Source organism: Dendronephthya gigantea, unplaced genomic scaffold, assembly GCF_004324835.1.
Source record: "Dendronephthya gigantea isolate DGI-Jeju-01 unplaced genomic scaffold, DenGig_1.0 000003F, whole genome shotgun sequence".
NCBI lineage: Eukaryota > Metazoa > Cnidaria > Anthozoa > Malacalcyonacea > Nephtheidae > Dendronephthya > Dendronephthya gigantea.
The window spans coordinates 4,229,402-4,301,490 of record NW_021163013.1 but is presented as its reverse complement, the minus strand read 5'-3'; the positions used below and the strand labels follow the sequence as shown (position 1 = coordinate 4,301,490).

Genomic DNA, 72,089 nt, shown 5'->3' with positions numbered 1-72,089 from the left:
CAAAAATTATTGAAAAGTCACGATCGAACAAACCACCATGTTCACATTTCTCATCTAAAATTTTTTTATACCAATTTTATCAATCGATAAGATGTAATTTGACAGAAATTTTACAGCTCAGCAAAAAAAAATAGAAATCTGTTGACAAAAACTATAAAAGATAAAATAAGCAACGGAGTTTTTTGTTTATTTTCTTTGTGTATATAAACTACAGTACATGTGATGTGATCATTGTGATGCCGACTGAAAAGCAAAACAACTCTTCAACTTGGCACACATGCATGACATGGATAGTAAAATACTTATAACCAAGACATTATATCATTGTCTATTTTGAATTGCAATTTGAATATTCCTTTTCCGGCAATAACATACAATAAAGGTAGCCACAATGCGAGCTGCAGCTTTTTTTAAGATACACCTTTACATGATGGCAAAGCCGAAAGCGAAAAATATTTAAACCGGAGTTCGCAAGTGTTTTTCCGTTTATGATGGTGAACGGAATCGTTTCCTTTTCAAGTATTCTTGGTTCACCCTTATTAAACATCTATTGCATGGTAGTAGATAGATTGAAAGAATAGTGTTTTGTACTAACACAAATGCAGAATTCAGATGCAAACTCAGATGCATTCGAATTCGACTTTTATAAAATTCGACCTTCAGGCCGGCATGCAAGCTATGCATCGTCTGTACTTTATTAAAACGAAAATAAACAAAAACATTTCAGTCAGTTACTTTTGACCATTTTAACAGTATTACTGTGGTATAAAGAAAAAAAATACAGTGATATTTGTGAATAAATTTGAATAAATGAAGCCATTTCAGTCATCAGGTTTGAAAATTATATAATCTGACTGTCACTTTTCAATAATTTTTGACATAAAAAACATAGATTTTGCACCAAATATATATCGCCAAATTTTGCACAAATAAGAGGGAGAAAAATGAAATACATTTTCAAAACTTGAGACGAAATAGTTTGGAAAAACTAAATTTTTACCTGAGTTTGTGTCGGCCTTTTCCATACTTCCACGACGAAAGCAGCCGAAAAGATTAATGAAAACACCACAAAAACGCCTCAATTGAAAGGCAAAACTTCCTAACCTGTAAACTATGATAACAACGATGAAACCAAGCTGAAAGGTATCGAAAAATATGTAAAACAAAGGCGAAAAACGGCATATAACTCGGCGAATAGCTTTGTACTGCAAAAAATACAAATATTGTTTTTTGCATAATAAGCCTCGTTTCCATGTTGCACGAAGGTGCGGTCACTAAGTTTCGCAATTGGTCTATAGGAAAATAACGCTACTGGATTTAAGACCTCGCTGTGCTTACGCACGCGAGGTAATGAGAACGTCAGCAATTTATATTAACTGTCATTTCGTAAACATTTTTGTAAAAGCGTTTCATAAACTTTGTACAAAGAAAGTAAAACGAGAAGAAACAAGATATATGAAGCATGACAGTTAGCAAAGATGAACCTGGATTCGGTCAAGACAAAGCCGTGTAAGAGGAATAATTCATAATCTGCAATCTTATAAATGTTTTCAAAGACAAAGGGTACGTGTTTACTTTGTTTATTTCGTATTTGTTTCGCGATAAGAATGAGCCGTATTTGTATACTTTTCAGCTTTGTATGCCGTTTATTTGTTAAATTTTCAGCTTTTTATGCAAACGAATAAACCTGTGAAAGGCTATTACACCTTTGTTTTAACTTCAAAAAGTGTTTTTGAAAGTGTAATTTGAATTTTGGTATCAAAAATACACACTATATTTATAAAGTATAAAACTTTTAGCCGCCGGCGTCGACTGCAATTACAGAATAAAATAACATTTGAAGTTTTTTCTTTGTCTGTGTAGGTTTTGTACTGTTTTAATCATTTGAAACGTCGATTTTAAACCGTTACTTAATTGCTGGCATGGTATAATGCAGCAAAATTGAACGGGCAATGTTTACACTAGCTTTATGATTATTTTTGTATTGAATGATGGAAGTCATTGAATGCTGCATCGCGATTCGCGAAGGAAATTTAATGTCGGGGACTGACTCACGTTGGCGATAATGTTGTTTTGCACATGATTCTGGAAGTCTCGCTCTCGCTGTGGCCTTCCCGAAAGTCACAATCAGTCCTTTTTGTTTTGTGCTTGCAATTCGATCCCAAATCTTGCAAGAATATTAGAAGATTCTTTGTCATCATCTAAGGTTTGTCTGCATGTCACAGTAGAATTTCACACTTGCTTCATTTCCATGCCCAGAGGTTTGCCTGATTCTGTAAATGGGTATTTCCGCGACGTCTAACTGAAGCAGTAATCAGTGGTGTTCGACCTCACACAATGGTTGCTGTAAACTTGGCATAAATTTGCATCGATCGATGGAAATTTATTTCATCATAGTTGCTATACTGTTTACGCCAATCGGGCTGTTTTCGAACCAGATCTGATCGGCTGTAGTGAAATTTCTTTTAGGTTTCTGGAACAGCGCCATTTGATTTGGATTAAGAACAGCGAGGAGCTTTTTGAAATATATCACAGGGCACCGCGACGACCGCGTAGTTCCAGTGCTAAACATTTTGGGATCTCCTTCGTCAGCTTCTTCATCTGCAAGCCGCCTTGATGATGCTTTCCCTGCGAGTCATCGCCACATATGCTGCAGTATTTCCATCTCATCTAATCTGAAAACTTTATTTGATAAGGGACCTTTGGTTTTTACGGCCTCGGTGGCAAAAATGAAGTCTTTTATTGAACAAGTTCACGCGAAGTATAAACTTAATAGCATTTCGTCCCCAAACAAGCTTTCGTTTCGTAGCACTTTTTAATATCTTTTGCCAAAATAGACGAATGATGACGGACTTTGCTTTGTCCCTCAGACTTTATCAGCTTTAGTTTGGCATTCAAAGGTTTTTGAAAGACTGCCTTGAAACTCTGGTCTCGGACGATAGATATGTTGCTGAAATCTGGCAATGAAAAAAGGTATCGGTCAAGTGCTGCACGACGCTGCTGTGCTGACGGACTGTAGTGATCTTTGGGCGATTTTTTCACCTCTTGATAAAACTTCTTTAATCTCTGGCAAAAAATATCAGGGGAAGAAGTTTCTTGAGGGTATTTCCTTGATAGCCAATCTGTTAATTAAATCGTAAAGCAAATATATGCATGTTTTGCCATTTCGAGTCATTTTACTTAGTCACTATTTACTACTTAATATCATTTTTAAACTTAACTAAGCAATACATGCTTACCTTTGAATACCGAAACACCCCAAGCGGGTGGAATTCATCTATAATTACTTTAATTTCCTCTTCACTAAGTTCGGGAAAATATTTTGTTTGTTTCCGCTATTTTGCTAGTGCAATAACAGCACTGCTGTGGCGTTGTTGCTATATATATTCTCTCACGTGGTACAAGTCGACCAATCAGAACGTAAGTTTACAAAAAATGAATATGAATTCTGAATATCACGCTCAACCTCGTCCAGTAATAATTATTTATTGTTTTCATACCACATCGATCGTCAATTATTTCACTTGTTGTAAATTGATTTATATTTTCTAAATTTTCAATCTCAGAGGTTATCGGCAACAAGAGTGATTCTTAGTGACAAACTGTATTTCTTATCATGGTTGCAGGCTAGAATTTCTGATCACAGGTGTAAGGGCGAGGGGTTAAATACACTAATAGAATAGAAATATATGCATGCAAAGTCCCCTCGCTTGAAGCAATCGACATATATTTCCTACAGTAAAGTTTTATAATATTCGTTTCCCCTGAATAATCAAAATGGTATAAGTGAAACCCTATAATTATCAAGTACCACTTTAAATTCAACACTCGGGTCGACTACAAATTCAACTGTAATCATAATTTCAGTTTTAAATACAATTTTTGGCAAAATTTCAATTCGTTTTTAGACAGATTCACCTATAAAAATAAAAGCTCCCCCAATCAGAAAAAAATTAACGAAATTGACGTATAAATTGAAAGAGGTGTCATACATTTGTTGATGAATCCACATATCAAACTTAAAAAGTACGCACACGCTTTAAAATGAAAATCCACCCATTTACCAGTTCAAAAACACTCTAAAAAGCCTTAAAATTGCAGGGTTTTTTACCATCCAATGTATCCGAATGCATATTTTACATCCTCTTACGAGTCAATTTTCAATTCGTATATTTTCAAGATCATTCAAGTGAAAAATATTATTTCAAAAAGGTTTTAAAATTCAAAATATCATACAATTATGCTGACACGAACCAAAATTTAATTTAGCAAATCGCACGTTTTCAAACGTTTGCTAGGTACCAGTTTCAACTCGTTTTAAACGCACGCATGCATGCGCATAACTTACAAAAACGCCCAAAGTACATGGCATAATGGTGGACAACTTCAATTTCGTATTTGCATTCCGGGCGGAGTTAGCTCCTTCGCCCGGTGTTCAGACTGGTTCGGGGACAATTGCGTGCGTTAAAGGATTATAAAGGATATTTTAGGATTAAAGCACTCTACGAGTACGTTATTCGGTTTTACATGCATGAGTTCATAAACAAGGGACGAGAATTCGAAGTTCAATTCGTATGTGAGGATTTATCCAGAATTTTCTAAATTTCGTCGTCGCTACGCTGGACAGAATTTTTATTTGTTTAATTTCCTTATTAATATCCATAAATTTTATGGCGGCACTGCCGTGGCGTTGGGTCCGACTGAAATTTATTCACGTGTTACAAATAGACCAGCTGAGCGACATCGCAAATAACGTGTAAAAAAAATTGAATTATTGATCTATAATAATTAAATTTTATCATAGCCTTGAAAGTTTCTTCTTATATTTCAAAATAGTTAAAAAAATCGTCGTGTACGTGTTTTTATGCATAGTGTAATTTCTTTCTTTTCCTATGTACAAATTTATATTTAATTTTTCACATTTATATTAATAAATATACATTTGTTTTTAATTTTTAATTTAACATATATTTCAAGAAACTGTTATAAATTAATTCAAAATTGAATTTCGATACACTTTTCAATGAAAAGCGCTTCTGGATATTTATTGAAGATGCGCTATAGAGGATTAAACTGTAATTACAAGGAAAAGTAAGTAGGAAGAGAAAGTAATATTTTATTCTTTTAATTATATAAATATTTTATATTTCTTCATCTTAAAATTTTTTTTTGTCACAAAAAATGTGAGCCATAGCAATGCAGGTGTTCTGAGATGTTTTATTTATGATTGTAAACACAAGTATACTTCGCACACACGTACACAAATACAAAACTTCATGAAGGCCAGTTTCCCTTGATTAATTTTCTCAATTTCGAAGAGTAACGATGAATATTGCAGCCCTAATCAATTTATTGCTCTTAAAAAGTTTTATTGGTCTAATCACGGGAAAAGAAGTACAGCCTAAATCACCTCTGGAGAGAAAGCAACTTAGATTCAAGGTTGTGAGGAGAAATGGTGAGAATTATATATGATTTGACTATATAGTTCGATTAATATTTAGCTACAGTCTAGGACAATAAAATTATCGTTTTAAAACAGATAATTATTATATAAGACATTTGTGAAAGATTGCAAAATACACGGAAAAGCGCTGCGAACGAGTTTCCTTATCGAACTTTCGCAACAAGTTAATAAATCGTGCGAATTGCGATTTCTTTCACTCAATGTGTATGGACTTCAATTTGATGATGGCACGCTTCTTATTACAGAGATAGGGCAAGCAACAAGTTTAATGTGTCAGAGAACAGTAATAACTGACAAAGTATAAGGTCTTTTTATCAAAAGTAAATATTAATCCCGGGCTTTATCGTTGCCATGCAGGGTTGGGAAGTTACTGAATAAATAAGTCAAACATTGTTCTTTGCAGCCCTTTGATCACTTGTTTTAAACAGAGAAAACAAAAGTTATGCTAATATATTTGGCTTATTTATTAACCAAAATATAATAACCCTGCTTATGGCATATTGACAATCGAGGTCAATACTACATGACCGCGGTTCGATATTTTTATCGGTCAGACAGCAAGAACGAAGTGAGTACTAAGTTGTATATCATGCATAGCTCAGTTTTTCTCAATTTCTTTCTGAATTCTTCGCTGTTTATGCGTGCGCACGAATCATTACCAGACATTAGCGACAAAATAACTGTCGCTTGTGCACTCATTTGCATTTCATCCATAAAATTAATAATGGCCTTTCAGTTCAATACTAAAAATACACTTAGCAGAAGTACAAAACGTAAAATCGTCGCAACCACCGACTTTGGGCACTGTTTGCCGACATCTAGAGCGGTAGATCAGCTGTTTATCAAAATCATTTAGATTCATCTTTCAAGCTCACTTATAGCTCATATTTGTTTTCGTATTCATGTAGAGGTGCGGTCAACTCGCTTAAAAGAGACAACCGGCTTATGTATAATTGATGTAAATATCGCCTTATTAGCTTCATTTGCGTTTTTTATCCCTCCCTTGCGATTGCTAAGCATTCTTGCATGATATTTCTTTAAGACTTACTATGACCATGCCTGCTCTTCTCTTACAAAAATTGAGTTTCAAATCGAGATCGAAAGACCATGTGACTTGTCTGTCTCGGTGCATGGTTTTGCAATTGTGGCAAAAAGGGAACTTCGATGCGTTACTTCGGGGATGCACAACCATCTAGTCGATCCTACTGGCCACTAGAATGGTTGAATGGGAAAGCACTGTCGGATGGTTAAATGAACAGCTTTCCAAGACCTTCGTTAATCTCATGTTTCGTGGCAAAGTGAACGCAGCTCTACGTTTGTTGGAGGAAGAAATATGTGGTAGACTTCTTCCTCTTAATGACGCTGTGCACAAGGACCTCTTGCAGAACTATCCACCTGCACAGCCTGAGGACTATTCCACCATGATTGATGGTGAAATTCCGTATGTCGATCCATCGTTATTCGCCAACATCGACGAGACAGCCACAGCAAAAGCAGCATTGAAGACTGAAGGGGCTGCTGGGCCTTCAGGTCTTGACGCACTTGATGCATGGCGACATATTTTGGTGTCTCGCAACTATGGAGATGCTAGCAAAGACCTATACGATTTACATTTTCAACCATTTTATATATTATTATAATAAATATAGTGTTTCCAAAATGCACTGCTGTCATTATTGATTTATGTGATTAAAGAAACCTTTTATCATCGTTGTGTTGTACAATTTCTGTGTGAGCGGACACAATAGTTGCTTTTTTGTCATTATAGTTTTTTCTTAATACTGTTTATAATTATTGTCGTTTTTTAAGGTCTTTGAGTCTTTGTCGAACGGTTAGGTTGTGTTTTTATTCGCCTCTAACTAATTAACTAAACATTGCTTAACCAAATTCAGGTAACTCATTGGCATCAAGGGATATTATATCAAATCATACTGTGCATTCCAAAATTGAGTGTTCTTTGAGATGCCTCAAAGAAAAAATGTGCCTTGGTTTCAACTACAGACCAGGATCCACTAAATACGCAGTGAATTGTCAAATTAGTAACAGAACTAAAAACAGGGATAGGTCTGGAAATGGAGAATGGTCGTTTTATCAAGATTTGGAAATAGTAAGTGTGTATATTGGTTATAAATATAGCTGGTACATGTTGCTACCAACAGTGTAACTTAAAGGTCTCTCTTCTGGGTTCTCTTGCGACATTAATACATAATTATCTAATTATCATAATAAATTTATATCATTATTATGCAAGTTTAACTCTATGTTGAGTGTCAATTCTTGATCACTGGATGATTTAGCCGCTGTTTACGTATGCCCAAATAGCTAAGTCAGGTTTCTGACATTTACATAATTACATTACACACTTTGCAATTTTTCTTTCACCCCGTGTTTACTAAATAAAAAAATCTTCCCACATGATTAATGCTATTTTCCAGTTCCCTTTTTGGATCATACACCAAAATTGTATCTTCAATCAATAAACACATCAGAAAGAAATCTACTATATTATTTGTAATTATGAGAATATTATAAGAAATTTACAATATTACTTTTCTTCATAGCTGGTGATGGGTCCTAAGGCGACAAATGGCAAAACGCATTTTTCTGACGGTAAAATTATGGCTATTATATTGCATTATAGAAGTAATTTATAAAATTATTACTCTTTTTTATATAATAAATATATCTAACGTCGGCAGCGTTGATTCATTTTTCCATTTTGAAAATACATTTTGCAACATTTCCAATTTTTTAATTGCTAAAGTTAATTGACACAAAAATATTTCCTTTAACTTTCGAAGGATAACACTAAACTTTATCCCTCTTATATATTACTAGGTAATTTATTCTGAGCAAAAAATTTTTTGTATGAATGTGCGGTCACCACACTTGCAAGCACCAAAAAACAACAAATAATATAGAAAATAGACAATTTTTAAAAACACGATAACTAACAAGGCTTTAACGCTAGAACGAAAGAATTGCCATATATTTTAGTTGAATATATATTTTGCCTAAGAGCTGAGCCTAAAATAAATACAACTGTTGCAATAATAAAGTTTGGCAGGCTATAAATACAATACTTCTACGATCTATATAAAATCAAAAACAATCGTTTAGGTACACCCCATTGCCAAATGTCTGTAAAATTATATTAAGTTAGCGCAATTATACTTCTCGAGTTATTTATGTTCCACCAAAGTAAGGGAAAAGTTAATTCTAATTTACCAAGGGCCAAAAAAGGTTTGCATATATTCATAATATTAATTATAGAGAACAATACAATAGAACAGTTAAACAGTAGAATAAGCCAATCGACCCTTTTTGTTTGCTCAAGGTAAAACCCTGATTAATAACCCTTTTTGCTTGATTCTCCCGTTATTTATATATTTCCTAGAGGCGAAATATACAGGGTCGATTAATTAAGGAGACATTGAGGATTGTATCCCTTGATTTTTAAAACAGGATAATCCTTTACTTTACCTTTAAAGGAAAATATTTATTTCATTTTAACATACATATAAATTATACTAGCTCCATGTACGGAAGTTAAGCCTTTGGGAATGCAGAGTGGAGATATAACTGATTCGGCAATCACAGCATCATCAATTTACAGTACTGCTTACCAACCTTACTTCGGAAGATTGAATAAACCAGGTCCTTCTTGTTCTTGGGCACCATCTCTAGCGGAAAATAGCGGCCCGTGGCTTCAAGTTGATCTGGGAAAGATAACAACTTTGACTGGGGTGGCTACGCAAGGTCAGTCATGTGGTTACGACGAGTGGACAAAGTCTTACTGCGTTTTGTACAGCAATGATGGCTGTAATTGGACTTACTATAAAGAAACTGGGCATACAAAGGTAAGCAAAAATACGTCATGGCCCCCAATGCGCGACAGTATGGCTCCTAACTATGCCACAATCATCGTGGCAGTTAACTTTAATAAATAACTGCATGGAACGATACGCGTGTCTGGAGGTAAAGTCTCGCAAATTTTGGGCTTCATTCGCAGGTGAGTCACGAGATCACTGGAAATGCAGAGCGAATTTGAAAGAAATTTGATTTTTTGTCTGTTCCATGGTTTTAAATGTTTTTTATGGAATTATAATGGTTAACATGATAAATTCAACCCGTGAACTGTTTTACGAATTAGAACCGGAGTTGCCGATCGGATTGCAAACAAATCCTCTTAAATGAAAAAAGTTTATAGCGATTATAGAAATTTTGACAACAATATTTCAATATTTCTGTATATTCTATATAAAAGCTAAAATTTCATCGCAAAATGGCTACACTTGGTAGACATATTATAAGTTTATGTTTATTTAATCCCAAGTTGTATTAATTGTAGAGTAAAACAATTATTCCTGCATTGTCATGCTAGGCTCTACGCTTTTTCCTAGCAAAGAACCATCTTACTCCGCATTTCCAAAATAGGTCCATAAAATGCATTCTACTAACAACAAGAATGTCTCAGCCGGCTGTAAGCACTAACAAAATCAGTTATCTAACTTCCTAAAAAAAAATTTTGGGGAGTTTTTATAAAATATACGAAATCACAAAAAACATTTTGTTTTGGCCGTGTTTGTTTTTGCGTGTAAAGAGTGGGGATGAATTAGCTTCAACTTCCTGTCAAAAGGTGCGTTCCAGTTATATTCATTTCACTGAATCGTGGAAATTAAAGCGATGCGCAATCCGAAATAAGATCGAATTTATAAGGAATCTACAAAATACCTTTATACGAATATTAACCTTTTCTCTTGTTCTTGCTCATGTGTAACGATTTGTCAATACTCCGCTCAAGTAACTAACTTTTGCCATAAGATCTCTGCACTTAGACTAAACGGTGGAAAATAATTTGCGACTTATATAAGACGCAACTTAAATACGACGACTTCGTCGTAAAATGATTCAAAATGCTTGTTAGCTTCTTAGTTAAGACACATCTTATGTAAGACGGGCTCGGCAGGTTCGTATACACGAAAAACTTGCGTCTTATTCGAGTCACGACTTATTTTCCTCGTATGGATCCAAATGAGCCCATTGTTTACAGGCATTCGAAGACGACTTCTTTACGTCGACATTTCTTTTTAATCCATCTAAATTTTCGTGTAGATTTACACCCGGCCATGCATTATAGAGTATTTTCCCTCCCACAAATGGATCTTGGGGAAGACCAATTTTTGAATATCAGTTATTTTTCTGAAAAAAAATGTTTCCGGAAAAACTAATTGCAAAACGCCTATTTATAAAAAGAATGCAAATTTATATAGCATAAAAAGGCAGGCAAACCTGTGTTTAAATTTTATCTAGATTTTTCAAGGAAATAAAGATAAGAATACCATTGTTACCCACGCATTCACAACTCATGTCATGGCTCGATACGTTCGTTTGTTACCGAAATCGTGGAACAGCTATCCTTCAACAAGGCTGGAGTTGTATGGTTGTCATATTTAGCTTTGTATCTATTTTGCACTTTCAGCATTTCTTAGTTACGTTTATAGTTTTTTTACAGCGAAAGGCAATTAAGCCATGCAGAAAAAAGGTACAGCGTATGGATATAATTAATCTAATTACTGTAGCTATCCCATCAAAATTTTCTCTGGAACTTTAGTTAGCAACCGAGAAAAGTTAAAGCTTGCATGTACGCAGTACGAACAAAATCATCTGATTAACACCCTTGCATGTGTTAATATATAAGTCACAATTAAGTTTCGAAATAACCTTTTGACAGCAGCCAGATGTTTTTGATGCGCATTCAAAAAATTACCGGGAGTAAGTATTCACTTTGAAATTTCAACTATTGGAGTGTAGAATTGTAATTCTTGCATTTTTATGAAAACATAAAATTACTATTATACATTGGCTGTGTATTCTGACTAGCTCCCGATTTGTCAGCAGACGCCCGTGTCTGACTTAAGTTACTATATATGATTAATTCCAATTTATTGTAGCTTCTGACGGCCCAGCGCCGAATAATTGCGTGTTCAGACCAATTTGCATACAAAAAAAAAACATCCGAAAAATGCATGGTGTAATAATAATAAATTATAGTGAATTCACTTTGAACGCATTTTTTAGGAGGAATTAAAGCTCTTTCTTTAGAAAGCAAAATGTTGTCCAAGAACAACCTTAAGTCAGAATCACTTTCATGTCGATGTGCATGTGCCATCAGGGGCGTAGCTAAAACGATTTTTTGGAGGGTTTGTTTATTCATATTATTCAGTCATGCATGCCCAACGGGTTTCTAATGTATGTGCTATTGCATGCACCTACGAAAGAAATCGGTCGTGCAGAACTGAATATATAAATAACCTATCGTTCAATTATCCATGCAATGATCGTTCTATATAGTTACGCCACTTTGCGGCAATATACATGCATGGATGCATAATATTACGGCGAGGGCTGCAAGAAAATAGCGCGTACGATACTATATATGCCGTTTTGCAATTGAATGTATAAATGGGAATTCTAATTTAAAAGCTACCAAACAGCAGGCAATCTTTCTCACACAAACTTTAACTTAAAATATTGTATACATAATTGTGGTATTTTGTGAGTTTGGCTTAATATAAGCTTAGATCAGAGTTTCCAGGTGAGCAATTTTAATATTGAAGAAAGAAAACGAAATTAAACGATTAAAAAGAGAAAAAGGGATTATTGTAATTTCAGATTTTATAGAATTTTCTACAGTCGGTTTTTGTTTTGCACGAAAAATATTTGCATGTTGTGCACGAAAAATATTTGCAATTCTATTATGCTTTTGCTCGATTTCGTGTTATGTATGATTACGGAGCAGTACTAGTATGCAGAACAAATTTAAATCAGAGTGCACTTGGTGTTTCTGAAAAGAATATTTAGTTTTCTTAGAAATTTTCGAACGTTTAAAATCGGACAAGGTTCATGTAAAATTGTGCTATTAGAACAATGATTAAAACGGATGAGGTAAAGATATTACTTTTTGTTGTAGAAACACGGATTGGATGAATCTAGATTAATTTTACTGAACTCTATCTCTTATTCTTGTTAAACCACGTATTTTATGCAAAATTAATGTTTTATTGAATGTATAATCAATTATCATATATCAAGTATGCATTAAAACGTAGCTTAAATAAAGTTTGCACCATTATTATATAACTAAGCAAAGTTTGGATTCCATGTCACCTCGTCCATCGATTTCAGCTTGTGGACGCCTGCGGTGCCAAAATGCTGCTCAGTCGTCCCAGGCTAATATTTAGTGTCCGTAGTCTGATATGGCATGTGCCCTGACAAATTTTCGACATTCGGCATTGGTCATTGGAAACAGTTAACCATATCTATATCCAGTATTTTTCAAGCTGTTCATTAATAACCATCACATAGCTGATTCGAAATGGGCAACTCCTTCCGCTACGCACCTTGTCTGCTATTTTAATTACTAGAAATACATGCATGCAGCAACCCCTCGTTAAACATAGCGATGGTAACATGATTGTTAGAACATTTATGTGAGTTTGGGGTTGGGGTGAGAAAACGGATTTTATAAATGAAATGAAATATTATCAAGTGTAAAATCTTCCATAATTATTATACCATAAGTAGCCCAGAAATCTTTCCGTGACTCAGTCTTCGTCTACATTGTTTACGCGCGCGGACAGCTTTATAGTTTATACTGACTTAGGTAACATAATTTATATTGATAAGGTTGGCAACTTAATCTCCAAAATAACACGTACCTTGGGAGAAATAGTAAAAAGATTTTGGAACTACACAGCAAACAACACAAAAAACTACATTGAGGTAAATTAAGACACCTTTACTAAACTACTAGCCATTTTTTTGGGTAACCACTATATTGTTGAAAAAGTGTCTGTGGGTATACGTACGTCTGTACGTCTGTCAATCTTTGGGTAAACGAAAGGTGACGAACATACTGTTCGTGCATTCGTCAATACTTTCAAAGAATTTCGTCTGTTCTTTTGTGAATGTTTAGGCAGCTTAGTCAAAATTTCACTCGAAGTGTTGCTTTGAGTTTTGGAAAATTTCTATATAAAAGTCAAGGTAAAGTTAACGTTGCATTATTTGTGTCAATATTTGTCATATAAATCATTCATTTGTCCACTGTGGTCGAGCAATTTTGATGACAATCGGATTATACGAGTGGTTAAATTTCTAATACTGCATGGCTTGTTTGCAAGTTTCATTGAAAATATCTTATCTCTATGGCAATCAGTCCGAAAATAAGTCAAAATATAATTGAATGCCATCATTCATCATTGATATAAACGTATATTGCTGAGTAGTAGTTACCAAGAAGGTATGTCCTAGGAAATGGATTTTCTTGCAAAAACTTTGATGATATAGGTCATATCTTTTCTCTTTATCCTTCGATCTTTTTACCTATATATCCCCTTTGTCATTTATTATACAAACACAAAAAAACCAATACATTTTCAATCAATACCAAAGAAATACCATTCACAGCGCCTAGACTTTTTAACAATAGCACGAGAGTCAATAAGGTTCTCAACTAACCAATCACATTAAACCCTTTTATAATTATGCTAATTTATTACTTTTTCCCACTGAGTATAAAGTTTTTCTCTAAAAGTTACTACACTCCCACCATTGGCCAGTGTGTCCTATTCATCCTCGAAAAACTGGCCAATCCGTTCCTTTTCAATAACCGCCGAAGCTCTCGTGGGCATTACTCGTTAAAACGTATCAGTCTTACCTTCGTCTCCTCGCGCTGCCGTTACCTTGTCTTCTTCCGTTTGTGCTCATCGTATCTCCAATGGATAGAGTTTCTGTAAAGGCCTTTCGATCAAACTTCGCTTACCATTTTTCACGTGAAGAACACCGAGTTCTTCAAACGTTACTGTCTCTGCCCTTCACAAGCTTCTCAATCTTGCTCATCGACCACAATCCTCCTTGCATGTAACTGTGACTCGTCCCGAATCGAAACAATATCTCCAACTAGGACATGTGATGTTCTATTACCGTCCTTTAATTTTCGAACGATGAAACTCACGAATGTCGACAAGATACTCCCGTTTCCACCGTTGCCAAAAATGTTGAATTTTCGTTGCTACGTACGATGCACGCCTTTGCACAGCAACCTTACCACTTACGCTGTCAAAGTCCTCATCTTCTCAAACCTTACTGTCAGGTAAATTCAATATTCTTCAACCGATAATAAGATGTGCGGGTGTAATAGGTTCTTCGATGTCATCACTGTAGGAGTATGTCAAAGGAAGCGAATTCAAAATAGCCTTGATTTCTGGGAGAATAGTAGATAGTTCGTGAAATGATAACTGCGATTTTCCAAGCACTTTCTTTCAGCTTGCTTTCAGCAAGTTTTAACTCCCTTGGGATTTGGCGAGGTTGAATCTCCATTCGCGATCGATACCTTTATTGACCAGAAAATTCTTCACCTCGGGTACATCAAATAGTCTTTGGAGTCTTTTCTTGGCTGTCTTAAACGTCCTGGCATTATCCGAGACCATAAGCTGAGGAAGCCCGCGACGGCTGAAAAATCTTCTTAGACATAACATGATTGCTTCTGCTTCGAGGTTTGGAACAGGTTCTAAATGTACGGCTCTGCTAGTCGCACATGTAAACAACGCCACATAAGTTTTAGTCATAAATGTTCATATCGGTTCGAGATGTATTAATACATGTAACTGACAACCCTTTTTTACCTTCAATGTACAGAGTATATATAGTTATTGAGTACAGTATACACAAAGCAAAGCAAGTGTTGGCAAGCTGATTACAAATTATCTATTGCATTTAGATACTAGATATAGGTAGATAGATAGGTTTATTTGATAAAACATTTTGCAGTCCATTAAGACTGAATTGCATGTTCTTTTACATGCAAGAATTCAATAGATATATGATTTACAGGGTAAAATATTTAAAAGTTACAATTATAATAAAATTTAAGGTTGGTAAAATATATACACTAAATATTTAGAAACGTATTATATATTATATAGTTAAAAAGTAAGAAAATTCATTTATGATTCATAAACAGTCCGAGTTGACTGTCTAACTGCTTTATTTCCATATCCCGCTGTGCCTCATTCGTCCATAAGATTTCTGTAGCCGCTTTGATTTCTGCAGTCTTAAGTGAACCGGTGTGGCATGGTTACCTGCATGTGAATGCGATTTGCGAATCTCACTACCTATGCAGTTATTCGCAAGAGTCCGAGGAGTCTGGATACACGTTTAGGATCAATTAAGTACGTTAAATTGACCTGAGTATTCACCAAGGTTGTAGTTGATAAACTTCTTTGTTTCAACTTCAGCTCTTGAATGCATTCATCAGATGGTTGGGAAAGAAGTTTAGATGCTGGCCATTTAGTTTCATCTCTAACCAACCATGAAGGATCATGAAACCAAGTATTGCTACTCTGTAATGGCGACGCCTTTGCTCCACGTGAGGGAATGTCTGCCGGTTTATCACTCGTAGGAGTGTAGGACCAACATTCTACTGCCACTAAACTACGAATTTCGTTGCATCGGTTTTACACGAAAGTCTTCCATTCTTTCTCTCTTCCTTCAATCCAAAGCAATGCTGTAATAGAGTCCGTCCAGCATTTCATTCGGTCAATACTAATTACCGATTGAAGCGCTGATATGAGCTTGACTGAATTTCTAGTAAAGTCTTGCTTTCCATCTTCGGGTAGTTGAGTCTATTTACCGGTCTAGACAGCTGTAATGTTAATCATTCCTTACATGAAAAAGTAAGAAGACTTAAATTTTTCAACTGGAATTTTGTAACTTCTTATTGTTACTTCTCGCATTTTTACACACAAAAGTTTATGAGATGTGAATTGAATTAAATATCACCTTTGCCTTTGAGCCATGGCTATGCAGGTGCTTTTTCCGCGTTTTACCCTTTTTTTGCGTTTCATATGCACTCATTTCGGCGTCTTACCCCCCTTTTCGTGTTTTACCCTCTTTTCCACGTTTTACCCTTTTTTCCGCGTTTTCCCTCATCTCCGCGTTTTACCCTTTTTTCCGCGTTTTACTCCCTTTCTCAAGTTTTACCCTTTTCCGCCCTTACCTTTTTCCGCTTCCGCAATTCCGCTTCCGCTTTTTACTCTTACCCGGAGAGAAACACTGCATGAAAAACCGCGTATTCACAGGTGAATACGTGCGAATATGAGTTCGAATATGGTCCATATTCACACGTATTCACAGATATTCACTGTGAATATCCTCGGAATATTGGGGGTATTCCGATGTGAATACCTGTGAATAAAACACACCGCGTATTCTGACCTAGAATACCTTCGAATACTCTGTGAATATTTTTCAAGGCCTAGTATTCACACTTCGGCATAGAAAATGTGATTGTACGCATGAATACGGGATAATCAACGAGTTATATTGTGTAAATATTGCAGGAAATGCGTTTATATACCACGGAATAGGCAAAGGTTGTTTCAGTTCAATGCCGGTGTCAACTGTTATCCAGCATTTCTTCTCATCACGTCACAATTGAATTGCACTTGATTTGTTTAGGGGACAGACAATAAATGTTACCAAACGCACGATGATTTTTATTTGATTAATTTTTTTGCTGCCGCAGGGATGTCGAGTATCGTATATCCTCAGTCGATGAGCGCTGAGTAGCCTCGTAAGTCGTAAAAAAGCTGTATAAAAAGAGAAATATCCATCAATTTCTTTAATTACCTGTGTAAAAGAAGTTATATATAAAAAAATACTTTTATTTTTGCTTGTATACGTAACACATGGGTAGAAAGTTGATGATTCTGTATCGTCAAAAGCATCCGTAATATATACAGTTCAGTGTTGGGAAATCGTAGGAAATTTCCTTTGGGAAATTTCCTCTTCGACATGTTAGTGACAATTTTTGCGCCAAGGAACTGCGGCGAAATTGCGAATAAATGGCGAAATTCGGAGGTCGTATAAAATAACAATAAATGTCTTTAAATGATTCCTCGCAAAGTTGTCCAGTTCCCTTTGTTTAGAAAACGATAACATGGCACAAATGTCAATTGGTTTCAACCAGGGCGCTTATATATAAATGCGTGGTTTCAACAGAAGTTCAAGCTGTTCAACTTTGAATTGTTAAAGATGTTCGCGATGCCCCAAAATAATTCTTGTGGCGGCGCTAAAATCAGGTAAGTTATTTAATAATAACAAGAGTTATGTCATACTATAGTCCTGAAACAACACAACACAACAACAATAGTGCGAGGCCAACGCTTTTACGGCTGGGCTCATCACTTTTTTTGTTTTTATTAATATAAATAGATTACGATTGTGTTTATTGTAGCTAATTTGTACACAGCTAACTGTACCTGCTTGTAAATAAATAAATTGTATGATGGTTTTCATCAATCCTACCTTCATCACACACTAATTATAGTAGGTACAAATGTTTGCCATTTCAAAGCCATACTCAATACAAACAAAATTTAAAAGTTTGCCAATACTGAAAAGGGACATTACTTTCTTACCTACCACAAATATTCAGAAAGCTGCTGTAATCATAACTTTAACATAACATAACCCTTAGATAGACGTTTCAAGATGCATTGAAATGAGGTGCATTGGTGCATTTCATGAGGGTTTTTTATATTTAGGCAAAATTTATATATTATAGATATATTTGTTATATAATTGTCACAGAATAGCTAATGATTGATTGCCAAAAGATTGAAATCTTAACAATCAGCTGCCCAAAGACAGAAATCTTAACAGCTTAGAAATCAAAGCCAGACTGTGTTTTTTAGTTATATATAATACATATTTTTTAACAAAATAATGGCCTATATTTTTCCTTTTAGCATATATGAATTATATTTACACTAATATTTACCACAGAATAGCTATTGAACTGGTTGCCAAAAGATAGGAATCTTAACAACCAGCTGCCCAAAGACAGAAATCTTAACAGCTTAGAAGTTCATGCTAGACTGTGTTTTTAAGTGAAGCCTTTTAACATTGCCCTCATCATAATTTATAACTGAGACTGTTTACTGATTTGTTTGCAATTACTTTTCCGTACATACATTATAATCACAATACTTAAAGAATATACCATTAAAGTGTAGATGGAGTTTACTACAGCTTCTCAATGTTTGCATACTAGGAGTAGCTATGTGTATATACAGCTTTAAGTTCATGGAAGAATTTGTTTCCATTTTTACCCTAATTGATTAGCTTCCAAATTATATGAATGGTGTGTACATTGTACTTGTACATATACATTCTCCTAGGAAATTATAATTTCATTACACTGCATAAATTCTATGCACAACAATAAAAACAAATGGCCATGCATGCAACATCAGCTTTTACCATTATCATTAACCTTTCGGATAATAATCTATTATAGCTTAAGAAAGTTTGCTATGTATTTTGTTCAATAATTGCTTTAAGGTGGTTTTAATTGTTTTTAGCCATCAGGGGTTGCAAGATTGAGAAAATTCCCAAAAGAGTTGGCCTTAACTTTGCTAAAGATGAAGAGGATTTTTCACCCAGTGAAAGAAGTTCCTGATTCATTATCTGCTCACCTATAGTTTTTAATATCTTACCAAGTGAAAAAAACATCACTTGCTTTGCTCAACAATTTACTATTAAGTATAATTTCTGACATACTCCAGGAGCAATGTTTCATATATACTAAACACATTGCTTATAATTAACAATCAGCTGATGAAAGATTGAAAATCATAACAGCTTAGTAGAAGTTCATGATAGGCTGTGTTTTTGCTACATATTTTTGAACAATTTGTGATGTTCCAATAATATTTTATAAATGTGAAATGTTGTAACCCATCACATGTACATGATCTGTTAAGGACTGTATAAAATTTAAATAATTGACTGAAATCTTAGTATTGCATTTGATCAACCTTGATAAAACACATTAACTGTGGATAAACCTACCATTGCAATGTGTATGACTGCTATGCAAATTAACATGGCACCTAAAGATTATGCATGTTTGTTCATATTGATATTTTCCTTAATGGACAGACTTGAGGGACAATAAATGCCTAAACATTCGCACAGGCTGCGAACGCATAACCCATTATAACCTCTTATCACCAGGTAATTTGTTAATAAATGTTGAGATTACTCCCAACATGGTCATAGGTATAGTCTATAGGCCGGCTATTAAATTCAACTGCACGATATTTAGTCACTCACCGAAGAGGTCCCTTACGCACAAACAGTATATGCGTTTTCGGTTTTGAACAATAAAAATCCTTGAAATACGGTTAATATTCGTTATCATTTTACACGTATTAGCGAACATAAGGTGCTGTGGAAATCGCGCCATGCAATCTCATTTCTATTTCGCGCATTTTCTTCATCAGACTTCGTGGGAATCGTAGCATACAAATACTCGCCGGCATGCTCTTTAACTGCGACCAGAGTTTCCAGACTTTACCAAGCCCTTGGCATCCTTCACTCTCTTCCCTTATTTATAAGCGCCAAAAAGATTTCTTACAGCCACAAACGCACGATCTCCTCGTTCAATGTTTATTAAACTCGAAAGCGCGCTTTTTGGTTTTTGCGCCAAATTATTTATAAAATTCCACTTCAATTTTTCAGCATTCAAAATAAAGTTTAAAAATGTCAGCTGATGAATTTATTTTGTGGAAACACGGATTAAGTGAGAAGTGAGATATTCCAAGTGTGAATATTGGTCAGAATACGCGGCATATTCACGGCGTATTCACACTTAGAATACTGAAGAATACGATGCCGTATTCACACTAATATTCCATGTCGGAATACGCTTGCAATATGTGTTTTATTCACACCCGTATTCACATGTGAATACCTTGGAATACGGCGCATTTCATGCAGTGAAGTGATAAAGCAGAAGTAAAAATATTGAATAAAAGTCTGGCAGGACTGTTACTAAATTAAAGGAGCCATCGCTAATCGCTTTTCGTTTGAATATTTTCCATGTAACATGTAACATCGGTATCGAGTTCTCTTAAAATCGAAGGAAATTTTCTTAAAGGCCATTTTTATTATATTATGATTATTTATTATTATTATTAATATTATTATTACCTCATTGTAGGCTATCATGTATCACGCGTTCTTATTGGCTACGGTACTAGTGCGATATTAATGATGGACTATAATAATATGATAGAGGGCTGACTAAACATTATAAAAATGTCACTGAAGTAATCAGAAAATGAAAATAAACTTTTTGCAGTTACTTTTCAGCTATGAGAGTAGAAATATAGGTTTAACTAACGGATTTAAAAAAATTACTATATGTGCATGCAAGGTAAACTATAACGGTTATTACGTTCATGACATTGATAAGTTGTTCTTCTTTGGCTTAAAAATAACATTTTTTGCCTTTTCCTAGCTTGTGCTTACATCCCTTAGATATCTTTCTCCCAAACTTGTCGGTGAGTTCTACCGTGAGAAAATCTGTTCCTTGATAACTCCAACTGCCAAATGCATACATTTCTCTCTTCGGCCCAGACAGCGCAGTCGTTATGTCTTGATGAACTTCTTGACCATTCTGCCATCTTGCGGAATGTTTCCCTACTAATTCAAAGACGGCTTTCCACGTGCACTTTACGTCGAGCGGTGTTCTGAAGAAATTGATTAGAATTGCTTTTTTCTTTGGTACCTTAACCGAGACTTCCGTCTTATCAGGTATATTGTACATTTTCGTTTTACTAGCTTCGATATTAAAAGAGGTTGCGGCAAAAATTTCACTTCGAAAAATTGGTTTTGTCCCTGCTCCAGAAAAATCACCACTGATGTTTACAGATGTTCCAACATTTACAGCCAGAGACAATCCAGTACCGATTTTAAGTGATGATCTAGTTGAAAACGTTGTAAACAATTTGGTGCACCTGTATGGAATAAAGAAAGCTGAGCATAACAACGGATGGCCAACTTTAACTGGACGAGTAGTTTTGGTGTCAGGTGGATTCTTGTCTTCAACGATGAATTTTAGAGCATTTAGTGCCAACATGTTTGTATGTTCCGAGATATCCGCGCACTTATATGTGCTACTGTCTGCCGATTTATCCATTGCATTCATTGAGCAACGTTTAAAGTGTCCGGATGCATCTTTCACATTTATCGCGAGATCAGGTCTTTCAACCCACGAGTCTCCATTGTAGGCCCCCATCTTACAGCATTTAAACTCTTCCAAGCCGTACAACTTTTGGCACGACGACCTATATAAACCCGTCATGTAGTATCCAGATGCACACGAACTCCACCCTTTGCGATCAAACGAACTCCAGACATTGTGATTGTAACAGTTGCCCCAACTCTTTACTTGGGATTTTGGTCGACAGCATTTGGCTTCTTCTATATTGTATAAATTATGTCCCGACGTTCTATAGAGTCCTGTCATGTAATAGCCATTTCCGCAGACAGACCAACCCTTGCGATCAAAACTTCCCCACCAGTTGTGGTTGTAACAATCTTGATCTTTCTTTGATGGATACAGATAACCCGGCGCATCGACACACTTTGCTTCTTCGAGGAGGTAAATAGGGTCGGACCCAGATCGCGTGTTCCGATACATTCCTGTCATGTATGTGCCACTTCGACACAATGACCAACCTACACGATCAAAGCTTCTCCACCAGTTTTCGATGTGACTTTGTACACCAGGTATTGTAACATATGCCTTCATGTATCTTCGATATCCGTTGTTTGTCTCCCACTCATGACTGAGTCTACGAAGCACTTGTTTAGCGACGTCAATGTTGCCAACTTCGCTGACGGAATATGCACTAGGTCACCACAGCAGCTTTGTGGTCCATGACAGGGTGACCACGAGCGGCATTTGGTTGTGCATCGACTTTGCTTCACTTTTTGTCCGTTTGGATAGACATTTCCACATTGACATTCATCGCCTTTTGTCGCAGCCAAAATATATCCCTTATTTCTGCAGGTATCTTGACACATAAGATTTGAGTTGTGACCTCCCATTTGCTTTGTCAGGCCTGCAAATGGGAATGAAGAAAAACATCCTTCTACTGCATTGTAGTTTACTGATCGTTTTTTCTCAATTGTACCACTTGACGTCGATACCGCGAACGGTGACATGAATGTAATCAAAACCAACACTTTTGGGAGGAACATTTTCAATCTCTATCAATAAAAAAGTAAATCATGTTGAAAGTACATTCCATTAGAAGTTAAGTTGGAAGCTAAATTTACAGGCTAAATTGAGTTCGTTGCATTTAAATTTCCCGCGAAATCGAGTATTTTAAGTGTAAAGTTCATATTAACGGTCGACATACATCATGGCAACCGCTAAAAAAAAATAATAGCGATCAAAATCACTCTGCGGATTTAATGAACTTCAACTTGATAAAGTTTAGACAATATTTCGCAACTTGTTTGGGCTGAACTTCGCTTTTGTTTTACTTATTTTTCGAAACTTTTAAGCTTGGTTTCATCGTTGTTATCATAGATTTCAGGATAGTTTCATTAATCTTTTCGGCTGCTTTCGTCGGAGAAATATGGAACAGGCCGAAAAAAACGCAGGTAAAAAATTAGTTTTTTCCAAACTACTTCGTCTGAAGTTTTGAAAATGTATTTCATTTTTCTTCTTCTTCTCTGTGCAAAATTTGGCGACATCTATTTCGTGCAAAATCAATGTTTTTATGATAAAAAGTATTAGAAACTAAATGAAAAGTGACAGTCGGATTATATAATTTTCAAACCTGATGGCTGAAATTATTTCATTAATTCAAATTTATTCACAAAGATCACTGTATTTTTTATCTTTATACCTTTCACAATGATACTGTTAAAATGGTAAAAAGTAACTGACTGAAATGTTATTGTTTATTTCGTTTTGATAAAGAACATGCATACGATGCATGGCACCTGAAGGCCGATTTTATTTAAAAGTCGAATTCGAATGCATCTGACGTTCTCTATATTTTGTGTCACTACAAAACACTATTCTTTCTATCTACTACCGTGCAATAGATGCATGTTTAATAACCACCGGAATAGTTGAAAAGAAAAGGACACCATCATAAAAGGAAAACACTTCCGAATTTTCAGGTTTAATACTTTTTTCGCCTTCGGCTTTGCAATCATGTTTTGTACATCTTCAAGCGCGGCTGCTCGCATTGTGGTTACTTTTAGCATAATATTGTGGGAAAATAAATATTAAATGGCAATTCAAAATAGATAATGATATTATGTTTTAGTTATGAATATTTTACCGTCCATGTCATGCATGAGTGCCAAGTTCAAAAGTTGTTTTGCTTTTCAGTCGGTATGCATGACATCACATGTACTGTAGTCTATATACACAGGGAAAATAAACTAAAAAACTCCGTTGTATATTATATCTCTTATAGTTTTCAGTGGCGTAGGAAGGGCCAAGATTTTTCAACGGACCAAAGGTGACCTTTTTGTGAAAAAAAAGCCTTTTAGGGAAGCGAAAAGAAACAAAAAAGTATCTACTATTTCCCAAAATTCCTTAAATTGAGAGGGATTTGCGGCCATTTCAGAGGCCTATATCTCAAAATTTTCTGGGAAGAGCATGCCCCCGGACCCCCCTAGCAGTAAGAAGCCCAAGAAATACGAAAAATGCTCTGCGGTTGGCGGTCTCTGAATTTTTCGTCCCCTATATATATATTTTTATTAACCATTTTAACCGTCCTTTTTATTAACCAAAAGTGCCCCTAGAAGCTGGTGCCCCCCAAACCTCTGGATGCTTCCTACGCCCTTGATAGTTTTTGCCAACAGATTTCTGCTATTTTTTTTTTGATGAGTTGTAACATTGCTCTAGAATTACAGCTTATTGATCGATAGAATTGGTATAGAATAATTTTAAATGAGAAATGTGAACATGGTGGTGGTTCGACCGTGACTTTTCAATAATTTTAGTCACAAAAACATAAATTTTGCACCAAATACAGTAGGGGGCTAAAGTTTGAGTCCAGTCGTCTTAGAATTCCAGTAATAAATCCTGGCAGTGTATTCGAGTTAAAACATGCGTGCTAATGTTTCAGTATTTTAAACCATATTAATTGCACACTGTTTTGGTCCCAATGATCTAAATTATAACACAATAAAGTTCTCTTTCTTTTTCACTGCCCAAGATGGGTGGGGAAAAGGGCAAAGTGATGGTGCACAAGGACAAATAGTTGCATTAAGTATTGAAGGATTTTTTTCTCGTATAATCGCAGAAAAAGTGGAAATTTCAAAAGGTGGTATGCAACTAACCTTGGAGAGGTTTCGAAGAAATTAAATTCTACTCAAGCAAACTTTTAGCTGCTTCGGTCATGCTGGGTTTGGCAATATTGAAAGATATAATAGAATCCTAATTAAAGAGAAGTATCATCCAGTTCTTCAAGGAAATGGAATTTCATCTGGTACAAAGAAGATCGCGCGTCTAACTACATGATAATCACCCTAAGCACATGCACATCTTCTATGTGCCAGAAATCTTTTAGAAGCAAACTCGTTCTGGTGATCTCGTTTTCATGACTTTCCACCTCAAATTCCAGATCTAAAACTTATGAGACACTTTTAGGACTGTTTTAATCGGAAAAGGTTAAGGCACATACCCACCAGCCAGGATGACTTGAGGCAAGTGGTCAACGAATGCTGGCAAGGTAGTGAACGTGCGAAATTAAAAACCTAAGAAATCTATGCCAGCAAGAGTATAAAGGCCGTTTCAAGAGCAAAAATAAGAAATACGGCTAAGCATTGAAATGGAATGCATGTTTGCACATTAACATACGTTTAATGAATATCATAACATCTCATAGTTGTTGTGCAGCATGTACTTTTCAGTTTACTTATTTACTTTTTTGCAGTTCACTTATCGGTAAGGTTTTCTATAGAAAATTAATATATGCCGCTAAAACAATGAAATACAGTCACTGGACTCAAACTTTTGCCTCCTCCTTTATATGTCGCCAAATTTTGCACAAATAACAGGAAAAAAAATAATTTTTTTTTTTAAAAATTGAGACGAAATAGTTTGGAAAAAACTAAATTTTAACCTGAGTTTGTGTCGGCCCTTATCATATTTCCCCCCAAGAAAGCAGCCGAAAAGATTGATGAAAACATCACAAAAACGTCTCAAATGAAAGGCAAAACTCCTTCACCTAAAAAACAATTATAACAACGATGAAGGTATCGAAAAGTGTTTAAACGAAAGGCGGAAACAGGGATATAAAACGGCGAAAAGCTTTGTACTGCAGAAATACTTTTTTGCATAATAAGCCTCATTATGCTTAGTCAGGTGCATCATATCTTCTGTGATTAAAGCTGTTAAAAAGTAAGTTTTATCAAACCTAATATTATATACTATTAATATTGAGAGTAGTTTGGAAAATCTAATACTCAGTTCTAGCTTTTATATTAAACTGAAAAACACTAAGAACTTTGCCCCCTCCCATGCATGCCCTACAATTTCATAGCTTAATGGAAGTAGCAGGTTTGAGGTCTACTCCCAGTGTATTTATAAACAGATTTGGTACATTTTTCTCACTATAACCTTACTATAACCTTTCTTCAGTAGAAAGAAATCAAGCTTGTTTATCCAGCACATACCATGGTTAGAAAAGCAGCACTTATTTATCACTAGCTATTTGTTTTCCGAACAGGTTGACAAGTCTTCACTTTGTTGTACATATATGACATTTTAATTGTCATTTAGCTTAGGGTTGTTCAATTGTCACATTGATTTGCATTGGTGTAAACGGCTTCAAATTTATTTTGAGGAATTCAGCTTCCTCATTCATATGTCTGACTTTCATTTTACCACCGAAATATATTTTTGAGGATTCACGAAGAAATACTAAAATGATTTATTTTGCTTTCAGTGCAATATCATCTGCGGAATTTCATTGGTCCCTAGCTATGTACTGATGACTGAAAATTTTCTATGGCATGCTCATCAAGTGCAATTAATGCTTGTTGCACTTAAACACAATGGAGTAGATACTGAAAACCAGGGGTACATAATATACATATTCACAACCCCTCGTTTTCAGTATCTATACTCCATTAATTGTGTTAAGGTGCAACAAGTATGAATTGCACTTGATGAGCATGCATGCCATAATTAAGCTAAGCATTTTATAGGCTGGCCTTTGATTTCTTTCTTATAACTAGGAAGAGTTATGAACTCAAGCTGCTCAAACCTACTTACATTTCCAACTTCCTTTTCTGGTCTAAGTGTGGTATGATTAAAATCAGATGGGGCTGTTGCTGTTTATGTGCAGTGCATCCAACTGGCTCTAGTAGAAAAATGTATCAATTAAATCCGGTTACACTGGTAGCACCCTAGTCAGGCAACTCTAAATAGTAATATTACTTTAATAATATTACTATTACTATTACTTTAGTAATATTAGGTTTGATAAAACTTACTTCAGTTTTAATAGCTTTAATCAGAGAAGATGTAAAAGCGCCTTACTATACACAAAAGAGCTCAAAAGAGAGTTCACTTTATAACTTTTTGACGGACATGGACATCACATTATTGATATTGATTATTGAATGACTTCAACTATTTGTCCTGTATTCCAAAGTGCATGTCCTAGGTTAGACAGTGAGGACAAGGGCGACGACGATCAAAGCGAAGAAAAAGCATCAAGTTTGAAAAATTAACAAATTGCGTGCGTATATTAGCAATGTAGCAGGGCTACAGAATTCAAGGGCCAGGCTCATTTTATCAAAAATTGACCGTTTTTATGGAAAAAAGTTTATATCGAATGACACAATTTGCTTTTGAACGGAATTTATTTTACTGCTCCTTCCGTTTACATGTTTCTCATTCTGGGTTTTAAAGATTCCGGAAGTTCTCATTCCGGCTTTTAAAGATTCAGCAGATTCTCCTTCCTGGTTTTAAAGATTCCGCAGATTCCCATTCCGGCTTTTAATTATTCCGGAGATTCTCATTCCGGCTTTTAAAGATTCCGGAGATTCTCATTCCGGGTTTTAATCATTCCGGAGATTCTCATTCCGACTTTTAAAGACTCCGGAAATTCTCGTTCCGGGTTTTAAAGATTCCGCAGATTCTCATTCCCCGTTCCCCGTTCTTGGCTCCCCGTCCCTCGATTACCCGCTCTTGGTTTTTAGGAAAAAGCGTAGAGACAATGACAGGAATATTTGTTTTACACAATAATTATAATACAACTTTTTTGCTATCTTAGATCTAGTCACTTGGAATTATATAAACATAAACTTATAATACTAAACAATGTCTATCAAGTGTATTTTGCGATGAAATTTTAGCTTTTAGGATATCCGTTGCGTACAAATATTGGTATCAAAATTGCACATCGCTATAAACTTTACGAAAACAGTCATAAGGTAGCATTCCAGTTATTTATTAAAGTTCACTGGTAATTCGTAACAACCGAGCAGAATATGTACCCTCCTAGGCGCTCGCTTGGTGATAACAAAACAGTCGAACCCCAACCGTGCAACTTTCACGATCCATGACATAGAATTTTGACAATAAGTATGACGAGTGAGAATAAGTTTGACGAGTATAGCTCCTACCTATATACGATAAAATTAACTATATAGCAAATATATACATACAGTATACATGCTAGTTTTATTTATTGCATGCATCTAGCTACTGATTTTCAATCATTGCTATCATGAAATATAGAAACGGTGTGTCTACTCGATGATAACGTTTTTCAAATTAAACAAGACGTTTGCAAAGCGTTTACTCAAGCTAAAGAAGCTGCTTTTAGCCAAGAAAGTTTATAAATAAAAGTAGAAGACTGCAAAAACATCGCATGTTAACTTAAAACGAGGGCCATCTTTAAGAGCGGAAGAAAAGTCCATATTGATTGCCCATGTCCATTTTAGCAACATGCTTAATAGCTTACTAGATTTTAAAATTAAAATAACACATTGAGTACAAAAAATATGCGCAGTCCGCCTTTTAGTTTTGATCGAGTTGGTCTAGAAAGGGTACATTCAAAAATACCTGGGCGCACATAATAAAACGCACTATTATATTACTAATTTACTATCATTCGGAATCATAAAATGTATAATCAAATAGCTTCATAAAAAGTTAACATCGCCTGTTTCCCAGCTGCTTCAAGCTGGAAATTTATTAGTCGATGCCCCATCAGTTATAATTTATCGACTCTTGCAGCTTATAGTAATGGTTAAAAAATCGACCTTCAAAACGTCAAAACAGTACAAAACTAAACTCTGGAACTAAAGCGTCAAACGCCGGCTTTAAAAGTTCGGAATAGAAATTTTTTAAAAATAAAATCCAAATTTGAACTTTGAAAAATTCTAAAAGCTCTGCTCATATGATGTGGAAATTTGAGTCTGAAATGCATTTAATCTAAATCTGAAATATCAGTATTTCCAATTGTGACCTGCATGCAAATAGTTATCTAATTTTTATGTCCTCTTATATACTGTACATACCTCAAAATCCTTATTTCTTTCTTTCTCCGTCAGTTAGTATTCGTTGGGAACTCAAATTCATATGCCTGATAAAGCTTGCGTGCCAGCTTCTTTTAATGTCTGGGTTGTTATTGTGCAGAACTGAGTTCCGTTTCAGCTCCGTGATCCATATTTGGCGGCGATTATAGGTTAATAATCGCATGTTTTATCTTATCATTTTAATTTCCTAACAAAGACATGTATATTGAACACAATCAATACATTGGTATAAACTGTCTAACTTGCTATAAACTAGAAAAATTTCGTATGAGCACAGAAAAAAGGTCGTAAGATCTACGCGATTCATTTGACAAAACTTGTTCCTATATAGTATAGAATTAGAATACAATCATTATTTACCATCAGCCTACCGATTTAGTTCCGGCAGGGAGATTTTGGAGTATTTGAATTTCAATTACACATTTATTTCACTTATCAATCAGATTGAGGATATATGAAATAGATAGTATAGACAGTTGATATCATAACTTCACAAAACAACCGCTATAATTATACTGTCATTGCTATCATTAAATACACAAACGGTATCGCAATGTTTGTCCACTCGATGAAAGCGTTTTAATAATTAAATAAACCGGGTACGTAGCGAAACCGAGCGATACGCTAAGTTACGTTGTAACATAAAGAATACAGAATTTGTTAATTAGGAAAATTTTAAGATTGCAATTTTAACAATTAAAAAGCACAGCCAGGAAGTTTATACCAATTTCTACATTCCGAAGCCAAGGTAAGCAACTTTAAATTTTTTAATGAATTTAACCACGCACCGTTTTTTATGTTAAGATTAGCTGTTAAATATATTCAAAAGTTGCTCAAATCAATGCCAAAGTTAATAATGTATGTTATAATTTATGCTAGATGTCATTAAATTGAATAATTTACAAAGCTTTTAGTAAACAAATGCACGGTATAGCGTATTTCTTTTGCTACATGCCACGAGATCTTAAGGGTAAAAGGGCAGAAAGTTGCACCCGTTTCACCTATTCTAAAACGCTATAGAGCGTATATTCTAAAATTTAGAACAGCGCTCGATAGCGTCACTGAGTTGCAACCTGAGCAACCCACAACGGGCATTTGCCCGCGAAGACAACATCAACATGGCGCCCAAGCGAACTCGAAGTGGTAGTGTGAATAAACCAAAACGTTTTAAACCCGTTAAACTGCGCGTGCTTTCAGTTTCCACAAGTGGAAGCAAACGTGCCGGTAGCATCTTTCTGAAAACATCATCAGACAATGTTTCAAGTGCTCATGGTGATGAGATATCTACCAGCAATTTGCCCTCGCTCTCGATGGATACCGATCATGATGATCATGGCGATGATCGTGATGATAATGGCGATATTCTTGGTGACCGTAGTACTTCTGACTTATCACAACATCAGTCAAGACGATTACGGCAATACAGACAATGGGAAGAAGTCAGGGAGAAGCTTGTTAAATCTCGCTACGAACGAAATGCTTTCACAGCCAACGATGTACAGTGCTGTGATTGCACAGCATTCGCCGAAACTCGTTGCCTCGACTGTGGTCACGATATTTATTATTGCAGAAACTGTGCAATTAACAGTCACAACACAAGGAATCACTTCCATGTTTTAGAAATATTTAAGGTACATGAATTTATTAATACGTTTGCAAATTGCAAGCTGAGTCAGAGTCTCCCAAAGTCTCCTTCTAGTTCCATTCAATTGCTTGCTTGCTTGCATGAATCAATATGCATTTCATTATTTTACTGTCTAACCATTGAAATTTTGATGTTGTCCACCAACATGGTAGCAGTAATGTCACTTCAATTTTTTAATGGCTGATCTGGATTTTGTGTGTTTTGTTAAATTGTGTCATTCCACACCACACACTGTTTTTGCTTTGGTGGAGTGGTTACCATTACCTAAAAATTTACAAAGCAAGTTAGTGGTGGGATGCCATGCTCAGATAAATTAACTTGTAGATAGAAAGTGTAATTACCTTGTTGGTAATTTTGTAGGTAGATAGCTTGCATAATAGCTTCTGCTAGGTATTCTGAACAGATGTGTATGATCACTGAGGTTTTAATAATAATTTGTATCTTTCAATCTGTAGGATGGCTGTTTTCTACCATTCTTTGTTGACCAGAAACCATTGAGCTTATGGCATCAAAGGAATTGTCCTACATCTTGTGCCAGAATTGTTGCATGCATTGATCAACACGGTAAGCCACCAAGTACCAAAATGGTAATATAACATGTCTATTGATATTTTAGTAAATAGTAAAATATCAACCCTAGGCCACTAAAGATATACATTAAGATGCCCAAAAGCATACTGTACAGTAGATCTACAGTTGGACCAGGTATAATAATGCCTTACATATTTGATTCACCAACAGAGAAACTCTGAGTGTCATAGATTTATGTACATAGAGTGTATGATATTGACAATGACATGGTACACTTTCAGCCAGCCTATTGACATATGGAAACTTGTGAAATAATTTGAATATGAAAGACCATGTGGGGAATGAAGGACAATACTTAAATTCAAACCATTTGGCATTTTTGCCAAGTTTGCATACATCAACAGCTAGTGAGCTGACCTACTTTATCAGTTACAGAATGATTCTCAAGTGAGCAATTCTGTATGTTAATTTTACCCAGGGCGACAGCATCAGAAGCAAATCCTTTTTTGTGAATGTGAAAGTGATGTCGTGACCCTATGGAAGATGCATTTATGGCCTAACTCTGCAAAACGCCCTATTGTAGCTTATCACATAAAGCTGATGGAGTTGGCAGAAGCACTTGTTTTGGAATGTCAAGTTTCTCTGCAAAAGTTCTGTGACATGTTGACTGTCCTCAATAAATCAACTCTTTTCCCAAAATGGGTAAATTTTGTTAATTTACTATAGAATGTTCTTACTACTTACTATGGACTGTAAGATTACAATTGTCAATTTGTGTTTGATGTTCCTGTGACAACAGTGATGACAACTTATACAGTTGTCATTACTGTGATGATATACCACAATGACTAAACTTACCACTGCAGATAGGATACATGAAAGGGAAATTCATCTCATATTTTCTGTATTCAATACTGTAGGTGAAAAATGTTTACTCTGGTCTCAACAGCGATTCCTTTGATGAATTTAGGTACTGGTAACTGCATTTTGTGTACTGTTAGATTGGGTAATACCCTAATAGAATAATATAACTACAGAATGCATGTATATATTCCTTAAACATTTTCATACTAAGTCATACTGTCACTGTATTTGTGTAGATATCACCAGTATATGATGAGAGATGGTTCACCATATTGGCAAAAAACCCCAGAAATTTCTAGAAGTATCTGCCCTCTTTGTCCTAAGGTAAGTTTCGGTTTACATTATTACTGTGTTTCACCTAATATGTGCATGTGCAACTTCATCCTCAAATGCCCATTGTATACTATCATGGGCCTATTTTTTTCTCTTGAACTGTACTTGCATGTACTATCTAAGCCATATTAATTTCCTTAATATGCATGTAGATGTTGTGATATCTTTTTTAGGATGGTAAATCAGGAAGCATTGTGGAGTGTATGGATGGCTGTTTTGGGCTTGTGCGGAAGAAATCTGCAGGCACTGATATTTACCCATCCAGACACAAAACAACCATGTTTGCTGATCAAAATGATGTTGACAATTTTGTTCAAAGTTACACAGCAAATGCCAAAGAATCAAATGTTGTGAGTACAAGGGTATACAGTCTATGCTATGATAATATAATTAATATATATACATATATATATATATATATATATAATATATATATAATATATATATATATATATAATATATATAAATAGTTTGACAACAGGAGGAATTGTAACCACTTGTAGGTATAAAACATTTTTATTTACAGACAAACGTTTTCGCTTGTGAAAGCTCTTCAGGTCTGATGTATATACATAATATATATAATAATAATAATACGCAAGTAATAGTTATAAAGAACGATTCATTTGACAAGTTGAAGCTCATGTAAATAATAGAAGGATACTCTGTATATTTTGTAACATTTATTGCACGAACATTTTCGCTATATAAAGCTCTTCAGGTGCTATTACATCACTCTTACAAATTTCTATACTATACTGTAGGTCACTCCAAGCTTTTACACAATACATGGGGCATATAATATGCACAGATGTGTGTATTAATTATTGGACAGGTTAATTGTAAACTGTATAAACCTTATCAGGAATGCAATGAATTTAAAGCTGGAGAAGTAACTGACATGCTCAGGTCAAAAGGGAGAAACAAACTCTATGATGAAAAGGGTGTTTTTGGACGTGTTTGCAGACACGATTTCCCAAAAGGCTTCCTCAACATTAAACATGGAGAAAGGTATATGATTAAGTTGGTATTTGAGTAAGTTTGCACTGATAATGAATGGCTGTCAGAACAACACTTTACAAAAACCAATAGTGTACTGCAGTATATTCATTTATTTTCTCCAACTTGGTCTTCCCATATGTCATTTTCATATACTGATCGTGGTACAACACTTTAACCATGAATCACGCAGGACAAAATGTCTTAAAAATAAAAAACTATTGATAAAAAAACTATTTTTATTCTTTATAGGATAGCTTATTCCGTGTACGAACTACAGCGTCTATTAGACAATTATGATGGGACAAGTGTTGATGTAAAGATTACATATGATATTGCATGTACATTGGAAGCCCATTTGAAGGTACTGTACTGTTAACAGTAAAAAATTGATTTCTCCAGCCACATCACTAGTTTAACACCAGGTATATGGTAATAGCTAATGCACGCTGTACTGTGTTGTAGAAAAATGAGAGGGAAGACATTCTTGACAAAGTTGATTTAGCCATACCAATTTTCCACTGCTATGGACACAAGTCATCTTGCCAGGTAATGTATAGACATTCCATTATTATGAACCATGTAATTACTTTGAGAAAAATAAAGCTTCTATGTCTGATATCCCCTGTAAAATACTGAATGGTTTTATTATGATAATGCTATGAATTCAGACTTCTAATTAGTTTGGTATACAATATTTATTCTTTCTGACAAACTCCATACCCATGCTAGATACAGTTCAGCCCAAGGCGACTACAAGGCTATGGTTTAACTGATGGTGAAGGAATCGAAAGGTTGTGGTCATATTTAAGAGGTTTCTCTTCAATGACCAAGGAAATGAGCCCCGGGCGACGTACAGATATGTTGACCGATGCTTTGCTGCATTATTCCTCACGCCAGCTTCGTACATGTGGTACTGCAGTATCTGCTGTTTATATATTACATTATGCTTATTATGTACAGTATACGTTATGCTTAAACTATTAACCTCTCTAATAGGATTTCAACTTGCGAACAAGCTAAAGAAATGTCCAGTACTTCTTCAAAACGCATTGTTGCAATTGGAAGAACTGTTCTCTGCGTTATCCGGTGTAGTAGCTAAAAATTTGATTTGTTTGGTACAAGGTGTATATACTGTACATATGACACATCCGCAAAAATAATTGTAACAATTAAGTTTCAATCGTAGTTCCATATGATGGAGAAGTAATTAAGAAGTGGATGAAAGATGAGGAAAATCTGATTTTAACGAGAGGTTTGTTGCTGATGACTTGTGTCTTACACGTACAGTACATTGTTGTTTCTAGTTTACTAACAATTCTTCTGTATGCTGTATTTCAATACCTATAGCCAAAACCAAATTCACTTTGACGTGGCAGCAGAAGTACGTTCAGAATCTAATTCATTTGAATCAGCTGAGGTGCGTTCCCTTTTCGATAAAGGAACTTGTACGTACGTACATGTTGTCATGATTGTACTTTATTATTACACAGGTTTTTCAACGTTTTCGTATGTTCTTTAATTACAGATTGAATGTTGCATCTATTGAGGAAGGCGCACATGACCAACTGGTTGAAGTGGTTAAAAAAACAAAAGAGTGAGAGAAATTAAGATTCATTCTAACCTACATAATTTCTTTTTTGATCCTTTTATTTTGCAATGACCTAACCATCTAGGGTCATGAAGACACTGAAAAGTATTGAGAAGTGTAACAAGCTGCCGAAGAGGTGGAAACCAGGTGAAGCACATTTTAATGCGGCAGCTCTTGGTTTGGAAAATCAAAGACGGGATACAATTGTGGAGCAGACGTATAATATGGCAGTGGAGAGGATGTTTCTTATTTCTCTTAAAAGAAAATATTCAGGTAAAGGCTAAAGCGGTCTACCAAGATAACCGTGTCTGGTGTGCTGTTACAGTTGCTACATGTGGTACCAGAAGCGGAAAGTACGACATGTACATGCATCGTATAGGACTTCTCTAAATTTAGTCCACTTCTGCTGAGGACTAAATTTATAGATAGTACAAGGTAGAAGTATTATACTGTAGCTTCCAAAACGAACCAATATTTGGCGAGAAATTCCAACTTGAATTTCGCTAGTGTTCCAGGAATAAATTGCAATGAAAATAAGAATTCAGCATTACTAACGATGTGAATTTCTTTCGTCTTTGCTTTATGAATTACTGTCAGTATAATAATGTATTTGAGAAGCGAAATACAAATTGCATGGTAACTTTAGCAGTTTGTCAATTAATACTCTATAACTATATTAATGCTTTTGGTTTTACTACCAGATGGTCAAGCAATAGCAACGAAATTATCGAAGCAAATAAACAGAAAAACAAATGCGATCAAGAGTACGGTCACCAAGTATAATGCCTCCTTAGCTGCTTTGCAGGAATTGGTTGATGGTGCCCAAAGAGTTTGAACTTTGACGAAGCTAAGGATCCTGAGTCTAGTCTTTACAGAACATATTGCGACGAGAGTACTGTTGAGAGTGTCCCTTTTTCTGTGAAAAGGTCTGCAATTGACCTACAAAATTTCTTAGATCGATGCAAAGAGGAGCAGCAACTCTTGTTGAAGGAAATGGAAATGCTATTTGACCATTATTTGAAAAGAAGAGATTGTCTGGAAGAGAGTTATCAACTTCACTCGCAGAACGACTGCAGACTTTCAAATGGGATTTGTACTGTGGTGAAAAGTGAAATTTGCGAGACAAACAATATTTTGCTTTCCTTAGGAACCACATTTCGTAATCATTTAGATGCACCTATTCTTGACACAATTTCTGGGATTACTGCTACAACATCTTCTCATCTGTCGACGTCCTTGTTCCAGGAGACTATTGAAGATGATGAAATCGCAGTTATAGAAGAGCAGGTTATAGAAGATCTTGTTGATTTGTTAGATGGTGAAGATGACGACGATACTGCAGCTCATTATCAAAGTGATTGTGATGGTGGTAATGTTTGATGAACATTCCACAACATGAACTAGAACAAACTGTAATAATAGTGGTATTCTATATGTAGCGATTTATGCCTAGAAAATGTACAAATGTGTTAGTTTACCTCAATCCAGCGACAATGAGTGGGTGGCACCCCATGATACCCCCCATTGAGCAGTTAATACGGAACTCCTTCCGGGGGACTGGAAGCCCTGGTTAAAAATATTCTGCTAAACGTTTCTGGCATGGTGTCGCAACGGTGTCGCTTATGCAATAGTGACATTATGTTCAGAAACCATTTGATTCGAGCTTTGAAATGTTCTAAAATTTAAAGAGGTCCTGCAACATTTATTGCCAGTATAGTAATCAGAATATATGTTGACAAGTGCGTTATGAGTAATCCATAAGCAACCCGCAACTTAATAATAAAAGTAAACTAGAAATAATCAAAGATTTGGCACGTGCGTTCGATTTTTTTATTACCAAAATTTAATGTCGAAAACGAACGCGAAAATGTGCGCAACAATAAAAAATTTCCAAATAAAACGGAATAACACGATGTCGTTCCCATAATAACTTGAGAAATTACAGTACACTACAGTAGTAAGAAATTCCAAAACTAGTGTAAATACAAAATTTCAGAGCATTTGAATAAAATTAAGATGAACTTTGAATTCAGGGTGGGTAGATTTTATGAATAAATAAGCCAAATATATTAACATAACATTTGTTTTCTTTGTTTAAAACAAAGGAATCAAAGGGCCGCCAATAACAATGTTTGGCTTATTTTTTTCAGTAACTTACCAACCCTGTTTGAATTTTGGGGTTCGTGTCGCTCGTATCAGGTATAGACCTAATCACCTAAGAGGGCGAGCGTGAAAAGCACCCCAGATGAAAAGTGCGACTATCTTAACGAAACTTTGCACAACGTTTTGTATCACGGAAACTAGTGTAAATACAAAATTTCAGAGCATTTGAATAAAATTAAGATGAACTTTGAATTTTGGGGTTCGTGTCGCTCGTATCAGGTATAGACCTAATCACCTAAGAGGGCGAGCGTGAAAAGCACCCCAGATGAAAAGTGCGACTATCTTAACGAAACTTTGCACAACGTTTTGTATCACGGAAACTAGTGTAAATACAAAATTTCAGAGCATTTGAATAAAATTAAGATGAACTTTGAATTTTGGGGTTCGTGTCGCTCGTATCAGGTATAGACCTAATCACCTAAGAGGGCGAGCGTGAAAAGCACCCCAGATGAAAAGTGCGACTATCTTAACGAAACTTTGCACAACGTTTTGTATCACGGAAACTAGTGTAAATACAAAATTTCAGAGCATTTGAATAAAATTAAGATGAACTTTGAATTTTGGGGTTGGCGTCGCTCGTATCAGGTATAGACCTAATCACCTAAGAGGGCGAGCGTGAAAAGCACCCCAGATGAAAAGTGCGACTATCTTAACGAAACTTCGCACAACGTTTTGTATCACGGAAACTAGCGTGAATACAAAATTTCAGAGCATTTGAATAAAATTAAGATGAACTTTGAATTTTGGGGTTGGCGTCGCTCGTATCAGGTATAGACCTAATCACCTAAGAGGGCGAGCGTGAAAAGCACCCAGATGAAAAGTGCGACTATCTTAACGAAACTTCGCACAACGTTTTGTATCACGGAAACTAGCGTGAATACAAAATTTCAGAGCATTTGAATAAAATTAAGATGAACTTTGAATTTTGGGGTTCGCGTCGCTCGTATCAGGTATAGACCTAATCACCTAAGAGGGCGAGCGTGAAAAGCACCCCAGATGAAAAGTGCGACTATCTTAACGATCTTTGCACAACGTTTTGTATCACGGAAACTAGTGTAAATACAAAATTTCAGAGCATTTGAATAAATTTAAGATGAACTTTGAATTTTGGGGTTCGTGTCGCTCGTATCAGGTATAGACCTAATCACCTAAGAGGGCGAGCGTGAAAAGCACCCCAGATGAAAAGTGCGATTATCTAAATATCTAAATTAAGATGAACTTTGAATTTTGAAAGTGACCATCATTATTTAAAATTGTCTCTCTCTTTTGTTATTTCTTTCACTGTATCTTTTGTTCTTCCTTGTTTTCTTCCTTTAGTTCTTCTTTTCGTTCTTCCTTTCTTTCTTTCTTTCTTCTTGTCTCTTTCCTTGCTTGCTTGCTTCCTTGCTGGGGCACACACACACACACCACTATCGCAACGGCCCTGCTTATTCGTTCCTATGTTATTCATGGGGTGTTTATATGGAAGAAGGCCAGCCCTCACTGGAGAGCTGGCCCTTGAAGAAGAGATCCCTCCTCCTTAGCCAGCCCCCCTAACAGGGCCAAGCCATCTCATATAAACACGAGCTGAAAGCCAACCGCCAGCTGAAAGGCCAATCCTCTTAAGCGGGCCAGCCTTCCCCATATATTAACAGCCCCTCAGTCTTGTCAGATTTCCCATCACTCGAGTAAGCACATTACCGAATTCCCTATATCATTTTGACACATTTACCCACAACATTCTACAAATTTTCATCTATTTCCATTTAATTCTTTAATAATCACTAGTCACAGAAACCGTATTCTATGCAGCGCTTCGACACGTAGCAAGGACTCTTCTAACCATATCTTTGAAATCAGTCGGTTAGCAACGTTTAAAATTGCAAAAATGTGACATTGCTGATACCATTTTTTCTACACATGCTTGGACCCCCACCCAGCATACAGTGCAATGGGCGTGGTCTGAATAACAAAAAACCCCATGAAAAAACCCCATGAAAGATGGACCATTAAATGTTCGTTTTGCAACTATCTATCGATGAATAGACAGCGAGTAACGTAGCCAATGACAACGCAACATTTGCAACAGTATAGATATTATGACTCACGTACCTATGTAGGTGTGTAATTACAACTTGCAATAGTTCTAGGCAGAACAATTTAGGCCTGTTTCAAAACGGCGAGTTTTCATGTGCCGAATTCAATTCATATTGAGCTCGACCAAGTTGGCTTGGTGATTCAAACGTCGAAAATAACAAAGTAGTCGAGCTTAACATATAGACTCAAGTCGATTGTTTGGGTTGGATGGGTTAGGCACATGGTAAACTCGCCGTTTGAAACAGGTCTTACGAAGGTTTAAAAAATTACTTATCAAAGCCATGTTTTCTCAAACACTCCTTTACAGAGTAGTCAAAATCAGCGGACACCGCAATGAGCCTCAATTCATCCTCTGTATCAAGGTGTTTTCTAACTCTAAGAGACCCAAGTTCGCTAAGATTGTCGTTGATCAAATTCAATGCCACAATTGATGCTTCTTGGGGCTCAACCAGTAACTTGTAGTGTAGTTCCTGTTCGGTCTTGTCAAGCCAGTAACCGCTAATTGGATCTTCTGGTTGTAGATTCTCAATCTCATCGGCGGTTCCGGGATGGTAAAACAACCAGTATGCATCACTGGTGGTTGTATACACGGGTAATATATACCCTTGATGACCCCTGCCTGCCTCAAAATTACTTTCTAGTGCGGTGATTGCATCTTCATGGAAGTAATCCCGCAATTGTGTAGTGAGAATATTGAACTCACTAGCGGTGAGGTCGAATTCGCATACTTCCAAATCCTCCTCTAAGATTTGGTGTTGGTTCGATAGGCTGGCTGTAGCGGTTTCTTCGGTGACTAATTTTACCAAAATTTGCTTGTGTACTGCAAGTTCGGCGACAGTGACTTGTGATGGCACTTTGACAGCAGGATTTTGTAAACAAAAGGCGATGTCATCAGCCTTGTTCATGATTTTCTGGATTTGTTTTTGCCCATAAGTGCTCGGGTTTCTAAACTCAATTTCATCAGGTAATCCTGAAACGACGAAACCACCTTTGGAATACGGCACTTTCTGTATGGGCTTTCCACATGCTTCACCTACGAAAAAAAGTAAAGCATATATATAAGTATATATATGGCACGAAGAAGATTAAAAGTGAAGGGTATCAATACATACTATATACTCATTTTGCACAAACGTTTTCGCTTTTTTATTTAAGCTCCTCAGGTGCTATGAGTTATTTACAATCATTTGTAAATAACTCATAGCACCTGAGCAGCTTAAATACACTACACATACGATAAACACTACACATACGCAGACCCTCCTTACGTTTGATGTAAATTATTTTGACCAAGTAAATAACCGTTCCAATAAAATACTTGGCATTATATATTTAAGAAATAGAAAACATTTTCCGTGTTTCTATACAGTTATAGAAACACGCGTGGGAGTTTGGGAGAACTCGAAATAACGTGGAAAAACTCGCCCTACGGGCTCGTTTTCCCACTGATTATTTCTCGTTCTCCCAAATAACGTGGAAAAACTCTCGAAATAACGTGGAAAAACTCGCCCTACGGGCTCGTTTTCCCACTGATTATTTCTCGTTCTCCCAAACTCCCACAAGTGTTTCTATAACTGTATAGAAACACAGGAAAAAATGTTTTCTATTTCTTTTATAATATAACTCAATAAAAAGATTTTGTACAAATATTATAATTCGATTCAATTACAAATTCTCATTACATTACTTCGCTTGACCAGTTCGGCGGGAAAATTCCCGTGTTTCTATACAGTTATAGAAACACGCTTCTCGACCAATCAGCACGCGCGTACTATAAATGTTATATTATAAATGTATATATAATTATGTAGAGTTATCATATGAGGAGTGAGGTGATATCACTTTTATCGCATGAGGAACAATATCACAAAATGTCACGAGTGAGCGAAGCGAGGGAGGGACATTTATGACATTGTCCTGAATGCGATAAAAGTGATATCACCGAGATTAGAATGTTGTCACATTACAATGTTATCACATTGTTATTCACATTACAATGTTATCACATTGTTATTCACATTACAATGTTATCACATTGTTATTCACATTACAATGTTATCACATTGTAATACGACGAGCTACCACATCCGAAAATATGTTGTATGAAACACAGTAAACAATAATTACATGTACTGTACATCGTACGTATGAAACTTACTGTACTTCCGACGAAACAATTCACGAACATCGTGCATGGTGTATTTGACACATTGTGGAGAATCTATGTAAGAAAAAACATATTCCATATATATTTCTGTATTTCTGTATTTCTGTATTTCTGTATTTCTATATTTTCTATATTTCCATATTTCCATATTTCCATATATATATATATATATATATACCTGGAGATAAGATCAAATTATCAAACTGTACATACCAGGCAACTTGGTTGTGTTGTTACAGGTGGAAGTCATGATTTATACGATTGTGTATTATCTTATTGGCTGTACACATTTACTTCTAAAAGTTTGTGCCACTACTTACTCATGTATTCCATAAACTTCAATGCAACATTTTGGTTTTCTTCTAAGAAATGTAGGCCTTCATTTGTCCCATACTGCTGAAGCAAGGGGGATTCCCCTGGCTCCAGAAGCAACACAGATGCTGTGCACCCCAGGCTTTCTAAATATGCAAGCTAAAAGAAGTAGACATATCATGGTTTAGTTACTAGTCCTGTCAGGACAAAAAGCGGCTAAAGGAAGGTAGACACAATTCATTAAAATAGTCACTGTACTTGCATCTAATATGCATACTGCAATGGGTCTTCTTATAATTCCTTCATATTGAAACAATGCAGAGTATATTGTGTATTATTTGCTGATAACAATCAACAGTCAAATGCAATGTGACAAGGAAGGGAGGAAGGAAGGAAGGAAGGAAGGAAGGAAGGAAGGAAGGAAGGATGGAAGGAAGGAAAAGGAAGGAAGGAAGGAAGGAAGGAAGGAAGGAAGGAAGGAAAGAAGGAAGGAAGGAAGGAAGGAAGGAAGGAAGGAAGGAAGGAAGGAAGGAAGGAAGGAAGGAAGGAAGGAAGGAAGGAAGGAAGGAAGGAAGGAAGGAAGGAAGGAAGGAAGGAAGGAAGGAAGGAAGGAAGGAAGGAAGGAAGGAAGGAAGGAAGCAAGCAAACAAGCAAGGAAAGAGACAAGAAGAAAGAAAGGAAGAACAAAAAGAAGAACTAAAGGAAGAAAACAAGGAAGAACAAAAGAAAGAACAAAAGATACAATGAAAGAAATAACAAAAAAAAGAAGAGAGAGACAATTTTATTTAATAATGGTGGTGAAACTGTATAAATGCCATTATATTACACGACTTACAGTAATAAAGAGATATAAAAATTTAGGATTTCAGAAATGAAGAAAGATCTTTACTGGTTTGAGGTCAAGAAGCCTGTCATACACTTGTCTGAATGACGCTATTGACACCTGTTTTTGCATACCTGAGAAATTAATTGCTTCTTTGCCTTTTTGATCTTGGTATGGCGCTCTTTGTTGGAAAGGTCTATGGGATTTGCAGACTGAGCATCCTTTGCTTTTTTTTTCCAGCATTCTTGTTCTTCGACAGTCAGTGAGTTCCAGGTTGTTACAGCCATTTTTAATTTGTCAGAGTTATTGCTCAGCTCTTGGCATGTATCTGCCAAGAGAAATGTACATAATACTTTAGAAAGGTAGCAATTGTACAAGTACACAACCCCTCCTGAGAAATTATTGCATATGGTATAATGATAACTGGACCCCTGAACACAAATACCTGGCAACCCCGATGGTAATGTGAAATATTTAACCCAGAAACCAAGGTTAATATTGTAACACATGATTTTAATTGTATTCTTACCTGAATTCAGTATATATGAGCAAAACAAGTTGTACCCGGTGGTCTGTGGCTTGCTTCTGCAGTGCCTTTTTGTTTGTTGGTTTGTATCATCCAGTGCCTGCCCCGACTTCTTTCTTTTTCTCTCATTCCCAATCCATTTCTAAGTTAAAATTGGGTTGGTTTAAATGTCTCATAATTAATTAATTATCTCACTATTTTCACAGTCAAATCTGCTATACAGGTAGGTTTTAAAAATTAGATGGAACATGAAATTCTGCCAGGGGTAAATCTCCCCTTGATGACAATAAAACTGTGTTGTGTTAGCAAGAGTAAAATCTATTAAGAGGCAGTTTCCTACTGGGAGCTGTAATGGATTACTTAATAAAGTTGTCTGGCCTTATCACTAATTAATTGTGCTGTGGCTGGATTGCAAGTAGTTAGCTGTGTTCACACTTCACATGCATTGACTAGTCTATTGAGTACCAGCAAAACCTGTCAGATCAGTACCGGTAGTCTTACTTTTCAGTATCGGCAACCTGTTTCAAGCTTTCCAGGGAACAATTTGTACTTGTCAAGGGGAGAAACCCAGAAAAACTGCTGATAAAGGGTTAATTTGGTTATAAGATAGAGACAGCAGCAACCATGATAGTAAACATCATTGATGATGATACATATTACTCATGGAAATCCATTTGGCAGCAAATAGCTGGACATTGACTCGGTTAAATTTGTGAATGCTTTGGCAGACTATTAAAATCAGTAAATGCAGTGTGAGCTGTGAACATTGCAGCTTTATTAGTTACATAACTGATCACAAAATATGTAATACTAATAAGTTAACCTTGCTACAACTACTGAACTACACTACAGTACTTCCGAGTTAAATCTCATATACTGTACGTACCGTAGCAGACATTGAAAATTTGAATAAAGCGATCAGTAATTATACTGACTACTGAGTCAGAGTGCACGAGAATTAAGTAAAATGAATGATAATGCCATGGAAATGGTGGTCGAACATCGTACGCACTGGCAAAGCGCGTCGGTACAAGTCTATATAAATATAGTTTTGTAGTAATAAATGCAAATTTATTGAAATTTAGCCTTTGGCTCCACCGTCCTAGTATTTTGTTGGCGCACATAATGATAAATAATCAATGACAATATCAGACATACAATATATATAATACAAAGAAAACTTACCCTCACACGCGCAACGCTAACATTTGTTTTTACTGCAGCTTCTTCTATTAGTTCCTTCACATCTTTGCGTGTCGTTGTCATCCCTCGCTCGAAGAAACCACGCAAAATCGTTTTTTGGTCATCGTCTAATAGATCGTACTTCTCCGAACGTTCCGCCATCTTGCACACATGTGGTCGAAGCCCGTTGTGGGTTGCTCAGGTTGCAACTCAGTGACGCTATCGAGCGCTGTTCTAAATTTTAGAATATACGCTCTATAGCGTTTTAGAATAGGTGAAACGGGTGGAAAGTTGTTACTAAACCAACAGAAATACAGTACTGTCTAGAAATAACCTAACACTGCGGTTGCGGTTCGGTTACGATTATGTTGCAGTTCAGTAATTGTCCACCGATAGAAACTCCAGACGACTGCAAGAGAAAAATACCTTTGCAGTTGCCGTTCGTTTCCGAAGGAAATGTTATGAGCAGCTGAGAAGGACAACAAAACTACCAAATCGAAAAAATCTTAAGAATCTGTCAGACCGAGTTAGGCCGAGGTTCAATCTCCGTCTCGCCGTGGTTTGACCTCGGTCGGTGCTCGGTTTAACCGTGATGAGACCGATGTTTGACCTAGATTAACCGCGGTTTTTATTTCCAGAAAGTACCGTACATAATGAACAAGAAAGGTTCGAAACAACAGAAAATGAACTAAAGCATTTGAAACTTCTATCATGATTGTATTTTTATTGTTATTTTGGAATTCCAAGTCTGTCAAACAAGTCGTAAATCAAGAACAAAATCATACAACGTTCTTCACAGCAGTTGGCGGATCTAAGGGCACGTGCAGAATAAAGTACGCCACCTAATTTTAAATTCAAAACACCTTAATAACAACGCTATTGCATGGCTACAGATTTGAAAACAATATTTTTACATTAAAATCTGTCAATGCGATTCCGATTTTAAGCTGTGGTCATGTATTCTGCACACCCTTAGATCGACTGCCAGCACTTTACAGCTTTATCAGTGAAATAAAGGTTATGGATATGCTAGGTTCTGATCGCCTTTTATACAAGAACTCAATCAAATTCAAATCACAACATCACGCAAATAATAACCTTCATGTATACACGCTTTAAAAATTTTGTAAAAGCTCTTATTGTATATAGCGATGAAATTTGAACGCCATCTTGCAGCAAATGCATTTCAATGCATTTAATCCAAATTTCAAATTAATTCCTAATTGTGGACCACATCCAAATGGTCGTGCACTTTTTATATCATCAAATATTATACAGTATAAGCCTTGAAATTTCCTATTCCTTTCGTATAATTATATTCTTCAGCTAAGACTGGCCGATTTGTTTTCGTTGGGAGCTCAAATTCACATGCCAGACATAGCTTGCGTGCCGGCTGGTTTTAATATCTGGGTTGTTATTGTGCAGAACTGAGTTCCGTTTCAGCTCTGTGATCCATATTTGGTGGCAATTATATGCTAATCGAATATTTTTTCGTTTGATTTTCCTAGCAAAGTTACGTATATCGAATACAATCAATAAATTCAAAATGATATAGCTGTCTAGAAAACTTTAGAATGAGTGCAGAAAAACAGTCGTAAGATTTCACGCAATTTACAAAACTTGTTCCTGGTACACTTAATAATCTTACAGTCGGCTTACCGATTTACAGTTCCGCTATAGCGGAAGTTTTGGATTATCTCAAGTCTACAATTCTTTCAGTTATCAATCAGAATGAGGATATAATTTATACGAACCGAAAATAGATGATATAAAAGATTTGGTATCATAACTTCACAAAGTGACCGCATAATGATATTATAGACTTATACATGCAGTGTCGCCGTATAATGTGGCTCTTCTGTTCGTGCAAAACCTAGAGGCTAGATAACGAAAATGGCCAATTAGTATAGAATAAATTCACAGCAAGTTATTGCATTCATTTTCGTAGCATCATAATTATCTATAGCATTAGAAAAGCTTACAATTGCGAAGATAATTTTTATATGTAATTCGCATTATATCCACTAAAAAGCACGACAATGATACAAATTATTGATTTGGACATGTTATACAACGAGTTGATTTCAAGTTTCCGCCTACCATACAAATGAATATCTGCAGCATACAGCATAACCATGCAGCATACTCACTATGCAGCAAAGCTATTATAGTATACAAGCATGCATCAATTTTTTTATCGCTCATGCAGTCTTTCAAAGAATTTCAACTGCTTGATCGGATCAAATAGTTTCCCAAATTTAAAAAAGGAATAGGAATGCTAAGATTTGAAGTTCAAACAATCTTTAAAAACGGGTCTAACAACAATTCTTTATGAATTATCATATTCAATTATAGTGTCGTCAAGTGGGTCTTTAAATTTTACAACATCCGTCCTCGAAGGCTATAAAATAAATTATGTGCTCGATTCTGATTACCTATTACAAGAATTGGATCAAATTCATATTACCGCATTCCTCAAGTGATACCTATATACAGGGTGTCTCAAAAAAAACGCAACCACTTAATATTCTAAAATTCATATTGTTTATAAGCTCAATAGATTTTATGCCCCTGGGATTTTAAAATGGCTTCTAATCGTACAGTTCAACTGCTAATAGTCAAATCAGCTAAACTAATAATGGTGCAGCTAACAACCGAACAACGAGTTTTTATTGTCAACCTTATAAAATAAGTTGTAAGTAAAATTTTACTCGTTAAATACTTTCAATTCAGCTCGTTGGTTTACGCACCTGACTTTGTTTACCGACGATTGTGCCGCTAGAATATGATTACAAGCTTTCTCGCATTCCAGGGGCCAAACGTCTTTTGTGTTGTAGAACAAAGAGGATATTCATGAATATTAAGTGGTTGCGTTTTTTTTGATACACCCTGTATATGTTTACATGCATTGCAAAAGTTTTGCTCATATATAAGGTGCAAATTTGAGTGTAATCTGAAAATACGTTTGAATCTTAGATTATTTAATTTGCAAATATTGACGTCATTTTATATTCATACCTCGAAATTCTCATTCTTATTCTGTCTTCAGCTAAGTCGGATATTATGTACTCGTTGCATGGGGGGTAGGGAATGAAAAACATCTGACGTAGCTTGCGTGCTAGCTTTTTTAAATCTGTAGTTTGTTGTTTTCTAAACTGATTTTCATTGCAGTTTCGTGATCTATATCTGTCTAAATATGTGTGGCGACAATTATAATTCACAGATAAAACTTGTATATTACGGATTTTTGACTGGTATATTGACAGCAGGCATTTGGTAATATTGCACGTTTTGGCGCCAGCACACGCATCAGACATGCTTAACATTATAGTTATAACTATCAAATCTTATCATCATATTGTTGTCGCAATATTAACAAAAAGATATTCTATATTTTGGTGTAAACGTGCCCTTTAGACTAATTAATGCATTTCCACGTTCATGCATTGGCGTCGCGATATTTACGTGCATGCATATATACTCAGAAATCTTGTAAATACATCGTGGTTATACGACAGAGCATGGACATGCTATTGTGGCTCCGAATATGGCCGAGAATACATTTGATAACTTGATAGCTGTCTTTTAGGCCTGACTTTTCCTAAAATTAAAATCTATAAAATTCCTTAATGATTTTTAACCTGATAAAATTGGAAAATTTTAAAGTTTTCTTTATCGTAATCTTTTAGGACATACCACTTATTAACCGAATTTGAGGTCCGTACTAGAAAAATATCAGACCGAGGTTTTGACAGTACGGATCGAGCGATAGCGAGGCCATTCGCCAAGCAAGCACTGTTCAGTGGCTAACAAAACTTTTTTTTTTACTCGTTAAATAAGAATGATACAGTAATATGAACAAAAATTAAAGATGAATAAATATATAATATTTAAATGTACCAAATAATGCTGTTCTTTGTCCATTCTCCGTCGATATTTTTCGTGTCAAAAATAAAAGTGGAAGCTTTTTTTGTTCAAAAATATGAGGGTTGGACCGTTACTACAGCAACAGTCTAATACTGGGGGATTCCAGAACGGCAAAGAACCAATCAGCGAACGCCATTTTAGTCACGAGACCGCGTGCCATATAATAAATAGTTTTATTGCATATATCACCGCAGTCCTCGCTGACTTTTATCTAAAATTTTCACGTTTGCCCGTATTTTCGTTCACCTTTATTGCCGCCTTTGTTGGTTTCTCCAAGACTGTTTAGTTTATAAATGGGAAAAAATCATATATTAGCTGCCTAAAACAAAAGGATCTCTTTGTTTTCATTTAATCGAATTCAGTGCCGTTACTGGCCGTCGCTAGAAGCTAAATTGGGTGAGGAGAAAGAGGGGGGTTTTATTAATCTATTCTCATATTCACATATGCCTATGCCTGTCGGATTTATTTTGTTTGCTATTCTTTCTACGGTTGTGCGAACATGAATATATGAATATACTCTCCCCCCCCTTAAAATTCTAGCAACGGCCCTAATCACATTAAAACATCTGTATAATTATGCGACCTCTGTATCAGGTCTGGTCAGCGAATTAGGTGCGCATGCAGGAAGATTTCACAATTGTAGAATAAAAAAACAATACCGGTAATATAAGCCATCCCATTGGCAACGACCTGCATGAGCAAACATGAAAATCTATGCCTAAGGATAAAACGTGAATCATTTCAAATTTTTCAAGTTATAAGTTAAAACTTATAGGAAAAATCTCTTCCGATAACTTTGTTATGAGCACAAGTAAGGAAATACTTGACTTTTACATTTTAATTTTTTTTTCATCACGCATGCAGATGATTTAAGATTTAAATAATTATCACAAAATCACTTTTCTTTGCCATTTTTGACCGTGCAAGCGTTTTTTGTATGTTGGATGAAATTTAAAGACTGCAGGAGCCATCAAAAACACATAAAATCTACCATTTCTTTTCTGGATCCTTTTAAAAATAAGTATATTAGTTCTTTAGTTAGTAAATGGTGCCAGCAACTTCACGTTTTGAGTGAAATTGTCAAATTCCAACCCCAAGCAGAATACACGGCGTTTGCCTCACGTTTTCGGCACAGATGTAATTATCACATTCGTGCCATTCCAGGTATCAAGGATGATGGGTTCTGTGATGGAATCCACATGCGTTATATCCATGATCTTTGAAACGAATTTGTGCCTAAAAGGAGCCTTTGTCCATCGAAGACATAAAGAGATCAGTGATCTACTTGCTGTTGCTATTGATGACGTTGCTTACGATGTTTCAATTGAAACTGTCCTTCCTCCTTCCACAGGCGTGGTTCCACCATCCAGTGCTAATTCAGCCGATGACGCCAGAGTAGACATTGCTGCGAGAGGTTTCTGGCAGAGATGTGAAAGGTATTATTTGATGTAAGGTTGTTTAACCCATACGCCTCAAAACATCGAAGCATGACGTTGACCAGCTCATTTAAAGCCAACGAACGGGAAAATTTTTTTGGACGCATAATGATTTTAGGTCGGCACTAGATCATAGACAACATATGCACAAATACGAAATCACTGTAAAGTTTTTTTAGTTAACCTCAAGATTATGATGATATGAATTATTTACCAAGTTTTAATGAGGAAGTATCATGTGAAAGTTACCTTTTGAACAGATTTTTAAAAAAATTAGCGAAATATAGCAATATAGCTATATTGATTTTTTTAGAATTGTTGGTAGCTACGTACGAAAAAATGTTCTATATAGAATCCTATAGAACAGGCTTTATCATATTCAATATCCTAAAGAATATTCAAAATGACCTCTATTCCTATAGAATTAATGTTCTATATTCTGTAGCATTTGCTATATTCTATAGAATTTACACGCAGATCCTATAGAATATTCTGCTGTACTTGTATATTCGCAATATCATGTTACATATACATATTATATATCTATAGAATGTTATATACAAAATGTAGCCTTTAAGTAATAAGGCAAATTAAGATAAATATAACATTTTAGGACACAATTGATTGCTCGAGAAGTGTGTTTTCATCTTTCTAGAAACACAAAAGCTGAATAAGGAATAATTTCTACCCCGGGGCTGAGAACTTCAGCCCTGGGTGTGAACAAGCGGTTAAAAGCCCACGAATAGCAAATTCGCATTTTGTTTTCACTCACATGCGTAAATGGCACAACTGCGCATGTTTGAATAACTTCAGCCCTGGGTTGAAACAATTACATGACAAATTTTTCAGTCTCAGGGCTAGTTTTACCCCAAGATTGAGATTTCAGGTCGGCCAGCTCGGATGAAATTTCAACCCCGTGGCTGAATTCATCCCCGGGGCTGAAAATTTGTCATGTAATCGCGCATTCTATCTCATAGGATATTAATAGTTATAAAGGGCTGAAATTTCATCCCGGTCAGCAGGGCTGAATTCAACCCGGGTGTTGAGTATTTGTTTAGTATTCATTTCGATTTCGTATTATTTCCATTTCCCCAAAATACCCAGGTGTAATTTCAAAGCTCCCGGAGGAGTAAGTGCACATGCACACAAGGCGCTTCTATTAGGGCCAGCTTGAAGAATAAATTTCACTGTTATTGACGGAACTTCATATAAACTTTTAAACGTTCTTGCGGGATATCGTATCGTATCCTACTGCCTTTAATGCTTTCATTAGGTTACGCGTTATAGAATTAGTTGTTTGTATGAGCTAAAATGTGGCATTTTTAATAGTTTAGTTGATCAGAATATAATTTAGGAAATCCTAGCTTAGAATATATTGTTACTTCTTTGGAAAAACCTTCAGTGCATTTCAAATTTAAATCTGAATTCTGACATCAAAAATATGAAAGTGACAGAAATTAAGTCGAAATTGATTAAAAATTCATTTACTTGGACGTGCTACAGAGGTTCTAATTTAATGACAACTTGTCAAATTAAAAACCAAAGCTGCATAGCCGAGGCCTTTGACTTGTATTGACTGACGCACGTCTCATATCATGCCTACTTTTCTTAATCTAACAAACAAAAATTAAAATAAATTCTCTCAAATAGTCCCGAATTGTTCAAAATTGAATTCTGAATTATTATGTTTTACTTGCCAATATTTGTCGTTAAATGAATTTATAAAGATAAAACAATTTGCAAATGTCGGCATAGAAAAGTAATGAAACCTTTTATGATTATAATAAACCATGTCACTTTGGAAATGTAAGGGCAGGTGATCATTCATATTTTGTCTCGTTCATCTGCAGCATATAATCTACTGTGGACTTAAGAGTACTTCGCACACACGTAATATTATCAGATCGCAATCAACTCTTTTCGTCGCACTCCTTTTTATGTGCAACTACATCAAGTGAGTAACAATGAATATCGTTGCGATCCATTTTTTGTTGATGAAGAGTTTTGTTGATTTAATCACAGCAGAACAATCCCAGCCACGATTATACTCCAAAGGAAAATACGCTACTTTCAAGATTGTATCAAAATATGGTGAGTATGACATTTTGATGAATACAAAAGATTTTGTAAATTGGTTACCTATGTAATGCGTTTGTCCCACGCCTAAATATTTAGACTTTTTGCATTTCACGCCTGAGTCTCTTTTTATGACGAAATATTTTTGCGAATATTATTTATATTGTACGAAATCTAGGTTTTACCAAAACAATTCACCTATGGCTGTGTACTTTCCCTCATGCAGTATTTTTCGACAAAATGTTTCCCTGGGTGGTTTGGTAATCTTACAGTTGTCTTTTGACGGTGCCACACAGGCGAAATTTAGACTTGGAAGGATGTATTTCAAGCATAATATATCTGTTACATGATATGTCATTTCGTTGAAACCTAATCAATTATTTATAGGGGCGGGGCACATTAAAATTTTGTTTGTTCATCATTATATTCACTATATGCTCCTATAACGGTGTAACGCTGAGTGACATCTGCACGCTTGTAGTTTGGTTAAAGCATCTTTTTCGGATTGAGCGATAATATAAATTTCTGATCTCATTTTACTGACTTTTAACGTTTTAAACTAGCCGGCCGGGGAAGCCATGCCTAGGGCTTTCTCGGCCCAGCTTTCTTTGCGCTTCGGATTTAATTATGAGTTTAATTTTGTTCCGAAGCCGTCACCGTTATACTGTTATAGAGTCATGCTGTATAATTATTAACATTAGCCGCCTTTGATACTCATGGCGAGAAATTTTGGACACGCACGCGCGGTAGATACACAGACTTCGGGAGATTCGAAACAATATGGCCACGCGAAATTACACGGCTTTATTAGGGTTATATTAAAAATGTGGCCTTACCTCTAAACTTTTTAAAAATGTGAAAATGTTCTATCTGATTCTGTTTTTAGACGTAAAACTTGATATTTTGATATCATGGATGATATTTAGATGTTAATACTTCTTGCGGTTTTGCAGGAAATAGCCAACGGCTATTAAAGTATAGAAAAACACCATTTATAGCCTCGAAAGTTGTTTTGACCGTTGAACTTGTAAGCTTTTCGCGCGATCGGGCCACGATTACCAAAATGTTCTATCGGTTTTCTAAACTCTGAAGGCCCTGTCACACTGTTGCGTATCACATTAGCGTATGGCACCGTGTGATAAATATCACGCATACGCCGGAATACGCTGAAATATGCTGGTGGTACGTCGTGCGTAAGTTATACACGTTCCAAGCACGGTCACATACGCTGGTATACGCCGAGGAAGAAAATTTTTTTTAAGCATGCTTAAAAATCTTGTGCGTGTTTGGACGTATGGTTTATACGGTAAAGATAAGCTAGTCATACGCTGAATACGGCAGAAGGACGCTAAATGTACTGTACTAATAGGTTGAGTACGCTAATCATACGCAAATGAGTAAGTGTGCCGTACAACTAACGTGTTGATAGCGCATCAGTAACGAAGGTCTAACTTATGTGTGACGTATGTTTAACGTCTATAGAGGGCTTAGCGTATGACTGACGATTAAGTAACGCATTTACCGTACAATTAGTGTATATTTAACGCCTGGTCGTCGTATCCTCAGAGTATTGCAAACGTTACGAGGAAGGGTATATAAATATATAGCATGTCATTTATTGTGTATAATATATATTTATGTTGGATGCCTTCATATCATCTTGTACCTTCGAGGATAAAGGATGGAGTTAGCTGTTCTTGAATACCAGTTTGATCTCATAGCTTTGACGATTCGTCACATAGAAAATAACAGAAGGAAAAGGAGAAAAGGAAAAAGAAAAAGACGTGAGGTATGGAAGAGATCATGGATCGGAAGGCGAAGGCAGTTCATTTACGACCAACTTCTGGTGGAACTTCGAAGCGAGGATACGCGATGTTTTAAGAACTTTATGCGGATGGTCCCCGAGATGTTTGATGAGCTTCTGGCAAGAGTGAGTCCCAGGATCACCAAGAAACATACCTAGTATAGGCGACCCCTGGAGCCTGGGCTGAAGCTCTCTTTGACTTTGCGAAACCTTGCCTCTGGGAGCACGTATTCAGCCATGAAGTACGGATGGAGGGTCCCCCACAACACCCAGTCACTTATTGTCAGAGAAGTTTGCCAAGCAATCATCGACGAAGTCCGAAGTAATGACCTGCCCTACCACGCCAGAGGGATGGCGTGCCATATCTGATAAGTTCCTCAATAGGTGGAACTTCCCCCATACATGTGGTGCTATAGATGGAAAGCACATTACCTGCAAGTGTCCACCAAAAAGTGGATCCCAATATTTCAACTACAAGGGATTCTACTCTGTTGTACTCATGGGCCTTGTAGACGCAGATTATAAATTCATCTAGGCAGACCTCCGTGGTAAAGGGTCATCATCGGACGCACAGATCTACAACAACTCTGAAATCAAAGAATTAACAGAAGACGGAACTATAGGATCCCCCATCCCCGATGCTTTACCAAATGACTATCAGAGTGTCCCCTACTTCTTTGTAGGTGATGATGCCTTTGCCCTCCGAGAGACAATGATGAAGCCATACAGCCGCCGTGGTCTATAGTCAATACTTCTTTCACGTTGGTGGTTGAAGGTTGAGAACCTCATCCTGAAATCCAATATCATCAGTAGATTCCATGATGTCTCGAAATCCTGAAAGACTAGTAATGTTCGGGTGACTTTGCTCAAAGGCTGAGCTTGGACTGTGCGGCGTTGGGCTAGACGTTTCCGTTATTAACTCTGTTGCAGAAGCCAAAGAGGCACGAACCGGGCCAGAGGTAGGAGTGCATTGTTGCTGAGTTTGCTGAAACGGTTGCTGAGCAAGTTGTTGGGAAGGAGGAATCATCTGCTGTTGTTTAGTGGTAGTCTTGTGATGATGTGGATACTGAAATAACCGCTGGTGAAACTGCTGCATGTACTCCATGGACTGAGAGCCTCTCACCAACGATGCCAGGGGCATGTTTATAGGCATGTTGCTAGGTTTCTGATAATGCTCAGAGAAGGATGGTGCTGATGCTCTAAATGAACAGAAGGGAATACTTGTAGTAGGGTGCAAATCGTGGGGTGGTTGAGAAGGGATCTCTTGTTGGTTTACTTTGATAGATGGAGCCGCCATTGCACTTGGAAATTCATCATCGCTGTCCTCATCCATGAGTTCAGACAATAACCTATTGATGGAGGACCTTGCCTTCTTGTACTTGGACTTGGACATAGTCAAAAGGCTCTCTTTAACATAATTTGCAAAGACACTTCGTGCTGTAATGGGCTGTTGTTTGGCTTTGTAGATGTATTTGAGGATGGTGCCAGACTCAGCAACTCTCTTCTGTAGAGTCTCAAGGACGTCACTCTCTGTGTCCTGAGGTCGCTTGTGGGACCTTCCAGCGGTAGATGATGGTATTGGAGTGACTTCATCTTAGACATCCTGCATATCAGCGCAGGCGCTCTCGGCAGCATTGAGATCTCCTCTGTGAAGCTGGATGGTTTCCTTCACCTAAAAAGACCAAAAATATCATGTGGAAATTGTCTCAAATTACTTGGTTATCATGTTGCTAAGGTAATATGGTTGTATACTTACACTCTGCATGGGCTCCGGTCGGTGGCGAGTGACAGTCTTCAGGAAGGCAAACTTTGAGAGGATCCACTGTTCTCTCTTAGTCAGGTTTGGAGCACTATCCCCGCTTTTCTTCTTGTCAAGGCGTATATTGGTGTCGCGCAACGATCTGAACCAGCCCTTGAGGATGTCAACAGTCTTATTCATCTGATGTGCTTGCTCTTCCCAGATCTTCTCTTTCTTGTCTTTTCGCCTATAATCTGTCATCTTCACATTCCACAGCACAGGATTGTCCATGATAAACTCCAGCATCAGCTCCTCTTCTGTGGCGCTGAGGTTGTAGGGGGTTTTTTTTCGCCCTCTTCCTCTAATTTTCTTCTTGCTATCAGCCCGCCGGAAGGAGGTGAAGTCATCAATGGTTTCAGATGATAAAGCCGATGAATTATGGGAGTCTTGGGAAGGTTGTGTTGGGGACTTTGAGAGCTCAGGAACATGTGGCGCATTATTTAAAGATGTCTCAGGAATAAGTGCATCTTCATCAGGTGGTTCAACTACATCTGCAGGTGCACAAACACGTTGTTCGTCAGCTTTGGCAACGGCTGATGATGGAGTCCTCTTTCCTTTTCTTCGTCCGCGGGTAGATGATGTCTTCTTATTTGCCATGGTGTCTTCTTCTTTTTTCACTGTAGGTTTGACATTTTCTCGAATGGAGCCGTGTGAAAATACTGCCGCTTACATACGATTAAAGTCTGTGAAACGCCAGTGGTATGCTTGACATGCGCATTCCAAACGCTTCTCGTAAGCTGTTCATACGCTGGCATACGCCAGCGACAGGCTACTCTTACGATACCCATACGTTTAATAAGTTAATTTTATGCAAAATGTCTATTTTTACGGACTTTTTCGTGCGTATAAAAAAGAATGAAATGATCTTTATACGCGACTCATACGTTCCTATCATACGCAACAGTGTGACAGGGCCTTGAGCGATGATTTTGAACACCCATCAGTGCAAAAATGTGAAGAATATATATCTCTTGCGGTTTTTAGCTTCAAAATCAGCAAATTTCAACGTTATATTTTCATCAAGACTGACCTTTTTCCCCAAAAAACTCTTCAAAAAATAACTGAAATTGTTTTTCATCGTCCATATTTGCTAGGCAACCAAGCCTTGACTTGTTGCCATGGTTTTAAGGCATATTCGAACTTTTTTTGTCGCATTTTAGGCTATTTAGAATGTGATATATCGTGTGTATTTCACTTGTGATTCGTTAGAATAAATTAGAACAATTTATTCGTTAGAATAAATTAGAACCCCTCTGTGCGTGTCCAAAATTTCTCGCCATATTTAATAAAGAAACGCTAAATTTCCGGTTTGTGAAAAATAAGGCATGCTTTGGACTGTGATCTTATAGTACGTTTATACACTTGAGATTTCTGCTGCGATTTTATGTGCGATTTTCTTCTTTTGATAGACGTGTGAACGAGTAATAAGTTACGAATGCACTGTCACCGATGTGTACGAGTTCCTATTTGAACATCCGTAACTAATTGACTCCTTCACATCTTTCAAAAGAAAATCGCACATAAAATCGAAAGTGTAAACTGGCCTTTAATACCCTTTGGAAAATCAAACTATATCGAGTTAAGTGCCACAAATTCGCAACTGATTAACGCTAACTGATCAGAAAATACGACTTCACTATTTTTATTAATTGATATTTCACCTACTAAAACTAACGTGCATGCCCATCAACGATCAGTAGCAGTAAATCTTCTTTTAACGTTTTGAATTTAATCTGCTCTATTTTTTACCTTCCAACTAAGAAGATTCCCATTTTAATATTGAAAGTTCGCCATAATATGAAAAATCTTATAAAAAGGGTTTAGTCTTTAGAACTTTTCAATCTTTGCGAGACATGAATTTGAAACAAAGAAGCATACCAATGATATACAAATTAGATACGGGGCCATTAAAGCACCCCGGGTCTCAGGTATTTTTCCTCCATGCTCCCCTTACTCTACATAGCTAAGTTACAGAGGAACTTTAGTAGTACCTACGAGTAGGACAACAAGTACAAGATTTGTCATTTTTACGCCATTAGCCAAAACTCGTATTCATCGAACTTGTTGGTAAATTTTGCACTCGAAAGCCCTGGAGTTTCGTCATGTAGCGCGGGCATAAACACAGAGCTAGGCTGACCACCGACCAGTCCTGTTGAAGGGCATCTGAGACGAGGGCTAACGGGTCCGGCCTCCAACTGAAGAACTGGGGTAGCTGCGAGTTCAGACGATCGGCAAAAAGATCGATCATACAAGGCCCTCGAATCCGCATCAGGGAGCTGAAGATCTCCGGGCAAAGCTTCCAGTTGCTCGAATCTAGGAAATTGCGTGACTCCCAATCGGCCGAGATGTTCAGAGATCCCGCAAGGTGTTCGGCACTGAGGAAAATGTTGCGTGCCAAAGCCCATTCCCAAAGAGCTAGGGCAAGGTTGGAGAGGACTAATGACCGTGTTCCTCCGAGGCGGTTGAGGTACGCCACTGCAGAAGTATTGTCCATACGCAGGCGTACATGAACACAAACGGTCTTTCACAAAGCTCTTGACCGCAAACGAACCGGCCAGAAGTTCCAGACAGTTGATGTGGAATTTCCTCTCCATCTGGGACCACAAACCGCCTGTTCTGACTCCCTGACAAACAGCGCCCCAACCCAACCGAGATGCATCGGTCTCGATTACGACATCCGGGGACGGGTGAAGAAGCGCCCGTCCGTTCCAGGCGTCCAAATGTGCTAGCCACCATCGAATTTCGTCCGTTGCCTCCAAGGAAAGAGCTATTCTCGAGTCGAAATTCCCTTGTTGGGCTAGAGCTTTGTGTTTCAAGCGTTGCAAGTGGCGATAATGCAATGGGGCCGGAAAAACGGCCTGTATTGAGACCGTTAACTTGCCTATCAACTGGGATAACTCCCTCACTGAAACATCTTGCTGCGAAAGAAGAGTGGAGCAAATCTCTCTGATTGACATTACCTTGCAATCTGGTAGGAGCAGAGTCATACCCCGGGAATTCACGAAAAATCCGAGAAATTCTATTTGTTGTGTTGGTTGGAAACACGATTTCTCGGGGTTTATTACAAACGCAAGGTTCTCTAATAGATACTGAGCTGTAATCATGTCTTGTTGTAGACCCTTTTTGGACGTGTTCATAAAGAGAATGTCGTCCAAATAAATTATCAATCGAACACCGGATCTCTGCAGAAGTGCCACAACTGGCTTCATGATCTTTGTAAACACCCTGGGGGCTACAGCTAGACCGAACGGAAGGCATGTGAACTCCAGGAGAGAGTTTTTCCAAACAAAGCGAAGATACTTCCTGTGGTTCCTCCAAATGGGAATCACAAAGTACGCATCCTTCAGATCGATCTTGAACAGCCAATCGTTTGGCTGGAGTAAGTCGCGCAAGAGATGGATCCCTTCCATTTTGAAGTGATCGTACTGAAGAAACACATTTAGATCTTTTAAATTGATAACAGGACGAGAATTTCCGTCGCGTTTTGGAACTAGAAATATACTGCTTACAAATTGGTCGGGAAATGGACCGGTAACGTGTAAAGCTCCTTTTTCCTGAAAAAGAGCTATCTCGGAGTCGACCTTCTCTGACTCTAGCTGAGAAAAAACCAAAGGTGCCTTGGCCCTGGTTTGAATTGGCGGGGCCGTAAAGGGGAGTTTGTAGCCCGACACCGTGTCTAGAATCTCCGGATCTAGAGTTATTTGCCTCCAGTTGAGAAGAAAATGAACCAGCCGTCCTGCGAGCTTTGCTGGAGGAGCAATTGATCGAAAATCTATCTTTAAACGACTCGAAGGCAGTACGTTTACCTGCGAGTCCAGTTCCCGAGCCTTTTGTAAGGCGGGTACATGCAACATTGGTTGGACTTTTGCAATACCTGTTAGATTTTGTTCTCTGCCGGACGTGCGAACTGATGGCTTTTTCCCCGACGATACGAGTGCTGGCCTCCACGGTTTGAGAATCTCTGGCCCCACGGGCGAGTATTGAGAGGAGAGAAGATCTAATGAATCCGAAGAAATTTTTGCCAAAAGCCCTTTTCGGCGATCAGCGAGAGCACAAAAGCTCGCATTCCCGGTCAAAGCAACGGCACGTTGAACCAGCTCGACCACTTCAGCCGGATCCAAACCCGTTTTACTTTGCTCAGCTAAAAGGGCTTTTTGCCAAAGCTGGGCTAAAGGCCCAAGAGGATCCAAAATACGCCCGGCAATGTTCATTTGACGTCGATCCATGACCGGGTTAAAAGGCGTACCGTTTCTTTTTAGGTATTTTTTAACAAAAGAGTCACCTTTTTTCGGCCGTAAATCAGCATGATGAGGCATTGGCGTATCTTTCAAAAGGTCTTTACGAGCGTTCTTAGAAAGGCCGTTAAAAGCAGCCTCCGCTGCGAAATCAACTATTGAGGTGTCAAGGGAATAGTCAAGTTCCCCAGAAGTGCTCGCGATTTGACATGAAGAGTTCTTTTGGCGGGACGAAAAGTCCGATTCAGTATCAGAGCTACTGCTCGTGCTCGAGGAACTTTCACTCGATCCTGAAGTGGAGTACGACCGCGAAAACTTACTTCGCTTACTCCTAGCCTTTTTTGACGAATGTTTGTGCTTTTTATGAGACGAATGTCTCCGTTTTGTTGTCGAAGCCGAAGGGCTCTGAGACACGGTTTTACTCGGCCGGTCAGCCGGCGTTTTTTCTCGCGACACAGCTCGCGGAGCACTCTCAGTTTCCACAGAAACAATTTCCATAGTGGCCTGAGCCATCTATAAAGCACAATATTTATAAATAACCACGACAATAGACTCAAATGCGAAAGGTAGTCCTTAGAGCGACAAAATATCAACCGTTTTCAGTGAGCTGTTGAAGAACTGAAGAGTTGGTTGCTAGGAGACGGTGTAAACATAGCTAGTGACGTTTATTTTAGTACCTAGTCCTTCATCAGCTGTATTCGGTGTTTTGATAAGAATAAAGCATTGTTATATCGAACTTCTGTGTTCGAAATATATTCGGCTCCCCAGAGCGGGTTGGCAAAATGGACTTTGCCCAGTACGTCATCTGCCTCGCCAAATGTCCAAAAATTATTTTGGTTATTTAATATAACCAAATTAAATAATGTCGGCAAAGTGGTTATTTAATATATAACCAAAATTGATAGTGTCGGTGAAGGTGGTTATTTGATATAACCAATTTAAATCATGTGTACGAAATCTGGTTATTTGATATAACCAATTTATATTTTGTGCATCAAAACAGGTTATTTGATATAACCAATTTATATTTTGTATACAAAAACTGGTTATTTGATATAACCAAAGTGTATTATTGGTTATTTAGTATAACCAAATAAATCAATAAAAAAACAACCCTAAAACCGATAAATAATAAAAACACATTTGGCGCCCCATATTTGATAGGAGTTAATTCACCATTCAAAATCCAGAAGACATTGAATTGTGTATTATTAGACAAATAAAAATTTTTCGAACAACTTTTTTATTTTCAGGCAACTCATTGGCATCAAGGGATATTGCATCAAATCATACTGTGCATTCTAAGATGGAGTGTTCTTGGAAATGCCTGGAAGAGAAAATGTGCCTTGGTTTCAACTACAGATCTAAATCCACAAATGACGCAGTGAATTGTCAAATTAGCAACAGAACTAAAAGCAGGGATACGTCTCAGAATGGAGACTGGTGGTTTTATCAAGATTTGGAAACCGTAAGCAAGTCATTGGGCTGATAAAAATATCCACCTTATCTATAATTATAAGCGGTAACCTTGTTACTAAATAATATAATATAAGAAGAATATTTGATTTTGCCCAGCCTTGCCTTGAGCTACACCTTTCTAGCGTGTTGAACGTGTCATGTTGAAATGGCAGCCCGGCAAGCGGTGAGGTGTTTGGGCCCATGCGGCTCAATTCAAGAAAGACAATATTGCGATTAACCAACTAAACATTCCAATACAGATACTGCGCATGATTATAAACAAAAGTAATTAATTATAAAAAATAATTTATATATAATAGTATACGTAGATAATTGTATAAAAAATTACCCCCGTTGATGCGACGCTATGCACTTAGTTCGAATACTTATAAAATATTGTTAAATATTTAATATTTGGGTTTAATTTTGAATTGCATCGTAGCAACAGCTAAAAGATGACAATAAATCACTCTGCAAAATGATGCACTGCTTCGCGTTGGGGAACACATTTCCACGTCTTTTTAAGCTTTTAAATGCGATGTAAATAAAGCTAGGATGTTTACGAGCCACGCACCTATATTTTTAAGTCTGTTTGCATAAACAAATCCAATATAACAATGCATATGCCTGATCAGACACTTTCTCCAAATCATTATAAAAATCTTTTAGTAGCCCAACCGAAATGAGGTCAGCAAAATACTCACCACGTGTTTTTTTATAGTTGGTAAAAAGTTCAAAAGATAAATCGCTTCTATCTCAAGGTAAAAGATTCTTGGTCAAATTATTATCATAAATAATATTCATGCCACAAATATACAATTTCAGCAGCATTTGCACTCAATAATAACGTCATTTTATTTCATTTTCTTCTACTTCATTTAATTTGATCATTTCATTTCTTGTTATTTAAACTAGTTCAATGCACAGATCCTGGACCATTGGGAATGCAAAGTGGCAAAATCCCGGATTCAGCAATCACAGCATCATCTTCTTATAATGAAAATTACAAATCTTACTATGGAAGATTAAAAAGGCCAGGTCCTTCCTGTTCGTGGGCACCAACTACAGGCGGAAGAGTTGGTTCGTGGTTTCAAGTTGATCTCGGCAAAATGACAACCGTTACTGGATTAGCTACCCAGGGGCAGTCATGTGGCTACAGTGAATGGGCGACCGCTTACTCAGTATCGTACAGCACTAATGGTAATAAATGGACCTTATATGAGGAGTCGGGAGTACCAAAGGTAATTAAAATTGGGAAAATATTTTAAAAATGTATTGCTATATTGTTATATTGTTGTATATGTGGTGTATGTTGATGTATGCATACATATCGTTCATCCTTCCTTACCAGGATGATCAAGATGACAACAATTACTTTAAATCATTAAAAACAATAAGAATTATTAGAAAGAATTATTAAAACGATATAAATAGAAGTAAACAAAACCTTTTTTGCTTGATTTAGATTTTTCAAGGAAACAAAGACAAAAATTCAATTGTTAACAACACATTTAAAATAGATATCAGATCCCGATTTCTTCGTGTGTTGCCAAAGTCTTGGAGCAGCTATCCTGCAATCAGGCTCGAATTGTACGGTTGTTATTTCTAGCTATTTAGAGCTTATTATTGTTGTGTGTTTCTCCAATATTCTATTTCCGCTTTGTTGGATTTATGACGACACGAATGTAATGCATGAAGAAACTTCTCGCTTGATAAAAATCAATGTCGCTTATTGTGATTATTGTGATTCTTCAACATCTGTAACACATTCAAAGAATCCTGACATAATGATTATGCAACAGCACCCATGAAAAGTTTGAAAACAATGGTAACGATTTGTGGTGAAAAGTGAAACCCTCGTTTATCAGGAAGTGTAAAGCCCGCTTTCCGCTGGGCAAATTATTCGCGCGATGCGAAGCGATTTGTGAAATCCGGTGATGGGCTTGGTTTGCGAAAAAAATCGCCGAGAAATATTAGAATTGCTACCTACTTTTTATTTGTTCCTGCGAATTAATTCGCATAGTGGAAAACCGGCTTCGGTCAACCGCTCAGAAAAATGTTATATCTTAAAAAAAATTCTCGGACCAGCTTTGAGTATAATTATTTGCATCTGGCAAAAAATAATATTACCGAATGTGGGCTGCATATGCACATGAGCAATTTCAAGGCCCAAATTCAAAATAGCATCAAATGCGGTATAACAACTACCTAAAAAATACAAAACATTTCATGATGTTTTGACCTGAGGGCCTTCGTCAGGAGAGTTTGCATGAAAATAAATATAGGGGAGAATACATGTTTTGTATGGGGGCAAAACAAGTGATAAAAATAGGCCAATAGAAAACACAAAATCAAAACAAATTGGTATACATTACATTGCCAAACAGACGCTTGATTGTAAGCTAAGAAAAGCAAAAGGAAATTATAAATTTATGTTATGCGATTTTATAAACAGAATACTAAGGCAAGGTTTACCCCAAGGGGATACGCTGTGCAGACGATAATTAAAACACTTATAAGATCGGCTTGACACCCTATCTAAAAGACCGACAGGCAACGGAGTCCACGCAATATGGGGAAGGTGGTCAATGGCCAGCAGCAATTCGAAGACTAAAAGTCTAAAAAAGACCAAATATCCAAGCCACAAACGGTCAGTTTAAGCGTTACATTGCAAAAGACAGAGTTCATTTAAAGTTGAAAGCTATTTTACCAAAGTTTTCTTCTATTTTTTTCTATATAATTTGTATAATTTGTATAATTACTTTTCATAAACAACTTCAGTGGCAACCAACAATTTAGTTATTCCATGCTAATATTTTGGTGTTCATTGACTGTGAAAACAATGAATTTCTGAAGAAATTTATAATGATAATAACATAAAATTTGCGTAGCATGACTAAATCGTCAGGCTGGCTACGCCACTGCTCCTTTTAAAACCGATTATCCTTACAGCAGCAAAATGAATAATATGAATATGTGCTCCTTAATTATTGATGCTAGCTGCGCCACTGGAAATTTCATGTCGATTTTCACTATTTCTTATGGTATGCTTTTTGGGTGATTTATACCGTAAGAAACTGTAAAGTATATAAGGTAACCCACAAGTCTCAAAATAACCCCGTTGGTCTTAATTTTTTATTGGGGCGAGGCTGAGTGAGTCCAACGCCTTATTTTCAGTATTTTGAGGCGAATAATTAAATTCTGGAACGAAATTTTGAGAGCTATGGACCCAGCCTGCCAAAATGTGCTATCCTGGTGTATTTATCAAGACTGACATCGTAACATAATCAAACGTGGTTGCTTTTGGAAACTTTAAGATTGGTTAAAATTGCATCGCGTTGTGCATGCGTGTGTGATCCTTAAGTCTCTGACAAAATGACTATGAGTATTGGCCTTATTGTAAAGTACTAAAGTACTGGACAATGTGACTAGGAGGAGGTGCATATTCATATACTTCATACACGCAATTTCTACACTAGAACTTTGAAAGTTGTATTACGCACGCATAATTTAGACAACTGTTAATAAGGATTGCCAAAGAGAGAACTTTCTAACTGTAGAAAGTATAAAAACTACGGAATTGTGTGAAATATATTAGCATAGAATAGTTTTCGTTTTTTATTCGAGACATATTGTAGGATCAATAATTAGGGGGGACAAATTCATATATTACTCATTTTGCTACTGGAGTGACAAATGGACAATCGGTTTCAAAAGGAATTAATTAATCATGCATCACATAGTGGGCCTAAATCCTGCAATTCAAACAATAGATAATGAGATAATAATGAAGCTTAATGAGGTTTATCATCTTATTATCGCGACGAAAATGCGACATTTAACCTAGGCCTTATTTTTTGCTTCCGTATCCAAATAACTAATGCAGGCTTTCAAATATACATATATTGAAATCATTCATTGTTAAAATTTGAATGCCGTGTTCACGAATTTTAGCCCGTGGGGATTTAATGCAACTTATAAAACGCTAAATTCAAAAAATTTGAAATTCTGAATATGATTACATTTAAATTAGCCTTGTTATTGCTTCGAAAAATGGTATAGCTGACCGCGGAACAACGAGTGTTTATTGGGATATAATCCCAACAGTGAGTGCTTAGGCATTGAAACTCTAACAATTACATTGTTATGGGTGATTTCAATAGTTTTTGGGTTTTTTGAGACACCCTGTATAGCTGCGCCACTGTGAATTTTATTTGTATTTAATTGTATGTGTAGCTATATTGCAAATTTTGTAATATATATCACAAATGTGCATTCTATTTGGTCACTTTTGTTGCACTTTCTTGAAAGCACATGCGGCGCTTAATTTGCCACATTCTTTCTGGTTCAACCATTCAAATTCGGGCACATTGTATAATTCAAAAATCAGCCGATATTTTTTTGCGCAACCGCCCCCCCCCCCCTAACGAAGTTGAGCTCGTACGCCTATTGAGATATGAAATTATTTTTTCTAGTCCAGCGATTATTTTGGGCAAATTTCCCAGCTGTCTGTTAGCCTTAAGTCAGTATGACTATGACTATTTAATGTAAAGTACTAAAGTACTGGACAATGTGACTAGGGATCAAGAGGTGGATATTCATATACTTCATGCGCACTATTCATGTAGAAGTTTTATGACCCACGCATCATTATTTTATGTAAACAGCTGTTGACAGAGATACCCAGAGAAAGAAGATCTATTTCTTTTCAAATCAATTGTCTTTACAAGTCTGTTAACATGAATATATTTTTATATGTGCCAAAACACAATTAGCGTGCTTCTACGCCACTGATTGGAGTTGACTTGAAATCTTCTACATCTCAGCCATCGTCATTCAAAACCCGGTCAATGAATAAAATAATTTATTTAGAATAAAATATGATTCGATGATAAATCACGCGTATTGGGTTACGCAACCAGGCGTCTTCGTTCCATTCTGGCGTATGTGAAATAGTTGCCTCATATGCATAATCTTGTTTACTGAAACAAAACCTCAAATTCTTTGTCTTGAAGTTTTTGTAAGGCATACAAGTCACTCAAGTTCACGTCCAGTTGAAAACAATGGCATGGCGATTTTCTTCTCTGCGACCAATCAGAACCAGAGAATTTGATGACGCGAAGGAAAGAGTTTGCAGCATGGTGTTGGGCGCGTGTTTTCGTATGGAAATTGCAAAATCATTCTTGAATATTTTCTTGTTGTTGCAAAACGTTTGAGAAAAATTCTGTGAAAAAATGCCCAAAAGAAGCGAACGTTGATCAACTAACAAGACGTCTAACTTGTTAGAGCTGTTGATGGCTACATATCTCCAGGTATTTATTTGAAGCAACCAATTTTTAAATCACACCGACACGGATCAACGCGTGTATGTTGTACATTAGCATTGCCGGTTGCTACTAAATGAGTAATTTTGCTTGTCTTTTGCCGCTGAATCTTCTCAATATTTGCCATTAGTTTTGCCATCATAAGTTTCGTGTAACTGATCACTTGCATTCCTTATCGTTTTAAAGCAACAAATCCTGGGAAAAAAAGCAGAATTCATTCTTAGGACGTCGTGTAAGGTTGGTTCATGTGAAACTTGATTTATAGCTAAGGAAATACCCCGCCGATGAAGCAACACGTTTTACTGAATAAACCCAAAGCTCAAAAATGTTCTAAAACTAAATCCACATAATTTATTTTAAGTAAGAGAAAGCTGACCCACAACTGATTAGTTAATTTGTAGAGAATGAGTTGGTTATTTCAATTGATATGTATGTAGTCAATAACTTAGTGGGGTATTTTATAATTTCCGTGTAACTCTTTGATTTGCATTGTATTTTGTTTAATACGAGACAAACACTTCTATTATAATTCGGACAGTTTTATGTCATGTTGTATCCTAGTAAAGACACAAAGTGTAAAATAGATTGATAGTCAGTCAGTCGGCAATGAATTACATAATTGTACCAGAGATCTTTGCAGACACTGAAATTTTTACTCAGCAATTTTTTTCAACTTTTAGAAAGAATCTCTCTCTATCTTCGAAAGAAAAGAGCTAAGGAAGGTGACTAGGCAATCCCTAACTGAGCGCAAATGTGAAAAGTTTCTACTGAGAAATTGCATGTGCCACTTTTAAGGTCAAGGAAATAATGATCGCTAGTGGGACTTAATGGGGTGAGGGCATGGAGATTATTTCATTTTTGTGCACCTATGACCCTTTCTAAAAATTAAATGCTTTCGATCGAGATTGTGCTCTTAAAGTTGGAATCTTTGTGAACACTCCAGTGACTTCACAGTTCAGTCGCCTGTAGTGGAACATGCTTCCGAGCGTCCCCGAGCTTGTTTCGGTTCAAGCAACTGAACTGCGAAGTCACTGGAGTGTTTACAAAGACTCGTTGAGTTGTTCACGTGTTGCTCATTACGCAAAGGTCTCTCGGCTCTTGTGTAATGCAATTGTAATTGTTGATGATATTCTAATACTGTGGTCTAATAAATGGCTATCGTAAGATTTCAAAACATGATTTTTCACGCTAAAATTAAATTTAAAATAAAATCATCAAGTGAATTCAGAATGAAAGTTGAGGCTAATTGCTCTTGCGTTATAAGCACCGTTAACAGCGTTTTTCCATTTGAAAAAAAGCTGTGGCGCTAATTACCAAGCTTTAAATTATTTTTGGCGCTTTATTATTGCATGTTGCTTCGAGTTCATTCAGACCGTTAAAGCAAAAAGTTTTAAAAACGCAGCGCTTGCAATCGTGGCAAAAATAAAATGAAATCAAATTCGCAATGTCGATACTTGGAACTTGAATACTTTAACGAATCGTAGTTCTGCGGGAATTACATAAGATTGTGTTAACGTCGGAAGAAGAAGAACGGCATTTTAAAGCTAAAATGTTGTTTCTGCGAAGGTTAAATGGGAGTTTACTAACAGACAATCACTATAGGGCAACCGGCCCAGTTTGTGGAAGATCACCAGAGTGAGATATAGGATGCATCATAGATTAAGTTAGGTTAGGTGCATGATTGAGAATCCACATCTGGGTTTATCTGACACGACGTACATTGTGCGCACTAATTCCTATTTCAACCTTCTAAAATGGCGGTAAAATATTCAACGCGGCAGCGATTTTTTTATAACTTGTCCAAGGTTGTAAATAAATATCTAATAAAATGTATGTAATGATGTAAACATTATGTAACTAGTTAATTTCGGAACTCCTGCTATTTCCGATTAGGTTTTCGGAACTGCGACATTTCGATTTCGGCAAAGGGTTTTTCTCCGGGTACTCCCTACGGTTTCCCTCCTTAGTAAAAAAAAAGTTTGGGGCCAAAGTGACGGGGTTGCGATTATAAAACGAGGCAAGCATTTCTGGTAGAAACTGGAAATAATCGTTTTACTGGTATATTACATACAGTTCTCACATGCAGTTTACTTGATTTAGATGTCGTCGACCTTGATTTCTTTGGATAAGAATGCATAACGCCCATCCTAGACAAAAAGCTACTGGCCAAAAAGGTCCATAACCAACATTTAACTTTTTACAAGAAAATTATCTAGATAAAGGTAAATAGGTACATGACAGCAAACTAAAACCCAAGAAATTCTCTTGCCTCTCGGTAACCAGAACACTGAGTGATTCATGATCACTACCTGGAAAGTCTTCAAATAAAATTAAAGGGATTCACTATTAGTAGACACAGGAACCAAGCCAAGACGACAAGAAGTTAGACAGTTTTGCAGCCTCGAGAAGAGTCCACAACCATCAGCTTTTGAATCCTTAAAAAGAGTCGAAGATCATCAGCTCTTATAAACTCAAGAAAAGTCAAAGATCATCAGCTCTTGAAGACTCAAGAAAAGTAAAAGATCAGCATATTTAGAAGCCTCAAGGAAAGTTAAAGATTGACAGCTCTTAAAGCCTTAAGAAGAGTCAAAAATCATCAAAGTCTTGACAACAATCGACAATCATGACGTTTGAAGTCACGAGAAGAATCGAAGACTCTCATGCTTTTTTGAGAAGATCATGACCAGCTTGTGAAGACTTCAGAAGAGTAAAAGTACATCCACTGTAAAATCATAAGAAAAGCAACAAAAAAAACAATACCTGCCGACAATTTCAAGAAATACAAAACAAAACAAAATCCGAAGATTAAACATCTTGCATTATAGGTTAAAGCAAGACAAAGAAAGAGTTCGTGATAATTATTTAGATTTTATTACAAAATTTTATTACAATGATTTTGCAATAAAATCGAAATATCGCAAAGTCATTCTTTGCGTTGTTAATTTTATTCAAGTCATCTTTATTTGACCTGAATCGAACATCTGTTTTACATTCTAAAATTTTTTGAATAATCTGCAGGTCAGTCTTAAAATAATTATCTTCTCAATAATATTATAATGTTGCGGAAAATAATTATTGATTAATGTATTATATCGGGAGTGTCCAAAACGTAAAAATTATTTTCATCACAAATTTTACAACAGTTGCATGCATGCCCATCCTTTTGGATAATCTTAAAATAATTGTCTTGTCAATAATTATAATGTTGTGGGAAATAATTATTGATTTATGTTAAATCATGTTCGAACCAAGATCTAAACAAAGCACGATTATATCGGGAGTGTCCAAAACCTAAGAATTATGTTCATCACAAATTTTACAGCAGGTGCATATGCCCATGATTGAATGCATGCATGGAGGGCCCTTCACCTTTTACTATATATTATTGACATATTTTTCAAGCGAACGTGTTCACGAACACGACTTCAGAAGCAGGTATTATGCAGACATAAGTAAATAAGGAGTTTTACACACACTAAGTGACATAAAAACAAGCGCTTTTCGCCCACAGACAGAAAATTATCGTCGGCGTACAGTTTACGAGGTTTCACCGTTAACCCGCGAGAAAAATATTTTAGAATTAGCAACCCTCAAAATTGATAAAATTATTTTTCACCCCTTACAGCAAGTGCACCCTCCGGAATGATGACGAATATGTCGCATTTTTGGGGTACTTTTTTCAAAACCACCAGCGTGAAACATCATAACGGCCACAGTCTTTAATACATACATTAGTTGTAAAAAAAACGTGTCTTAAAATACAAAACTTGTCCATTAACCTGTGGAAAAACGGACGCATGCCTGAGACCGTTTACATATTACCGGATGGTATCGGAGCGGAGCAATTCTCGTACCGGATCGGGCTGCTGTTTACACCCCGCTGTAATCTGGTGCACATGGCGCGGAAATTACTCCGCTTTTGAGGTGGTATGAAAAGTGATCCTGTGTGTCTCGGAGCAGTGTAAACGGACCAAGCCCGTACAAAACCTATTTTCATGCGAAATTTGTATCATAATATTATTACAACACAAATTTTGAAAATGGCCGCAATAAAACAATTAAAACAATAACATTTACGTTTACGGAAGCAAGCGTCCTTCAAATCTTGCCCAGTCTATTTTGTATGTTAATTGACCATAACCAATATTCATTAAGGCGACGACTCCGGCAAGCAATCCTAACTTCTAATTTTCGTTTCTTTGTCGTAGAATCCAATTTTTACACCTCAAAATTGTAAATATTCTTTACAAATGCATGGCCAATATCGTTGTTATTAGGGTAATGGGAATTTAGATTTAGAACAATTTTTCTATGACAAGAATTTATGTGACGAGTTTTAATTGTTCGTCTGTACACCCAACTTTGACATTTATTTTTTTCCAATGGCAAGTAAACTTGTTCAAAATCCAGTAAGGGACTTTAAATTCATTAGGAATATCTATAAATTCGCACCAACGGTGAATTACAATAAGACTAGTGTGATTATAACTATAAATTATAAAAAAAGAAATTATATTACAGTAAATTAATAACATTTGTTATTTATTACAAGTTTTGTCATAAAATTTTGTCATAACTGGTAAGAAACTACTTTTAAATCCATCGGTCCCAACTCGCGTTAGTGCGTGCATGGTAAAATTAAAATTGCGTGATAAAATTGAAGGTGTCAAAATTAATTTTTTTAACTGCCTAACGCTAGATCCGCCCCTCACTTGACGTCATTACAAACCTTAGAAAACAGATGGAAATGTTTGTCTATATTATTGTCCTGTACGTTCAAACAAAGAAAACATTCAGTGTCATTTGGTGAATTGTGGTTCAATTTTTTACCGCTGGTGTATACACAGGTATGAGGTATTATCATTAATCTACATATTTATGGTAGACATCAATAGGCCAACAACTACATAATTATAGACTATTAATTTTGAATCTTAGCCAAAATCGAATTCCGACTTAGAAACTGCATCACCAGATGTTTATGACAAACGAGCTTCTTTGACTTTAATAATTTTACATCTATTTTCGGCTTAACTTCGAGTGTAAATATGAAAAATAGAATTGTGGCAATAGCCACAAACGCCGCACACTTAGCAGGAACCGGTTGTATCAAGCCCGTTTAGCTTAAACGGTGGATAAGTTCAAAATAGAAAGCAAGTCTATTTTTTTTATAGAACAAGCGAACTAAATGTTTTTTACCTTGATACAAAAATACTGTTTACAACTACATGTTCAGTGCATAATATTCACGTTCACTCATTCAAGAGAGATGTAAGAGTGTTATTTAATTTTGACTTATACACCGTTTAAGCTAAACGGGCTTGATACAACCGGCCCCAGACCGCTAATCTATAGGTACAGTAACTGAAAAAGTAGTAGCCGTTTAGGCACAGCCTTTGGCAGTTTCTACGATCTGCTAAACTAAAAAATAGGCTACTTTCAATTATTGCTCTTCACTTCAGCGAAGTTATGAAATCGATCATTTCCTTAAGAATATTGTGATTTCGATAGTAAATTAAAGCCCCAGATGAAACGTCACATTTTGATCGCGTCGAATGCAATTCAAAAAGAGTTAAAAATATTCTTGTAAGTTTGCATGGTGACATGAAATAAGTAAAGTAACTTGTAGGTACACCACAAAAGTATCTAAATACTGCAAAGCTTTCGGTCCATTAAACTATTATCACATATACGTTGCACTGTTGAAGGCCTGGGTTAACGGACCGAAAGCTTTTCCAGTTGTTTAATATTTACGTGGTGTACCTACAAGCTAATTTACTTAAGAGATAAGAGGTGATAAACCTCATTATCTATTCCTTGAGGTGATAAACCTCGTTATCTATTCTATTCGATGTTTAACGTCGGATTTTAGAGCGCGGGCGGAATGGGCACATGCAGGTAGCAATTTTAGCC

The 72,089-nt window shown here is 36.5% G+C and overlaps 3 protein-coding genes and 1 long non-coding RNA gene across 5 annotated transcripts; 1 reads left to right on the top strand and 3 right to left on the bottom strand.

Moving 5' to 3' along the window:
* Positions 1-22,252: 22,252 nt before the first annotated feature.
* LOC114538956 lies at positions 22,253-28,949 on the bottom strand. Its single transcript, XR_003688831.1, has 3 exons — positions 28,889-28,949; positions 26,631-26,718; positions 22,253-22,591 (listed from the first exon to the last, which is right to left on the bottom strand). It is a non-coding gene; the product is annotated as an uncharacterized LOC114538956 (long non-coding RNA).
* A 951-nt stretch (positions 28,950-29,900) lies between these two features.
* On the top strand, positions 29,901-36,249 carry LOC114541070. The gene is made up of 17 exons (XM_028561059.1): positions 29,901-30,537; positions 31,007-31,115; positions 31,561-31,784; positions 32,003-32,052; positions 32,183-32,270; positions 32,453-32,629; positions 33,145-33,290; positions 33,531-33,642; positions 33,744-33,827; positions 34,011-34,191; positions 34,278-34,367; positions 34,468-34,533; positions 34,629-34,698; positions 34,807-34,875; positions 34,955-35,142; positions 35,571-35,687; positions 35,825-36,249. The coding sequence occupies exons 1-17, from the start codon at positions 30,025-30,027 to the stop codon at positions 36,247-36,249; spliced, it is 2,709 nt and encodes a 902-aa protein (XP_028416860.1). The 5' UTR covers positions 29,901-30,024.
* A 2,210-nt stretch (positions 36,250-38,459) lies between these two features.
* On the bottom strand, positions 38,460-44,396 carry LOC114538939. 2 transcript variants are annotated; one of them, XM_028559788.1, is made up of 6 exons: positions 43,823-44,115; positions 42,940-43,078; positions 42,545-42,738; positions 41,596-41,746; positions 41,267-41,329; positions 38,460-40,141 (listed from the first exon to the last, which is right to left on the bottom strand). In XM_028559788.1, the coding sequence occupies exons 1-6, from the start codon at positions 43,832-43,834 to the stop codon at positions 39,375-39,377; spliced, it is 1,326 nt and encodes a 441-aa protein (XP_028415589.1). In that variant the 5' UTR covers positions 43,835-44,115; the 3' UTR covers positions 38,460-39,374. The 2 variants fall into 2 exon arrangements, with proteins under 2 accessions (XP_028415589.1, XP_028415581.1); XM_028559780.1 differs by lacking the exon at positions 43,823-44,115 and adding an exon at positions 44,122-44,396 and having other exon boundaries at positions 38,463-40,141.
* A 10,559-nt stretch (positions 44,397-54,955) lies between these two features.
* Positions 54,956-55,756, bottom strand: LOC114540524. The gene is made up of 2 exons (XM_028560648.1): positions 55,118-55,756; positions 54,956-55,033 (listed from the first exon to the last, which is right to left on the bottom strand). Exons 1-2 carry the CDS (start codon positions 55,754-55,756, stop codon positions 54,956-54,958), a joined length of 717 nt encoding a protein of 238 aa, XP_028416449.1.
* Positions 55,757-72,089: the final 16,333 nt, after the last annotated feature.

Excerpts from the sequence above, each read along its gene's own strand:
- LOC114541070 (XM_028561059.1), top strand. The coding sequence starts at position 30,025 with ATGGCGCCCAAGCGAACTCGAAGTGGTAGTGTGAATAAACCAAAACGT. Across the intron at positions 32,271-32,452 it reads TCTGCCCTCTTTGTCCTAAG|GATGGTAAATCAGGAAGCAT; the intron begins GTAAGTTTCGGT and ends TATCTTTTTTAG. Across the intron at positions 32,630-33,144 it reads ATGCCAAAGAATCAAATGTT|GAATGCAATGAATTTAAAGC; the intron begins GTGAGTACAAGG and ends AAACCTTATCAG.
- LOC114538939 (XM_028559780.1), bottom strand. The coding sequence starts at position 44,280 with ATGGCGGAACGTTCGGAGAAGTACGATCTATTAGACGATGACCAAAAA. Across the intron at positions 41,747-42,544 it reads AGAAGCAATTAATTTCTCAG|CTTGCATATTTAGAAAGCCT; the intron begins GTATGCAAAAAC and ends TACTTCTTTTAG. Across the intron at positions 41,330-41,595 it reads GAAGTTTATGGAATACATGA|ATTCTCCACAATGTGTCAAA; the intron begins GTAAGTAGTGGC and ends TTTCTTACATAG.
- LOC114540524 (XM_028560648.1), bottom strand. The coding sequence starts at position 55,756 with ATGGCAAATAAGAAGACATCATCTACCCGCGGACGAAGAAAAGGAAAG. Across the intron at positions 55,034-55,117 it reads GACCGGAGCCCATGCAGAGT|GTGAAGGAAACCATCCAGCT; the intron begins GTAAGTATACAA and ends TGGTCTTTTTAG.